The 72089-nt window shown below is 42.1% G+C and overlaps 1 protein-coding gene and 1 long non-coding RNA gene across 4 annotated transcripts; one reads left to right on the forward strand and one right to left on the reverse strand.

The window, feature by feature from the left end:
* Positions 1–3038: 3038 nt before the first annotated feature.
* Positions 3039–39691, reverse strand: BPNT2 (3'(2'), 5'-bisphosphate nucleotidase 2). Of its 3 annotated transcripts, none has more exons than XR_009603432.2 (6): positions 39013–39691; positions 22257–22419; positions 21032–21127; positions 10589–10750; positions 5957–9109; positions 3039–3175 (listed from the first exon to the last, which is right to left on the reverse strand). XR_009603432.2 is itself a non-coding variant. In XM_060610569.3 (5 exons), the coding sequence occupies exons 1-5, from the start codon at positions 39400–39402 to the stop codon at positions 8838–8840; spliced, it is 1083 nt and encodes a 360-aa protein (XP_060466552.1). In that variant the 5' UTR covers positions 39403–39691; the 3' UTR covers positions 3039–8837. The 3 variants fall into 3 exon arrangements, 1 of the variants encoding a protein (XP_060466552.1); XR_009603431.3 differs by having other exon boundaries at positions 5492–9109; XM_060610569.3 differs by having other exon boundaries at positions 3039–9109.
* Positions 39598–52547, forward strand: LOC144615083 (uncharacterized). The gene is made up of 3 exons (XR_013553474.2): positions 39598–39681; positions 43177–43348; positions 49007–52547. It is a non-coding gene; the product is annotated as an uncharacterized LOC144615083 (long non-coding RNA).
* The last annotated feature ends 19542 nt before the right edge of the window (positions 52548–72089 follow it).

Raw genomic sequence — 72089 nt, forward strand, 5'->3', positions numbered from 1 at the left:
ACAAAGGAGGCAAGAATATACAATGGGGAAAGAAGTCTCTTCTGCAAATGGTGCTGGGAAAACTGGACGGCGACATGTAAAAGAATGGAACTAAACTGCTTTCTTACACCATACACAAAAATATGCTCAAAGTGGACAAAAGATCTAAATGTGAGACCTGAAACCATAAAACTCCTAGAAAAAAATATATAGGCAGTAATCTCTTAGACATTGGGTTTAGCAACATTTTTCTACTTCTGTCGCCTCAGGCAAGGGAAACAAAAGCAAAAAAAAAAAAAAAAAAAAAAAACCTACTGGGATTACATCAAATTAAAAGCTTTTGCACAAAGAAAGAAACCAACAAAATAAAAAGGCAACCTGCTGAATGGAAGAAGGTATTTGCAAATAATATATCCAATGAGAGGTTAATATCCAAAATATATAAAGAACTTATACAACTCGAACCAAAAACAAAACAAAACAAAACCAAAACCAAATAATCTGATTAAAAACAGGCAGAAGACATGAACAGACATTTCTCCAAAGAAGACATCCAGATGGCCAACCGACACATGAAAAGATGGTCAACATCACTCATCATCAGGGAAGCGTAAGTCAAAACTACAATGAGATATCACTGGACACCTGTCAGAATGGCTAACATCAAAAACATAAGAAACAACAAGCGTTGGTGAGGATGTGGAGAAAAAGGAACCCTCTGGCACTGTGGGTAGGAATGCAAACTGGGTTAGCCACTGTGGGAAAAAGTATGGAAATTTCATCAAAAAGCTAAAAACAGAACTACCCTATGATCCAGTAATTGCACTACTGGGTATTTACCCCCCAAATACAAAAATGCTAATTCAAAGGGATACATGCCCCCCTATGTTTATAGCACCATTATCTGTAACACCCAAATTATGGAAGCACTCCAAGTGTCCATCAATAGATGAATGGATAAAGAAGATACAGTATGGACACACACACACACACACACACACACACACACACGCGCGTGCGCGCAATGGAATATTATTTAGCCATAAAAATAAAAAGAATTAAATCTTGCCATTTTCAATGACATGGATGGAGCTAGAGGGTATAAACACTACATAAGCCCGTCAGAGAAAGACAAATGCCATGTGATCTCACTCATAGGTGGAACTTAAGAAAAAAAAAAGAACAAAGAAAAGACACAAAGTGAAAAACAGACTCTCAACTATAGAGAACAAACTGCTGGTGACCAGAGGGGAGGTGGGTTGGGGGGATGGGTGAAACAGGTGATGGGGATTAAGGAGGGCACTTGTCGTGATGAGCACTGGGTGATGAATGGAAGTGGTGATTCACCATATTGTACGTCTGAAACTAACATAACACTGTATGTTATACTGGAATTTAAACTAAAAAAGGATCCTTCCAGCTCTAACATTCAGTGTTTCTTAAAAACAAACAAAAACGGGCAGAGGAACTGAAGAAAACTTATTACAAAGAAGACATACAGATGGTCAACAGACACATGAAAAGCTGCTCAACATCACTAATGACCAGGGAAATGCAAATCAAAATGAGGTATCATTTTATACCCGTGAGAATGGCTAATATCAAAAGGAGAAGTGACAGCTGTTTGTGAGGATATGCAGAAAAAGGAACCCTTGCGCGTTGTCGGTGGGAATGTAGATTGGTGCAGTAATTGTGGAAAAAGGTACGAAGATTCCTCAAAAATTTTAAAATAGAAATACCATATAAGCCAGTAATGCCACTATTGAATATTTACCCAAAGAAAAAGAACACGATAATTCCAAAAGATATATGCCCCCCTTTGTTGATTGCAGCGTTTTACAATAGCCAAGATGTGCAAGCAACCTAAGTGTCATCGATAGATAAATGGAGTAAGGAGATGTGGGATATGCGTACAATGGACTATTACTCAGCCATAAAAAAAGAATGAGATCTTGCCATCTGTGACACCATGGACGGAATTAGAATGGATCATGTTAAGGGAAGTAAGTCAGATGGCGAAAGACAGATACCATATGGTTTTGTGTGGAATCTAAAAAACAGACAAGCACAGACTCATAAACATAGAAAACGAATGTGATTGCCAGAGGGGAGGAGGGGTGGGAGAATCGGCAAAACAGTGGAGAGTGGGGGGTACAGGGTTCCAGTTATGGGCTCAGTCACCAGGGTAAAAAGTGCAGCATAGAGAACACGGTCAAGGGTATTGTAACAACACACGGTGACAGACTGTAGCTATGCGTGTGGGGAAGCACAGCGCTATGCAGAGGGTTGTAGAATCACTGTTTCCTACACCTGAACCTAATGTAATATTGTGTCAACTATCCTTAAGTGTCTGTGCTTTCAAAATGCTCAGATTTTAGAAACAATTTTAAAAATAATGGCTTATATTCCAATTTTTTTTCTTAGGATGTAGAATTCTCATTTTTTAGATGAACAAACACTATGTTTCTGATACAGAAGTCAAGGATGTGAAATCGTCGAATTCATAACATGAGGCTAATGACTTCTTTGTGCCATGTCTAAGACTCGAGGAGTACAAAAGCCTTGGAGATCTTTCTCATCGTGTGATTCCTATCACTGCCTTCCCACAATTTTGTTGTCTTTGCTTCTTTTGCTCTTTTTCTATCCTCCCTCCACCTTAAACACATCTATCGGAGAATGCAAGTTACACTTCCGTTATGGCTATGTTTGCCTTGTACGCCCCTTTTCACGCAGACGCCTTTTCTGTACCCGGTGTGAGAAGACCGAGAATCCCGGAAAATTAAGCGTTCAAAAGCAGATGCACTCGTAGAAAAAGCAGGACAGACGGTTCCAGGGGCTGAGGGGAAGGGGGCATGGGGAGTGGCTCAATGGGTAGTTTCTGCTTGGGATGATGAACGGCTTCTTCAAAAGCACGGTGGTGGAGGTTGTACAATGTTGTGAATGTATTTAATGACACTGAATTGTGCACTTACAGATGGTTAGAACGGTAAATCTGTGGATGTGTGTTACCCTAGTTTAAAAACAGAGAGAGAGGAAAAAAGCAGGTGCAGCACACCATCTCTTCCAGACATGACCAATTTATTCAGAAAATTCAAATTTCAGTTTGGCAACATATGTCCAGGGGCAGAGAGTTTGGGATAGTCATTTCGTTGGAAGCAATCACATTTTCTAGAGGTAAACGTCCATGGGGTAGCATCTGAAGGAAAGAAAGCAAAACTTTTAAAACTAATTTAGTGCGTGGGGTGATAATCATAAATATTTGCAGTTAACAAAACAAGCAGCTTACACAACTGAGGCATGAGAAATGCTTATGCCAATAGTAACCCTTTATTCAGTTCAGTTCAACATACATTAAGCACCTAATTTGTTCAAGACACTGGGCTAGCTGCTGGGGCTGAGGTGGAAATACAAAAATCACCAAGACATAATCCCTGTCCCTAAGAAGTTTACAACAGCACATAGAACCATGAGTGCTACAGGCGAGGTACAAAATAACTGCTCTAAAGCCATGGAGGGAGGAGAGTTTGCTTCTCAGTAGAGATAAAATCGGGACCCCCCTGAAATTTGGTGGTGTGGGTGAGGCAGGATACAGCATGCCAAGAAAACTCTGGGGTCTAGGCAGGTCTCGGCAACAGCAAATGAACTAGCTCCCCTTTAGGTTTAAACGTGTCAAAAGGGAAGGGGTATTCGAAGGGAAGGGGCATGTTTAGTTTAATCCTTCTCATCGGCGTTAGCCTATTACAAGGAAGAGATCCACAGAAGTCAAGTCAATTAAAAAAGCAAAGTTTGAAGAGGCAGGGACATGAACAGGAAACACCATTTCATAGTTTAGCGTAAACTCAACCCCGTGTGTATACACCTCTAGTAGCTTAAGTAACATCATCAAATGGGGGGAAAAATCCATCAGGAGCACCACAGTTCATCATGGCAGAACAGGGTCTCTCTTGTTAGACTCTACGACTAGCTTTGGTTCCTGCCAATGGAAGACGTCATGTTACATGGAAATAGAAGTCCATATTTTACACATGATATTAAAGTCCTCAAACGTTACCTCCTCAATTCAGCATAAATGATGACGAGAGAGAATTTGGGGACAGAGATGGAAGTCCCGTAGGTAAACCGACCTAATAAGGACTTTGGCATGCTGTATTTCCTATTTAAAAAAATACAGGATGAGCACGTCCCTTCTGAATAATAACTTACTACACATAGAACATACTCCAAGAGGAATTCTAACACAACATACTACTAATCAAACATCAAAGTTTCTGCTTTTGTGATTTACACAAATTACCTTAATTATAATACTTTAGGGAACATGTACAAACACAATATGTAACATTTTAATATTCTTCATCAGCTTTAACTTCTAAAAGTTTGGCTTGTATTATCTCAAAAAAAAAAAAAACACAACAAACTACTTATAAACCTCATTTTCCCACAGAATTAATTCACCATCCAACTTTAAAAATAAATTTTTTTAAAAAGAAACCAACAGTAAATTGGAATGCTAACACCTGCCAGGTTTTGATAAAATGAAAATAAACAACTCACATAAACAGCACCTCATAAAGCCAAAACCTTCTTTTGAAGTACAAAGTTCAATTCTTGTCCTCTTAGTAACTGCTAATTGGAAGCCCCCCCCTCCCCATCCTCCCCCCTTCAATCCAGGAACTGTTCTGGTTTAAGTCACGTGACACACAGTATTTTTTTTTTTTTTTGTAGCATCAATAAATTATTGATATGGTACCACGAACAAATAGCTAATCTTTAGGAACCAAAGCAACTCAGAGGACTAGCAGAACAGATACAATAGCACGCTGAAATGATTTAAAAGTCAAATAAAAACCAAAACGTACCTTACCCTGGTCTTGTATCAATTCAAATGAAAAAACCAAAGGATGAAGTATCATTTCAGACCTATATACATCAAGATGCCAGTTCTTATAAAAACGCACTTCAGTTGTAAATGCTAGATTATGCAAAAATAATTTTATATCAATTGTATTTAACTTCAATGAATTTTCCCCAACTCTAATATTAAAAATGCTAAAAGAACTTAAATTTTAATGGCAAAAAGTTCCTATTTTCCCCATCTATTAAAAAAAGATTTTGTTTTCCCTTATTAACATACAATGCCCTATTGTTAAGGCACAACTTTTTTTTAGGATAAAAATGAAACCGTAGAATAGGTTTATTTTACACAACAGTTACAAGACAGACGTTTTGTAGGCATATACTGAAAATAATGCGTCTTAAATTCAACCCGGATCAAAAACGCAAAATCGCCGTTTCTATCCAGGACCAGTCAACACCTAGCCAACGCAAACAGCTACAGCTAGAATGATCCAAGCGGTTTCTATTTTTAACCTGCCAAAGATTGTCTCCATAAGGTCATTTTCAAGGTGTTACCAAGGAGAGGCAAGCTGGATGTTTTTCTTTTCTGGGGAACAGGGCGTGGTGGCACCCCAGCTCTCTCTACTTATGCTGGGCTATCAGAGAGAGTTCTCACCTTCCAAGCCCGAGTAAGATCCAGTTTCTGAGCATCTGAGACCAGGGCAGAGCTCCCCATCTCTGGGGGCAGCGGTTTGCGGCCTCCCTCCCCTCCCCGCCCCTGGACGCTTGTTCTTCTTCCGGACTCTCTTCTTAGCCGCCGCCCCTCCCCCACTTCTTCTGACCCAATTTGCACAATATTCCAAGGGCACACCGCGCAAACGGAATTTGCACAAGTGTTGCTTCAACCACATCAACCAAAGCACTTCTCAGCTTCATCATACAGCCATAAATAATTCACTTGAATGTGGATTTAAAATCAAGAAAAACCACTAAAATTGGGGGAAAGAATTTTGCCCGGCAACTGAACACCGGACGGAAATGATCCGTCTCGTAGGCTCTCGGTAATCTCCGCTGAAATAGGGACAGAAGTGTGAAAACGAACAGGAAAAGCAAGTTTTCTTAAGCAGGCCTATATACCTACTTCTCGTATTGACTGCATTTTCGGTTCTGTGAAGAACGGATCTGAAGAAATGCTCCGTATAGACAGAAGCACCGGATTAGCCTTGACAGGGTGGATCTTTGTGGTTTTGAAGGTGATCTTCCCTTGCTTTTTGAGACGTCTCTGAAAAGTAACGGTCAACCAGAACTCTGACAAGGCTTCGTCTCCCTGGCTGGGAACTGACCTAGCGTCTCCGTTCTACCGGGAGATCTCAGCAGCCAACCTGGAGAAAAGTAGGTCTATGAGAGAATTCAGGGGTTGAGCGTTGGGGAAGAGTGCTGGTCAAGAAAGAGGGGCAGAGAGCGAAGAACATTAAGGGGCTGAGGGCATCGAGAACAAGGTAAAGACCAAGGGCAGAGGAGGGGGACGGCAGATAAGTACTGAGGTTACTGGCGTCCCTGTTTTTACTAAGTGTGATGGGTAAAACTCAAATTTTAAGGGAACACTGTGCTCTCAGTGAGGGTAAAGATAAAGGAAAGAGAAGGCCAGGAGTCAGGGAGGTTCAGGGTCACTAAAAGTTAAACTCTAATTATTGTGCTACATTTTAGAAGTGATTTTATTTCTGTAATTCTGGGAGATATTACATGCCTTACTTATTCATGGTGTTTCACTGGTATGTTCTGGCACAATGTCTCACATAAATAAATATAAACACTGTTCTTTGTACTTCTATTAGTTCTGTAATGTAGACTGACTTTTGGAAACAAAAGCAAAATTTCAAAACAAACTCTCTATGAAAGCACCTAAAAACCATTAGTAATTAGCCTCTACCCAATAAATTATATAAATAATGCATTTAACTGCCAGCCAAGATCTTAATTTTTGCACACAAGCCCTTCGCAAGTCATTATCTACATGCAGATTAATGAAATTAAAAATAAAACCAAAGCAGTCATGCTTGCTAATATGAACTGGTTTCATTTCCATGAAGTTAGAAAGTTTCCGTCTATTGCTGAAAAAAACAAAACAAAAACAACCAACAACTCCCAATCAGACACCAGTTCCTAGTATGCCGGTCCCGTTTCCCCATATTTGACACATTATAATTAACTGCTTCTACCACGGACTCTGGAAATAATACAAGCCTCTGCCATCCCTGCTGAGAAAAAGTGTTCTCATTTCATTGCCAAGTAGGAAGGTGAGCTCTCCGATTTTCTGTTCTGAATCCCAAAGTCCTGTTTAAATACCAAGTGTCCCGACTACCAAAACGTTGCATGAATTTTCATTGAACAAAATCCCACCTATTGAGGCCCACTCCACTCCCAGACTGGTGACCAGCTGCTGGATATTGAGGAGAAACACGTGCATCCTACTGGATTCAAGTCCCTAATGAGGAAGTAAAGGGCTTTGGAGACCGTGTAAAACGCAGACCTAAAGTTGTATGCACGTGCCACCAGATGAGGATGTCCATTCTTTGGTCAATTTCACCTCCAAGATAGGAAAATAAATGGAAAGCTATTTTAAAGAAAACAAAATAAGCCATCCCACCCCCTTTATCAGAATGTTATAAAATACGAAGTCACATGAAATAACGGTATTTGTTTACACAGAGTTTCCAGATCTCACACTGAGAGAAATCCGGCATCCCCAGGAAAGACAGTTTACAAAGTAAGGGGCTAATTGTAGTGACTCAGTGAAGACTCAACCGCCTTTCTTCCAACCAGATTCCACACACCGAATTTTAAAAAATTAATCAAAAAGTAACATTAACCATCATTATTTTAATCTGAATGGAAACTTCAAAGTATCTTAAAAGTTACTACCTTGAGAATTTAGTTAGGTTAGGTGCATTTATTAATGGTAAAAGCAACCAGAAATCATTCTTGATAGGGAGAGAATCTCTACATTCAAACCTGGCAAATTGTTTAAAAAGTACTAAAACAAAGTTTTTTAAAATAACGAAAGCTAGCTTAAGCCATGTAATTGTCAAATAAGTCAATTAATAGAATCATTTATATTCTTATAGTGCATCATTTATCCCTAATGAGAAAATGTACCAAAATCCTAGTGCTAACCCTGAAACCTTAATCCAGACCTTATGAGTTAAAACTAAATGTTGGTCGGGAGGGAAAGGATGGAACCATGCACTGTCCACAGAGCAAACGAAAATCAGTAGGAAGATGGCAGAAACGTTGAACCCAGGGGTACAAATACACCGTTCTGTATCAAAAGAAAACAGAACAAAACAAAACACACACATGGAAACTACAATTACAACTCAACCATCAAACAGCTATATTCTCGACTAGCTGGTGAACCTGTTATTAAAATTTCGAAGAATGAAAACAATTTCAGCTTTTTCTATTTTAATCCTTAAGAAATATTCAGCAACAGATAAATAGAGCATTTGTTGCATATTAATGAATACGTGGCTGCTTGTGCTTTCTATCTGCATTAGGGGTAAAAACCCCCAATAACTTTATTTTCAATGAGATACAATTGTAAAGTAATTATTAAATCTACACAAAATCAATCCTTTCTTCAGCCCAATTCTATATGAAAGTACGAACAAACAGTGAAGGTTCGTGATGTTGTGTGAAAATGGTGACTCAGAACAATGTACTCAGCTGTAGATTTTAATTCACAAATATATATATATACATATATATATATATGCGCCTTGTGTATGACAACTGTACGAAAATCGTCTCAAAAATAAAGACAATACTTGAGACACGAAGCAACCCATTTTCCCTGATCTTCCATCCTATTACAGGGAAAATAAGTCTCTGATGCTTCATAAATACTTTAGAAAGTTCAGGATGGCCTTAACCATGCATAGTCTGCACCGATGCTTTGAAGCCCCCGGTGTTTCAGCGGACCATTCAACTTGGGAAGAGCTGTGACCTGTAATCAGCTTTGCTTATTTATGTCCTGTCTTCTCTAGATCTGGCAGTTTTCTGACCAGGGCTTGGTGGTTCATTCTGATGCTGGCAAGGAGCCCTCCTTCAATGCCGTCGGACCCAGTGTAACTGATTTCTTCACCGCTCAGGGTAGTCATATGCCCCCCAAGGGCTTTTAAGATGGCGTTGCCAGCACATATATCCCATTTTTTGATGTATGTCACATGGATATACAGATCAGCTTTTTCTTGACTCTTATCGGGTACATCCAAGAGTGCTAAGACTTTATAACCTAAAAGGTGAACACAGAATTTAAGTTACTATTCCCAAGATTTAAAGAGAGTAGCTTCCTGTTTAAGAGTACATTGTTAAAAGTAACGGCACAGGACGTGAAGGAGTTCTCTTGACTGTGTTTGCAAGGGCTAAGTCTAAAATTATCTAAAAATAGTTTTGTTCTTTTTATTTTTTTTTTTCAAATAACAGCCAGACATTAAACCCAAATGAGTGGAAAATATACTGCAAAATAACTTACGAAGCTATTCTTAAGTGTAACCAAACACACGTCTATAATCTTTTAAATTTAAATCTACTTTGTGGTTGTTTTCTATGGAATGATACATACACTATGTCTCATTTCCTACGGAATACTACACTGAAGCTAAATCCATCTAAATACCCACGAGCACTGGATTTGAAAGACCGAGCACTACAATCTGAAGCCCTTATTGTAATGAGGCAAAGTTTTTTAAAAAAATAATATAATAAAACACACAGATGAAACCAGGTCCAGGATCTGGTTTATCCCATTCCCACCAGGTATTCTGAACCTTACCTTTCCTAACCAGCCTAACAGAGAGCTTATAAGAAAACAATGAAGTCATATTAAGTAAGGTACCTATATGTAATCACTAAATTAAAATTACTGGGCTTAAAAGTTAATCAGCATTACTTTTTCCTTTATTACTGTGGTGAAAAGGTCTTCAAACACACGTTTCTGACCACAATGTGTTACTCACTGGAGTGAAAACACTTCTGTCCTATTCAATGGCACTCAAAACAAGGGGAGGCAAACGGCCTATGAGCCACATCCAGGCCATGTGCCGGTTTTGTAGAACCCTAAGGCCACGAATGGTTTTCTGGATTTTTAAAGGGTGCCAGAAACCCACACATCCAAGAGGGTCCATATGTGGCTCGTAAAGCCTTAAACATTTATAGCTGGCCTTTCAGAGAGAGTAAGCCGACCCCGGATCAGTAACTCAGGTAATAAAACGGTAGAGAACGTGCGACGAGCTGGGTGGCCACTAGACTCGGGCTCGCCCCGGACACGAAGGCTGAAGAGTTCAGAGGTGTCGAAAGTGACCCGCGGATCAGCCACTCTAGGGACCCTCGTGATGACGCCTGGCATCGTTCTGCCACACGAAGCATCGGAATGTGCTGGATCTCCCCTCTCCTCACAGATACTCCTGCAGCGAAGCTCCCAGCGCGATGACTTACGCCACTGACGTGAAGATGCCGCCTCAGTGTTCGAGGAGCGGGAGTCACCGGGCTGAGACGTGCCGCTACTGTTGACACCGTGGCTCATACGAAGGCATGTGTGACTGAGATCCCACCCCAGACATTACCAAGTAGGAGACCAGGCCTGTCGGGAGAGCACGCGCTCTATCCTCCCTTTTCTTCCCGAGCACAGGACAAGCGAACCTTCCTCCTGACAGAAGCCCTGACCGTGCTGGGGACGCGGGGCACCGGCGCCACAAGGGGGGTAGGAACATACCGGCACCACCAGCTGGGATAATGGTGGTCTGGTTTCCAAAAGTCTGAAGAGCAACCTGCTTGACCATTCCTGAATGGGAGCGTGACACAACGATCCTCGGGGTCCTCTCGTTGTAGGAAGTGCGGGCTTTCACGTTGGACCCGCCATCTACCATGGCCCAAGCTGAAAAGCAAATAGAATACCCATTAACAGCACTGAAGCTTTTTGAAACTGAAACTCAACGTACAAAGGGTTGACTGGAAAAATATCCTTTTACACAGAATTGCTTGTATTTTTTTTCCAAAATGGAAATATTTTTTTTCTGAGAACCAGAGTAATATTTAGTATTTTTTTTACACTAATAGGCAAATATGAAGACCAAGTTAAAAAAGGCCGTGTAATCCTGCCCAACCAGAGACAGTGGCTACTTAAGACTTGACTTAACGACGCCCAGGTTCCAGAGCTCCTTGTGAGCTGCTGAGTGCTCACTGGGATTACACCCCAATCTCCCTGTAGCTCGGCCAGCGTCTTCCCCTCCCCTACACAAATAACTCTTCAGGAAACATCCTGCGTGCTCATCTCCACGTCAAAAGTCTGGCTCCTGGGGAACCCCTCCTGTGACCACCTAGGACATAAGCAGCAAAACTAGTTACCCTGGATAATTAACAACTTAAAACAGGTTTTGCTCCTATACTACCTCTATTTCTGATCCATTCGTAGTTTCAATTATTCGCATATTGGACCCATCTCCTAAGGGAGCTTTATAAACATAAGGCAGCTCAAGGGGGGAGTTAGGGTTACGTATCTGCTTTGTCGGAGAGCGTAAAAAAATGCTCTAGATTTCAAAATAGAACAGGAACTTATAAGAAGGTGAGGAGACCCTCGAGATGGCTTGAAATGTTTTTCTCGGCTTGCAAGTTTTCCTCAGTGACTACCAAGCTATACAAGAGAACGGACTTACTCAGAATCATCCCCATTAGCTTGGTGCTCTAGCAGTCACTCACCATGGGGAAAAACAGTCCGCCATGGCTGCATGCTGTCTGGACAACAGCAGCTGCATTACCGCTTACTTCCGGCTGCAGGAAAACATCAAAAAAGTAGGCGGAGTCGGGGTTTCTGAGTTCCCCAAAGATGGTGGCAGGCTCTTGGACTCCCGTCACACTTCTCTCTAAAAACCACACACAGAGACAAGGAGGGCAAATACGAACACCCTTCATCAACAGCTAAGGAATCAGTAGAAGACGGAGACTGGTCACAAACGCAAACTTCGGAGAAAGAAGAGAAGTAAACACTGAAGGTCAGCAGAATGAGTGCCGCGGCTGATCCCAGGGTGGGGACTGTGACAGGAGCTCCGGACATGCCAAGAGGTTGGAGGACTCTCGGTGGTGGGAGAAGTCAGAGAACAGCGGCCGGGATTTCTCCCCAGAGGGAAAAGGTCCCATCTGAGATGAGAACTCCTGAAAGCGGGCCTGAAATGTGGCAAGAGAGCAGCGACAAGAGGAGGCCAGGAGAAGACACAGAGCCCAAGTGAAGTCCTGAGGGCACACAACACCTATCGGGACGTATCTCCATGAGTGTCTCCACGAGAGACAAAGATGGGAGACTGCAAACAGAACTAAAGAAAAGGAGGAGTTGGAGATAAGGGCCCTCCTGAAATAAGAAAGCAGAAGGGTAGAAACAAAACAAGATGCCTGCTAACCAAGATAATGTCTTCCTCACCTAACGGAGAAGAAAGCTCCTGGGCTGAGAACCACCCAAACACCTTCCCACAACTCCGCAACGGCAGTGCCGCGGCCCAGATGGGAATGAGAAATGCCGACTACTGCAAAGTCCGCTGAAACCAGAAGAAGAAAACACAACGAATGAAGGTCGAAACGTTCCAGGCTACTTGAAAATGCTCATAGATCACGCAGAATAAAACGGTAACACAATATTCTAGAGAACAAGAAAGAAAGAAAGAAAGAAAGAAAGAAAGAAAGAAAGAAAGAAAGAAAGAGGCAACAAAAAAACCCAAAAGAACACCATGGAACAAGGAAACAACTGAGGACAGGTAGAGAAGTAGGAACGTAGTGAAACGAAATGGGCCCTCGCGTAACGTGGGGAAGAAATTGAAAACGACAACAACAACAACAGAAACACAAGATGGCTGAAGACAGCCCTAGATGGTGGGATATACGGAAGGGCAACAGCGTGGCCCAAAATCAGAGCAGGCAAGGAGGACGGCAAAGGATAAGCGAAAACGAGAAAACTGATTAAAGGGACCAGAGGGAAGGCGACACACAGACGTCAGCGGAAGAAGAGTCAGTATATACATATTAGCAGGTCTCTGAAAAAGGGAACCAGGAGCCATGAGATAGAACCCATTGTAAAATTATGGTCCAAAAGATCGTGCCTGAAAGAAAAGAGGACCAAAATGTCCACACAGAGAGACACACTGTGTAGACATCTGCCCAGAAAGCCAACTCTGTATCTGACATCTAGAGTTCTATTATTAGACTTCCAAGATAAAGTTCCTTGGCACTCCAGGCAAAAATACCAAGCTCCTTACAAAGGAAAGAAAATCGGATTATCAGCTTCGCTGCCAATGGGATTCAACATGCACCCACACGGATATTAATCAGTTCAATATTTTCTACCAGTAACCAAGAGAAAAGAGTGCAGCGGGGGTAAGACAGTGTCCTACTAAAATTCATGCCTGCTACGAACCTTCGAATGTGACCTCATTTGGATACAGGGTCTTTGCAGATGTAATTCAAGTCAAGGTCACACTGGATTAGAGTAGGCCCTAAATTCAATGACTGGTGTCCTTACAAAAACAGGACACACAAAACACAGACTGAGAGAATGGGAAGGAGGAGGCATGGAGTGATGGGTCTACAAACCAGGGCACCAAGGGATGTCTCGTGCCACCAGAAGCTAGAAGAGGCAAGGGAAGTCTTCAAGAGGGAGCACGGCACTGGTAACGACTTGGTATCAGACTTCTGGCCCCAAAACTGCGAGAAAATAAATTTCTGTTGTTGTAAGCCCTCAAGTTTATGGAAATTTGTTAGAGCACCCAAGGATAGGGGGCTAAACCAAAGAGTTTGGAAGTAGCTGAGTCTTTCATGTATCAAGGCTACAGGAAGAGCTTTTAACACGTTAAGAACTCAGATAATAGGAAGGACAGCTATGTGCTAGCTCTTCTGAAGTAATCCATTACAGGATGAGCTTTAGCCAACTGAAGGAGGACTGAAGAACACTCAGCAAAAGCACTGTTGGTCAGCACTGAATAAATTTAACTGGGGATTTAAGAGGAAACCAAAGACAGGAATAAAGGATTCAGAAGAATCAAAGTGTGTAAATGATTTGTGTGTAAGAATCAAAGTGTGTAAACCAATCACAGTTGAATGGTTAGAGTCAAAGGATACCATGTAAATCTAAAGAGCTGAAGAGCAGAAAGACACAGGTCGAAAAAGCTACGACTGACTAAAATACAATGGTAGTCAAGGAGGCTAAAGGAAACTAATTTCTTTGTTGCTCATAGGGGAGACCCAACGGACGATACCTAAGGACTACATAATGAATGGCATTTAAACAAAAAAGTTGTATACAAAGGTATTTTAATAAAGAGTAGGCAACAAAAAGAACAAATTTAACTTAAAAATAATAACTGTAGGTTGAATCACACTGAATACATAAAAATCCATGAGATGTCAAGGATATTAAAAAAAATAAAGGAAAAATCCTGCTCTTCCTGGAAAAAATAACATCTGTTTCCGCTGGAGGTCATTTTTACCCGAAGTCCTTACTCAGAAATTGGTAAAGAAAAAGAAGTTAACTATGTATTTTGTCTTTCTAGTAGGAACTACATTTCAGGATCAACAATTCCAGTTGATGAAATTGCTCTACACACGAATTTTAGTTTTGAAAACAGTTTTTTTGAAAAAACACACAGAATTAGAAAATTCCATTTTACATCTTTAACAGATCTTTTTTTAAAAATGTTTATTTATATTCGAGAGAGACAGACAGAGATGTGAGCGGGGGAGGGGCAGAGAGAGAGAGAGAGAGAGAGAGAATATCTGAAGCAGGCTCTGAGCTGTCAGCACAGAGCCTGACATGGGGCTCGAACTCATGAGCTGTGACATCATGACCTGAGCTGAAGCTGGACATTTAACCAACTGAGCCACCCAGGTGGCCCACAGCTTTAATAGATCTTAAAACTATTTTGTGAAAGGCTTAACGGAATCCTGATCTCAAACGGTGCCAAAGTATTTCTCCAGACTACCTGCTGGTAGCCAGAGAATAAAAATAATTTATAGCAGATCTAGTCATGACCACTTTAAACATCTTAGCATCACTAGTAATGAGACGAGATAGGATACGTCATGTAAAATGATGCAGCGGGAAGTACATGATGAGTATCTACAACGTATTCACAAAAATGCTAACCTTAGGCCAGTCAAGGCTTCGGATCTAATTTGCACTTTAGAAGAAAAAGAATATGAAAAATAAACAAGTTAAAGGACACCCCGAGCAAATAATCAGAGAAATCCAAAGAGCAGGACATTATGTAACAAGTAATTTGATCTCAACAAGTAATGTCACAGGGAAGAACAGGACTAGAGGTTGTTCTAGATTAAGAGAACTTAACAGAGCAACAAAAAAATGCATGTCATGAGACTGGATCTTGGTTTGAAGTAGCCAGTTGTGAAATCCACTTTAGTGACAATTGAGGGAAGGGGTGCCTTGGTGGCTCAGTTGGTTAAGCATCCGACTCTTGTTTTCAGCCCAGGTCATGATCTCCCAGTCTGGTGAGTTCGAGCCCCGAAGAGGGCTCCGTGCTGACCGTGTGGACCTTGCTTGGGATTCTCTCTCTCTCTCTCTCTCTCTCTCTCTCTCTCTGCACCTCCCTTACTCATGCACACACTCTTACTCTCTCTCTCTCTCAAAATAAATAAAATGAAATAAAATAAAATAAAATAAAATAAAATAAAATAAAATAAAATAAAATAAAAAGAAACAACCAGGGAAAACAGGAGTATTGGATCAATTAGGGAATAAATGCTAATTTCAATGTTATATTAACAGAACTGTTATGTAGAAACATGTCCTTTTTAGAGATGCACAGTGAAGTATATAGGGATAAAATGTCATGATCCTTGTAATTTTCTTTAAAGCACATGAAAAAAAAAAAAAAAAGGAAGCAAACATAAAAATGTTCAACTGTTAAATCCAGAGGAAAGAGCATGTGGAAATTCAGTACAATTTATGCTTGTTTGAAATTATTCATAAAAGTTAAAAAACGAGAAAGAAGAAAAAACAAAAAAATTCTCTAAATTCTTTTTAGAAATGATCAAAAACCATGGTTCTACTAAGAAGTGAATTTACAGTGCTACATCTCTAGAGGTCAGTATTGTCTAAGAGAATAAAGACAGTATCTCTTGTTGATAGTATCAGAACAATTTAGGTAAGAATTACTAATTTAATATTTTAAAAATATACTTCATGTTACATAATCTCAATACATTCTCTTATAACACTTACACAGACAAATTATTTCAAGCACTTTAAAAATTCCGTAGGTGCTTAAATAAATGATTGTTGGTGAAGAGGTAATCATGAAAAGGTAAAATAGCAGCTAAAAGAATGGACTCATTCTATCTGTAAGATATGCTAAAAAGAAAAAGAAAGAAAGAAAGAAAGAAAGAAAGAAAGAAAGAAAGAAAGAAAGAAGCCCAGTGGGAGGTAAAAAGTGGTTGGTACTTTGCTAACACAGACCTCAGACATTGTAACTTCTTTCTAACAGCTACAAATTTCCCCTGCGTGGATACACTACACTTACACATTTATACATTACTCTGTTAAAATACTATTCAAGTATCTGTTGCTTCTAAGAATTTCAAAGGCAATGAATTACTTCTAGCTAAGTATGATAAGGATTTGGATCAGTTTGGCTCTGACTACTGCAAGTAACAATACTATCTAGCTCCCATTAGAGTCAAGTGTAGCTAAATTCTGGTAAACATTTCATACTTGACAGTTGGTACTCTGCCAACATCAATACACAGGCTGGATCTGAAAATAACAGTCCAAAAAGAGGACACAAGCCAAACAAAGCTTCAATCCAGGAATAGCAGGTCAACCCGCACCTAATTAAGGACATATCGATTCTTCTGGAATGTCCGCTCACTAGCAGGCACCGTGTGTTCCAGCATACAGGGCAAGTCAGCTGCCTCACAGAAGAACAGGGCAGTTTATCATAACTTACAGGAACATTTTTGGAACACAACTTGTTCCTAAGTTAGAAACTTCTGGCCTTTTTATTTTAAAGGAGGTAAGACCATAGCGGGAGAGGATACATGTTCTTACAGAATAAAGATTTTTTTTTTCAGGGGCATTTTATTATTCTTATTCTCCCCTACCCCTAAAATGAACAGATGTGGAAATCAGGGCTCCAAGAATGTGAATCTATTTGCCTATCCTGTATCAACTTTCTCTGCGTTTCCTGTATGATGATTTTTACTCTCTTTGGAGCAGCGGGCTGTCTGCAGCTAAGGGTGCCATGTGACCTCTGGCCAATGAGATGAAGAAGCAGGGGGCTTCAGGCTACTCTTTCCTAACACAAAGAATATCTGGGAAGAGATCTTTCGTCCCTCTTCTTTCCTCTTTCTCCCAGCCTGGAACAGAGCCATTGTAACTGGAAGCACCCATCTCCGTGAGGCTACAAAGAGCCACCTTCTAAGAAAAGAAGCAAGAAGTCAGGTGCCTAAGAGGATCATAAAGCCACTGAAGCACCCTGCCCTTTGGCCATCTCACTACGTGAGGAAAATAAAACCTTTACTTGTTTACCTACTGTAATCAGATTTATTTTGTATGCAGCTAAATGCAACCCTAACTGATACAGTCAGGCAATGAGGAACACTGTCAAAGGAGGAGTCCACTATACTTCAATTTAAAAAAAAAAAAAAAAGTAAAAGAAAAAAACTGAGACAGGACTTCAAAGACTTAAGCCCTGTACATCGCCTTTATATGTTTGTTTTCTCTTTTTTAAATTGGAAGTCACCGTAATTCATCTTTTATACGCTTTCCAGGGGTATTTTGAGTTTGGAATGAATGTCAATACATTTCATAAACTGTGAAAATACTAAACAAATATCAGATATTAATAAGGAGTAGTTAGCTCTTGCTGTAACACTTTGAACTATGTGGCTTTCATAAGAGCTGCTCAGCGTCTTTTCTCATCTATAAAAAATGGCAATAACAACACTTTGCTTTGTCACAGAGTTATCACAAGCTTCAAATGAGAGAACTTGGGCGTATTTCAAATGGTTAAACGCTCTCCAAATGTTAGGAATCGTGGAGTTGTGAAAATGGCGTGATGTACTGATTTGCATAATATTTGTCAGGTTAACCGCTCCGCCTTGAGGAACATATCAAACTCTGAGTCCCATCTTCTCATCCGTAAGTGGGAGTATCAGTAGTAAGTGTATCCTTCCCTCATGAGTTATACTAAGTGTAGCAATACTGCTGAGTTGAGTTATGCTCCAATATCCACTCGCCCTACTTTCCCCGAAGTGACAGAATCCCTGAACTGGATGCTTGGATGCCCACCAAAAATAAAGACTACATTTCTTAGCCTCCCCTGCAGCTGGTTTCAGCTACATTTTGGTCAATGGGACGTGAGCTGAAGCGATGTGTGCAACTTATAGGTCAAACCCTGAGTGGACAATGTCCTCCACGTCTCCCTTCTGGATCCTCTGCACTGGTGGAATGTGAAAGAAGCAGGGGGCCATCCTCAGTCATGCAGAAGCGGGCAGCAAAACTGAGCACAGCAAAAACAGCAAACGAGAGCAGCCTGCATGCCCGGTCTGCCCGCATGCACGCTGTTAGAGAAGGCAGAAATCAACTATTTTGTTGAACCTCTGGCATTTTGGTGCATTTTGTTACAGAAGCCTAAATTAGCGGCCCAACCCGTATCCTAACTTACTCGGTAAGTATTAAAGGAAATATGTGAAAGCAATCCACAAACCATAAGGCAATTATATAATTTATTTTAAGGCACCCTGTCGGCAGTAATGGCCTCAATCTTTTGTAGCTCATCAAACTGTCAACTGTAAAAACTATCTGAATTATGAAAAGAAGATAAAAAGTCAAACACCACAAAGCAGATGTGGTCTTGAAATGCAGAGCCAACACTCAAGTATATGTTCAGCCTATCTCAGAGCAGCTGGAATTTGGGACACAAGGTTATTCTGCAAAGCAAATGTTAAAAGTCATCAAAAATTAACCTTGTCTCCATTTCTGTCCACTTGAGAGCCAGCTTTTTTTTTAATGTTTTTTTTTTTAACGTTTATTTATTTTTGAAACAAGAATAGACAGAGCATGAACGGGGGAGGGGCAGAGAGAGAGGCAGACACAGAATCGGAAGCAGGCTCCAGGCTCTGAGCTGTCGGCACAGAGCCCAACGCGGGGCTCGAACCCACGGACCGCGAGATCGTGACCTGAGCTGAAGTCGGCCGCTCAACCGACGGAGCCACCCAGGCGCCCCAAGAGAGAGCCAGCTTCTGTAGGCAGTGGCAGCCACACCACCGACATGCAGCGGAGAAGGCCAGAGTAAGCGACAGCACTGTATGGGCTGTCGCCACGAATCACCACAAACATGGCGGCTTACGAGGAAAGAAACGTATTTTCTCACAGGCCAAAGGGCTCAATGGTCAAAATCAAGATACTGGTAGGGTTGAGTCCTTCTGGAAACTCTACGGGAGGATCCATTTCATGCCTCTCTCCTAGCTTCCACCATCTCTGTGCCTTCGCCATCCCATCCTCTTATCACGTGTGTCTCTGTAACCTCAGTTTCTTATAAGGACACTCTCACTGATTTAAGGGCCTACCCTAATCCAGGATGACCTCATCCCGATACCTTAATTACACCTGTGAAGACCTGACTTCCACATAAGGTAGATTCTACGATTCTGATGTAATGGGTTTATGTTCCCCAAAAGGTATGTTCAAGCCCTAATCCCCAGCATAGCAGAATCTGACCTTATTGGAAATGGGGTTACTGTGGATGTAATCAGCTAAGATGAGGTCATGACCGGGGAGGTGGACTCTTAATCCAATATGGTGTCTTTGTAAGAAGAGAAGCCACACAGATACACAGGCCACGGATACATAGGCAGAATACTGTGAAAAGATGAAGGCAGAGACTGCAGTGATGTGTTCAGAAGCCAAGGAACACCATGGACCGCTGTCAAACTAGTAGAAACTAAGAAAAAAACATGGAAGAATTCTCCCTTACAGGTTTCAGAAAGAGTATTTCTCTGCCAAAACACTGATTTTAAACTTCCAAGCCTCCAAAAACTGTGTTGGACTATATATCTGTTGTTCAAAGACAGTCTGTGGGGTTTTTGTGTTTCTGTTTTTATGGCAACCACAGAAAACTAACACAGGAGTGAAAATGAATTGGAAAGGGGCATTATTCGACCCACTACACTTGGTCAATGCTGGCGCTGGCAAAATGGATACTGTCACCATCAGGAACCTCATCAGAGTGGAGCCAAAAGGACTCTTGATGGGAACTACCGATTCAAAGTATGAGGAGTCCCTTCAGACTGTCAAGGATACCGCTGACACCACTAACTGTCACCCTCAACTTGTACATCATGACAACTCATGGTGTCTTTCTGGACTTGTAACTACAGTCCACGCTATCACTGCTATTCCTAAGACCGTGGCTAGTCTCTCTAGCAAACCATAGCATAATGGCTGTGTCCATTATGTGCCGCAGCCCACTGGCACTTGCAAGGCTCTGGGCGAGGTCATCCCGAGCTGCACGGAAAGCTCTTTGGCACGGTCCTCCACGCTCCCAACTCCCAATGTGACCATCACAGATCTGATCTGCCTTCTGCACAAAGCTGACAGACACGACCACATCAAGACGGTGGGAGGGCCAAGGGTCCAATGGAGCTCTGAATGGTGTCCAGGGCTACACGAGGATTAGCCTGATTAGTAAGACTGTCACCACGACACCATCCATTTTTGATGCTGAGGTTGCCAGGTCGCCATTGCCCTTAACCACCACGGTTTCCTGACATGACAACAGATTTGGCTAAGGCCACTGGGTGGTGGGTCTCAGAACCCACATGGAATCCAATGTATATGAGCCCTGGGCCTTAGCCCAAGCCACAGCACAAGAGAAACAGAGAGGAACACAGCGTGTGCCCAACTGGATTCCTCAACGCTCTCCATCTCTCATGGTCATTCACGGTTTCTGTCCTCTAAAGAGAGTTTAGAAAGCTCTGCCTCATTATGTGTTATCGTTACCAACACCAAATCCCCACTGTATCCAATGAAAGGGTGAGGTATGGTGGGGACTGACCTCAATAATTACTGAGCTACAGTTGCGATTCTGATAAGACAGTAAGTACTATAGACACATGATTTAGTAACGTTAACTCTTGAGAGCTCTAGTGTATCTCTTACCTGTGTATTCAGAAAATGGCTTATGTATTACTCCTAGCACAGGTTTACCATTCACAGCCACACACACCATAGTAGTGACATACTTTCGAAGATCCTCTAGGAGAAAAAAAAAACACAGAAAACAAAAAACCCCGATAACATACGTTATTATTAAAGTAAGTAATTTTAAACTTTAGTTTTAAATTTGAAAATCAAGTTAAATACTTAGAATAGTCCCTGCACAAGAGAGGCGCTCACATTTATTATCACTATTATATAATCAAGCCAATCTCAGTTTAGGAAAAGTGTTTATTAAAAAATCCCTCAATATTCTGTATTTCTACGACCTACTTCCGCAAAACATTTTCTAATTTCGGTTGCTATTAGACACCTTCCTCTGTCTTCCTCCTGTTCTCCAAATAGTTACCTACTGAGTGTCTATTATGGGTCAATCAAGGTAAGTGCTTAAGGACTAGAATACAAAGATGAAAAAGTAGAAGGCCCCACATTCAAAGAACTTATCATCTAGAAGGAGGGCACATAGGTAAGCAATTACCTTTACTATATCCACCAACAGAGCAGAGAAAAAGCAAGCATTGGATATCTCAGTGTAAGAAACAAGGCAAGAGAGAGGATCCACAGAAATGAAATCTGAGCTAGGCCTAGGTAACAATACAAACAAACAAAAAAGAAAATGCGGTGGGGGCAGTAATTCTCCATGTTGCTACTTACTTATCCCTGGATGCCTACGACTTACTATGCTGAATTCTAAAGATAAATGTATACGCAATAAACCCTCAATTCCTCAAATCACGAGTAAGTATTATATTCTGGCTACATAAATAAATACCTGAATAATGTACACCTCAATATATAATAACTCAGTATGTAAGCAAACACCTCAAGAAACAGGTGTCCAACAGGAACCATTTTGTTGTTGCGACTGATAAAAACGTCCTTTCACTGAAGGATCAGTGAGTGATAGAGTGAATCACGACCCCTAATAGGGAGTATGCCATAATACAGTGGTTTTGGGGGGAGAAAAAGGTTGAGAATACCTGGGTCCATCCAAAGGTTTCACACCACACTGCATGAATCCAGCTCTCTGTCTTAAAACCTAATTGGAAAGGCTCGCGCCAAACTGGTAAAGTATTGACCCACCAGGTATATACCACCCGTCTTTGTTCTGATTCTCCAGTATATAATGGCAATCTGAAGTCTGAAATGAATTTTCATGTGAAGTCACCTGTATATTCCTGCGTAGCATCCAGTGGATCGATCCAGACAGTAACGCTTTCTGCTGGTACCTCCTTAGGGGTGGCGATTTCCTTCAGGATGTCCTCAGGAATCTTACGGTCCCATAGGATAACCTCCTGATCAGCTGCATCTACGTGTTCCTCAGTATTTATCTGCACCAAAAATAGATGACAGCTAAAACATTTAAAAAGAAGAAATACCCCCTCAGAAAACATGAGAGAGAGAAACTTTTCAGACCGAATCGCATCCACTGGAAGTCGGTAAAGCCGTATGTTTATTTTGAAGCATTTCGTTACAAAACGGAAAAATATAAAAAATTCCAGCAACATCTTGCCTTCAAGTACTATTAATTTAACTTAATATTCAAGTTTAGTTTATTGCCTCAGAGAATCCAAATATAGAGAAATATAGAGAAATTAATCATCAAAGAAACAAGCTATTTAAAGCTTAATGATATTTATAAAAAACAACAGATCTAAAGCGTGAAAACAGATTGGCAATATTATGGAACACTGAACTGAACGCGGTAACTGTAAGGAGGAGAAAAGTGACAATGGACTTGAAAGAAATATGCTTTAGAGCAGATAATTCATGAATGCTAAGAGTCACAATGTCCTAGAAAAGTAATCATCTAAAATATAGCTTTGATCAATAGAAAAAAGAAACCTGGAAATAATGAAAACAGATAATAAGCTAGCATATTATAAAATATAAACAAGGCTGAAATGAGTAATCCAGACAGACAAAAAAGAGCCTTCTCTTCACTATACCAAAGGTAAGTCACAGGATAAAATGCTAAAGTCAAATTTTCTGTTTTTATTTACTAGGACACAAAATTAAAATATAAAATAAATCTGACTTCTATAAAAACGTAAAGGTATAGGGGAGTAGAGAACCACTGCTTTCAACAGTAAGCTTCTTAATGAATACTTAAAACATACTCTGCTTTGTAAAACAATGATTTAAATTAATGTATTACAGGGCCGCCTGGATGGCTCCGTTGGTTAAACGTCCGACTTTGGCTCAGGCCGTTATCTCGAGGTTGGTGAGTTCAAGCTCTGCATCTGGCTCTGTGCTGACAGCTCAGAGCCTGCAGCCTGCTTTGGATTCTGTGTCTCCCTCTCTCTCTGCCCTTCCCCTGCTCACGCTCTGTCTCTCTTTCTCTCTCAAAAATAAACAAATGCTTAAAAAATTAAAATCAATTAATATATTACATTTATATTTACTTTTGTAAATAATGACACACCTAAACGAGGCAAACTGAAGAAGTGACTGCATTTTAAGAATTGGGTTAATAACGGACTGTCAACTTTATTCATGTACTACCTTATCAGAAGACTTCCTCTATCAAATCATAACATCCACATGCAAGAAAAATGTCTCCAAAATGTGAATTTCCAGTAGGGATTAAGACTGAAGCGAGGCAGGCTTTTGGGTACTGTCCTTTCTGACAAGCTCCCTTTCCACAGCAGATCACTGTGTTTGTGCAGCACGTAATGGCACGCCCAGACCCCATACCACAGTGTCAGAGTGACGATAACACTGACAACTACGTAAGTAAACAGTCACACACGATAAAAACCCTACAAATACCAGCAATCTCTGGAAAGTGCCTGAACTATCCCAAATTGTCGCAGAGAAAGTTAAAAACTGTAATATTACAGAAAGATAGAGCCACTTAAATAAAAAAAATATTTTTAATATAGTGTAAACATCCAATTCATCCATTCACTTATCCCTTTAGTGATTCAGCAAATTTTACCGATTGCCTATTACATGCCAGGCAGTTCCCAGAACCGATGTACAACAGTGATCAACTTGAGACAAAAATCTCTGCCCCTGTGCCCCTTAGATTCTAGGGAGTTAAACAATGCACAAATGAGTGAAACAGGTCATATGCTGAATAGTGATAACAAGGAGATCTAAAATATAGCAGAGAAGCACCGGAAGCATGTTGCAGGAGAGCAGAAGGGTAACTGTTTAAGATAGGGTGGCCGGGATTTTTCATACTAGCCTAAAATTACAAACTACCAAGTGCCCATCAACTGATGAATGGATAAACAAAATGTGGTACATCCATACAGTGGGATGCTATTCAGCCATAAAAAGAAATGAGATACAATTCATACTATAGCAAGGGTGAACCCCCAAAACATTATGTTAAGTGAAATAAGAAATAAGAGACCACATACTGGATGATTCCATTTAATGTGAAATGTCTGTAACATGCAAATCTATGGAGACAGTAGATCCGTGGTTGCCTGGGGTAGGGGTGGGAACACAGATGAGTGGTAATTGGGCACAGGGATATTAGTAGGGTGATGAAAACGTAACACTGATTAATGACAATGGTTGTACAGCTCGGCAAATCTAGTAAGAACTAGTGAACTGGATATCTGCAATGGGCAAATGATACTGATATGTAAAATCACGCTGCAATAAAGTTGTTTGTTTTCGAAGACAGGGTAGCTAAGGCAAAGGCGGTGTTAGAGTGAAGATTTAAAGGAAGTGAGCCTCGCCAGGCATCTGAAGTTACATCCTTCCAGCCCACGGAGTAACAAATGCAAAGGCGGGAGGTGGGAGCGTGCTGGTATTTTCAGAGCAAGGAGGCAAGTGCGGCCAGAGCAGAGTGAGCCCGGAGGAAGGAGCCGGAGATAAGGGTGGCAACGGAAACCTGATGGTGAAGGACTCAGCCGGCACCTCACCGAATCAAGCTGCCCTCCATCATAACCTCTGCGAACAGCGTGCACGGCGTCCTAGCCGTTGCAGAACGCTAAGGGAGGGTGGCAAGCGTAGAGAGGCAAAGGGATAGAAAGGAAGAAGTGAAGTCATAACATGCAATTCATGACTTACTACTGAGAAAATCCAAAAGGACCTGTAGATAAATTATAGGATAACAGAACTTTCACAGCCAAGTCTCTAGGTACAAGATCGGTATTTAACAATCACTTGCATTTTTTACCAGCAACAGATACTAGCGACAGATATTAAAAAAAACAGATTTAACATAAAAACGGAAGCCATTTCAACTAACAAAAGAAGTAAATTATTTGGAAATAAATCTACCCAAGATGTGCAAAAACAGTACAGAGAAAATTAAGCTGTATGAAAAGAACATTAATTACTGAAAAACGACAAAGATGTCAATTCTCCCACCAGTAAACTATAGATGTAATGAAACTCCAATCAAAATCCCTATAATTTTTTTTTCTTTCTTCTTTTTTTTTTAAACCACTTCTTGGAAAAAGAACAAGGCGTTTTGGTGACAGGGGCGGGGGAGGAAAATTATCATGGTGGGCTGACTTTCCTTACCAGTTATCAAGACTTACCTTAACGCCAGAATAATTACGACTGTGGCACTGGTGACATATTCGGCTTTTCCCTGCAGCTTCACTGAGAAAGCTACACACACGTATCAAGTGTGATGGCTTGATAGGTGGTAAAACGATTAACCACAATCAAGTTAACTACTGCATCTATCAGTTGTTCTGTGGTGAGAATGCCTAAGATCTAGTTAAGATCTACTAAAATACAGTATTATTAACCACAGTCATCTTCCTATATATTTGAACCTCAGAACCTACTCATCGTGGTCATAACCACCAGTTTACACCCTCAGACCGACACCTCCTCTCTTCCCTCATTCCCTAGACTCTGGCAATCACCATTCTACTCACTGTTTCTAGGAGCTCAACATTTGTTTGGATTTTTTTTTAATGGCAGAATAACATTCCAGTGTGTGTGTGTGTGTGTGTGTGTGTGTGTGTGTGTGTGTGTGTATCTATACTGATCCATCCATCAGTACTTATCCATCATTTCTGTATTTTGGCTATTGTAACTATTGCCACAATGAACACAGGAGTACAAACATCTCAAGATACTAATTTCATTTAGATATATATCCAGAAGTGGGATTGCTAGATCATATGGTAGTTCTATTTTTAATTTCTTGAGGAACCTCCATAGTATTTCCATAATGGCTATACCAATTTACATTCCCACCAATGGTATAAAAGGGCTCTCAGAATTTTCTCCACATGCTTGCTAACATTTACCTCTTGTCTATTTGATAATAGGCACCCTAACAGGTGAGGTAACATTTCAATTGTGGTTTTGATGTGTACTTCCCTGATGATTACTGATGTTGAACAACTTGTCATATAACTGACAGTAACTTGTAGGTCTTCTTGGGGAAATATGTATTCAGGTCCTTTGTCCATTTTTAAACTGGATTACTTATTCTTTTGCTATTGAGTTGAACGCGTTCCTTATAGATTTTGGACTTTAGACCCTTATCAAAATACATGGTTTACAAATATTTTCTGCCATTCCATAGGTTGCCTTTTCCTTTAGTCGTTTCCTTTGCTGTGCACAGCTTTTAAACTTGATGTCATTTTCCTTGTTCATTTTTGCTTTTGATTTCTGTACTTTTAGTGTCTTTTCTAAAAAATCATTGCTCAGACGAGTATCAAAGAGCTTTATATCTCAGGTGTTGCACTGAAATCTTGTATGCATTTTGAGTTAGTTTCTGATGAGTGAGTGGTGTAAGACAGGGATCCACTTTTATTCTTTTGCATATAGATAGCCAGCTTTCCCAGCACCTTCATTGAGGAAGCTATCTTTTCCCAGCGGTATGCTCTTGACGCTTTGCCAAAGATGAGTTAAATGTACACGTGGGGATTTATTTCTCTATTCTATTCCTTTGGTTTACATGTACGTTTTACGCCACTACCACACTGTTTTGATTACGATCGCTTTGTAATTTGAAATCAGGAAATGGGATGCTTCCGGGTTTGTCCTTCTTGCTTAAAATTGCTTTAGCTACTTGGGTCGTTTGTGGTTCTACGTGAATTTTGGATTATTTTATCCCATTTCTTTGAAAAGTGCCATTGGGATTTTGACAGGGGCTACATTAAATGTATACATTGCGTTGAGCGGTATGGGCAGTTTAACACTACTAATTCTTCCAATCCAAGACACGCAATACCTTTCTGTTTATTTGTGTCTTCAATTGGTTTCATCGGTTTTTGGTATACAGGTCTTTCACCTCCTTGGTTAAACTCACTCCTAGGTACTTTATTGTTTTTGATGCTATTGTAAATGGAATGGTCTTCTTAATTCCTCTTTCAAATAGTTCATTGTTGCTAATATATAGAAATAATACAGGGGCGCCTGGGTGGCTTAGTCCACTGAGCGTCAGACTTCGGCTCCGGCCATGATCTCATGGTTCATGAGTTCGAGCCCCACGTTGGGCTCGCTGCTATCGGCTCAGAGCCAGCTTCGGATCCTCCGTGGCCCCCCCTCCTGCCCTCCCCTGCTCATGGGGTCTCTCAAAAATAAATAACACATTTAAAAGAAAAAGAAATAATGATTTTTGTTGACTTTGTATCCTGCAACTTTATTGAAGTATTAATATTAGTTGAACAATATTTTGCTAACAATATATTAGAGTTTTCTTTCATAATATCATGCCATCTGCAAACAATTTTACTTTGGATGCGTTTTATGTCTTTTACTTACCTAATTGCTCTGGCTAGGGCTTCAAGTACAATGTTGAATGGGAGTGCTAAGCATGGGCATCCTTGCCTTTCTGATGTCAAAAGAAAGTTGTTAGATTTTCATGATTGAGTATCATGTTAGCTGCGGGCTGGTCACATATGGCCTTTATTATGTTGAGGTATATTCCTTCTATACCTACTTGGTTGAGAGTTTTTATAATGAAAAAGTGTTGAATTCTGTCAAATGCTTTTTATATTTTTATTTTGAGATAATCACACAATTTTTGTCTTTCATTCTGTTGTGGTCTATCACATTGATTGATTTGCATATACTGAAACTATCCTTCATTCCTGGGATAAATCCCACTTGATCATGGTGTCTGACCCTTTTAATATGCTGTTGAGTTCAGTTTTTTAGTATTTTGTTGAGGATTTTTGGATGTATGTTCATGAGGAATAATGGCCTGTAATTTTTTCTTCTTATAGTGTCCCTGCATAGCTTTGGTATCAGGGTAATGCTGGCTTCATAAAGTGAGTTTGGAAGTGTTCCATTTTCAATTTTGGGAAAGACTTTGAGAAGGATTGGTATTAATTTTTGTTTGGTAGAATTCACCAGTGAAGACATCGAGTCCTGGGATTTTCTTTATTGGGAAATTTGATTAAGGATTCAATCTCCTTACAGGTCTGTCCAGCTATTCTGTTTTCTTCATGATTCAGTCTTGGTAGGTTGTCTGTTTCTAGGAATTTATCCATTTCTTCTAAGTTACCCAATCTGTTTACCTATAACTGTAGTGATCTCTTTTGATCATTTGTATATTGTAGCAATCAGTATGTAACGTAGCGGCTGTATGCTTTCATTTCTGAATTTATAGAAGATTCGAATCGTTTTATCTTTGACTAGCCAAAGGTTTGTTAATCTTCTCTTTTCAGAAGACCAGTTCTTAGTTGAAGTGCAGTGTAAGTCCGTCATTTCCTCATTGATGATCTGTCTAGGTATCTGTCCATTGGTAAAAGTGCGGTACTGGGAGTCTCCACTACTGCTGCGGCTTTGCCGTCTGTTTCCGTCCTCAGGTTTATCATATTTGCTCAACGTACTTAGTGCTGTGATGTTGGGTGCCTATGTATTTACAGCTGTCATATCCTCTTGATGAACTGACCCTTTTATCTCATCATATAATACCTTCTTTGCCCCTTGTTAGTTTTTTTACTTAAAGTCTATATTGTCTGATGCCATTATGGCTACCCTGTCCTCTTTGGGTTTCCATTTGCACGCGGTATCTTTTTCCATTCCTTCACTCTGATCCTATGCGTGTCTTTAAAGCTGAAGTGTGTCTCTTGTAGGCAGCATACAGGTGGGTCTTTTTATTTTTATGTTTTTAAAATCCATTGACTGTTTTTTGATTGGAGAATTTAGTTTACCTACATTTCAAATAATTATTAGCAAATGTGGACTTGCTAATGCCACCTTGTTAATTGCTTTCTGGCTTTTTGTAGCTTCTTTGTTCTTTTCTTACTCTGTTGCTATCTTCCTTTGTGATCTGATGATACTCCACGGTGGTATGCTTTGATTCCCTTCTCTGTATCTTTTGTCTATCAGAGGTTTTTACTTTGTGGTTATCATGAAACTTACGTATCTTATAGTTATAACAGTCTATTTTAAGTCAATAATAACTTAACTTTGATCCCATATAAACTCTTCCCTCTTTGCCTCCACCACATTTTATTTTTGATGCTGTAAGTTACATCTTTCTATACTGCGCATCCATTAACAAATTTTTGTAGCTCTATAGTTTTAAAAAAACACTCCTCTTTTAACTTTTATATTAGAGTTAAGTGTCTTGTACACCACTATTACATTAGAATATTCTGAATTTAATTCTATACTTACCAGTGAATTTTATACTTTGTTTTCATGTTACTACTTAGATCCTTTCATTTCAGCTTGAAGAACTCCCTTTAACACTTCTTATAAGGCAGTTCTGGTGGTCAGCTCCCTCTGGTTTTATTCGTCTGGGAAAATCCTGATCTAGTCTTCATTTCTGAAGGAGAGTGCTGCTAGGTAAAGTATTCTTGGTTGGCAGTTTTGTTTTGTTTTAACAGTTTCTTTCAGCACTCTGAACAAACATATCATCCCACTCTCTCCTGGCCTACAGGGTTTCTGATGAAATATTTGCTGATAGTCTGATGAGGGGTTCCCTTGTATCAGGTGAGTTTCTTTTCTCTTGCTGCTTTCAAATTCGGTCTTTGATTTTTGACAGTTTTATTATAATGTGTCTCAATAAAGTCCTCTTTTGAGTTGAATTTTTGGACTTATGAACTTCATGTACCTGGATGTCACATTCTCTTCTCTAATTTGGGAAATTTTCAGCCACTATCATTTAAATAAACTTTCTGCCCTTTTCTCTTTCTCTCTTGGAGATTCCCAAAGTATGAAAAGTTACACTTGATGGTCCCCCATAATGCACACAAGTTTCTCCACTCTTTTTAACTTCTGTCTCTGTTGTGTCTCCCCTTTTGTTCAAATATTGCTTTCCTGATTTCTTTGAGTTGTCTGTGTCTCTTAAACTCACTGAGCTTCCTTAAAACAATTTTTTGAATTTGTTGACAGGCAATTTGTAGATCTCTGTTTCTGGAGGGTCAGTTACTAGAAAATTATATTCCTGTGGTAATGTTGTGCTTCATTCATTCATTCATTCATTCATTTTGTATTCCTTGAAGCCCTGCATTGCTGCCTTCACATTTAAAGAAGCAGTCACCTCCTCCAGTCTTTACTGATTGACTTTGTGAGAGTTATCTTCACCTTGAGTCTGATGTGGGATTCTAAGGCTTTCTCTAACATTTTCTACAGATATGCATTCTCCACACTTCTTGTTCTCTCTTGGAGGGTAAATTCTTAAGATTATAAGCTTTATCTCAACCCCACAAAGCCAACCCAGGGACTAGGAGCCTCCCATTTGTCTTCTCTAGGGTGGTACTCTGAGATACTCAAGTTTGTGAGCCTTTTCCCAATTCCGCAATTCTGCTGGCTTTCCGCACTTGTTTGCTGGCCATTTACAAAGGCTCAGTCTCTCTGTCTACGGGAGCACATGCTAAAATCACGCCAAGGTGGGCGAGCGGACTGGGTTTGGGCAAGACATGGAGAGTGTTGGGGGTGCCTGTGAGCCAGTTGAGGGGCCCTAATGGTGAGGACTCCCCAGCGACTCGTGGGCAGCCTTCCTAATGGGTGTCTACAAAGAGCATCCCTTCAGATGAGCCCCGGTTTATGTGTTCCCACAGCCTCTCCCAACCCCTAAGTCTTGCAGATCACTTCAGGGACATAGGTGACAAGAGACAGAAGTGGTTTCGTGGGCAGTGTCCTGCATGGCTGGCAAAGCCAGACACTCACTCACACATTCCTGTGGGTGAAATTGCAGGCTTCAGGGGGTCTCTCTTGGCACCGAGCTGTGCTGTCTTGAGAGACGGTGTGGTGAAAGTGAAGTGAAAACATTTCTCTCACTCTCATCAATGTATCTATTCTTTTTTTTTTTTTTTTTTTTGCCCCAATGGTGTGCTGGAACATCTCTGCTGGACTCCCAGATGCCCACAAAGGAACCCTTATCTGTGGATGACTACCCAAATCAATGTTCTGTGAGGGAATGACCGTAGAGAACTCCTATTCTACCATCTTGCAGGTATCACTTTAAAGTATTATAGCTTTAGGGCCCACATACTTAATGAGAACACAATTTAGTCTGTGTCGGATAAGGGAATGTAAGAGTAACACTAAGCAAACGCCATGGAATAAACGTAAAACAAGCAACAAATGTGCCTCCCAGAAAACACAAAGTAGTTTCTGGGTCTTGACCACCACGGCTTACAAAAATGGCAGTGCCGAGTGTGGGTAGCAACTACCGTGCCTTAGGATGAAGATTTCTGCCTAGAGTTCAAGCCAGCTTCTCCACATCGTTTCAAATGAGTATGGCCTAACAAAGTATGGGACTGCATCTAAAAACATCTTCCCTGAGAGTCAGGTTAGGAAGAAACAAACGGAGCAAGAGACCAAGAACGTCAGTCCGGTGTCCCCACCTGCTTCTGCACAACCGCTATTTGTAACCTGCTGCCACCATTACACACCCACAAACAGAATAAACCCACCGTACGACATTGTCAACGGCCTTAGAAATGGTTAAGTTTCTCTCAATTCTTTCCCACATTTCACCAGCCATTAAGTCCTGGAAATTCTACCCCCAGTTCTAAATACATGAAACTATGTATACCAAGCAAATCTTAGTTTAGGCCGCCATCTATCTCTCACTTGGATTTCCTTTTTTTTTTTTTTTTTTTAACATTTATTGATTATTGAGAGACAGAGTGAGAGCATGAGCATGGGAGGGGCACAGAGCGGAGGAGACACAGAATCCGAAGCAGGCTCCAGGTTCTGAGCTGTCAGCACAGAACCCGACACGGGGCTTGAACTCACAAACCATGAGACCATGACCTGAGTCAAAGTCGGACGCCCAACCGACTGAGCCACCCAGGCCCCCCTCACTTGGATTTCTAAAATAGCCTTCAATTGCTCTTGACTCCTACAGTGCATTCACAGATTCATTCATTCATTCAACAGCTACTAATGGCCACGTATTGCAAACCGCTATGGGTACTGGAACAGAAGAATGAACAAGATGGACAAAATCACTGCCGTTATGGAGCTTCCCCTTGCAACCCAGCAACCCGCCATCTTCCCAAATCAGATTCTGGTCACTCCCTGCTGAACACCTGTGGTTTCTCATTGCACAGAGATCAAATCCAGACTCCTTACCATCATCTACAAAGGTGCGGATGATCTGGCCCCAGTAACCTTTCTCTATTTGCATCCTTATTTACACAACACTCCAGACTTGTCTTTTTCTGGTCCGTTGGCCTCAGGACCTTTGTACTTTCTACTAGAAAATTATGTTCCTTTGGCAACGCTGTGTTTCCTTAATTTTTCCTCTCCTGCTCATGCACACTTTTCTCAAATCTCTGCAGCATTGTCTGTTTCTTATCCTTCAGATCTCAGTTCAAATGACAGTGCCTCTCAGTGGTCTGCCCTGACCATCATGGCCAAAGCAGAAGCCCCACTCACTCTTCTGACATGGTCTTATTTTTTCTTCTTCAAAACCCTTATCAGTATCTGAAATCAATTTATTTGATCACAGGTGTACTATAGATCTCGACCTACCGGAACATAAGTTGTATGAGTTCAAGGACACAATTTCCTTCATTACTGGAGCCTAAACCAGTCCCTGGTACAGTAGGTGTTAAACTCAGAAGTAGACAACATTATTCTTTGCCAATATACTTACATTTCTTCCCCATAACCCTTTCCATTCAATCTACTCTCCCTCCGTCATTGCTACTGCCTCTCTGTCTCAGTCCTCAACAGGAATTGTAGAATAGGAAATCAAGACTCCAAAACACAATTAAAGCTATTCATATGAAAGCTCAGTTACTTTGGGGCTGCAGAGGATTTTGGTTAATGTCCTAAGAAGACAGCATTCACTACATTTTTCCATGAATCATTATATCCTAAAATGTTGTTTGTTTTTTTTTTAATTTTTTTAACGTGTATTTATTTTTGAGACAGAGAGAGACAGAGCATGAATGGGGGAGGGTCGGAGAGAGGGAGACACAGAATCCGAAGCAGGCTCCAGCTCTGAGCTGTCAGCACAGAGCCCAATGCGGGGCTCGAACTCACGGACTGCGAAATCATGACCTGAGCCGAAGTCGGCCGCTTAACCGACTGAGCCACCCAGGCGCTCCTATCCTAAAATGTTTTTACATATAGTGCCTCACACTGTGCTTGTCACATAGTAGGCATTCAACAACTATTTTCTAGATGGAGAAACATGGCTCTACCTGTCTTCTTCAACCTTTTCAGAAGTTTTTTACTATCAATACCATCTTTCAGATATAGATCCATAAATAATTAAACATGCTCTATCGTCTGTCTCACACCTTAAAAACAATAACAGAAAAAAATCCATAGAAACTTCTCTTAGTCCCATAGAAGACCCCAGCCAAGCTCCTTAGGAATCCAATTTCTTGAAAGCCTTGTCCTTACTATCTCCATTTTTTTTTTTTACCTCCCATCTTTTTCAGTTTTGCTTCCTTTCCATCAAGCCACCGAGCAAGTTCTCACAAAGTTCACCAGTGACCATTCACCACACAGAACCACTATTACGAGTATGTGTTCTATCATTGCCAGCTCCTCAATTTCTTGGGCATGTGGCTTTATCCAGGTTGGTCCCCTAAGCTTTCTGAGCTGCTAAAAGTGAATGATAAACACATCTCCCTACAGGGTTCTTTGGGTGAATCAATGAAACAGAATAGGTAAAACAAACAAACTTAGTATAGTGCTTAACACTGAGTAAGCATTGCATAAAAGCTGGATGCTATTATTCTTGTTAAATGATTATTTTCAATCTGCGTTATCCTTGGCTGTAGGCCCTTGATCTTCCCCTTTCACAATATAGTCTTTCCATAAACAATCCTGTCCACAACAGCTTTCAATTAATATCACAACACTGATGACTCACAAATTCCTATTTCTAATTCCGATGGGTCTTCAGAGCTTCAGACCGATATATTCGACTACCTCCTTAACATGTCCCCTCGGCCATATCAAAGGCAACTCTAACTTCACACGTCAAAGATGGCACTCATAATCTGCCCCCTTTGACTTGTCATCGCCCACTCTTCAAAACCAATTGTGAAAATCAGATATAGAGGGGTCGTTTTCGGAACATCCTTAGAAATTCTCTCGTATCTTTCCAATTCGCTCTTTTCTGTGACCACAGCAATTTAAGATGTATCATCTCTCACTAGAGAAAACCTCCTAGCTGGTTTACCCCCTCCAAACGATTCTCCAAGTGTCTCCCCTGAGCTCTACTAATCATTCAAAGCACTATAGGTTAGTTAAGAATACACTGTGGTTATACCTCCTATATTGCCTTATCTACAGAATTAAAGGGACCTGAGATGATTCTCCGATCACTAAGTCAATCTCTGAGAGGCTAAAATTATCTTCTAACTGTGTAACGCTTGGTAAATTAGTTATCCTCTCCAAGCCTCAATTTCTTTATCTGCAGAATGGGGGCAATAGTACTTAACTTCCTATGTCGTTGTCAAGAGTAAATTAACGGTGGTAATACAAAGCTTAATTCAGCGCTTGTCACTTACTGAGGACTAACTAAACGTTAGCCAGGAAACCAAGCTGAGTATAACTTTCCTTTTAGCTGAGCTCTGGTCTTCATCTCTTGCACAGCCTGTTTTAACATACTTTTAACTGGTCTCACCCACCTCCAAATGGCCACAGCCCAAAGTATGGCATGTTGCAGGCTTCAAGAAAAGTCAGGTAAATCTGGCCCTCTTTAGTACTTTAGGATTCAACTAAAGATTAGCTCCAACCCTCTTTGAGTGAACTCGCCATGTGACTACCTTCCTAATTTCTTCCACAGTGATTTCCCCATGTGCATCAGATTCAGACTCATCAGGGTACTGGAATTTACTATCCTACTACCTCTATTGGGCCAGCTCCTTTCAACTTGTATTTTTTTCTGTCTGCAGTGCTTATGTCTGCACTAATTATCAAATTTACTAGTTATCTAGATTTTACAGAAGGGGAACTGCAGCTCAGAGATGTGAAATGACTGGCCAGGGTTACACAGGCAGGTGACTGGACAAGATGTCAAGTCAAGTGTTCTTAGCACTGTATTAAGCTTCTCAAACTTTTCCAGTGAGTACTGCTGTTAGAGAAGAGTTTAACCCCCATCTTAAAGGTCAACGAAGCACAGGCCCAAGACTCCTATCAGACTGGAGTAGCATGCCCGATCTTCAAATAAAATGAATCATCGTCAAAAACTGAACAAGTTGGGGTGCCTGGCTGGCTTAAGTCAGTCGAGCGTCCGACTCTGGCTCAGGTCATGATGTCATGGTTCACGAGTTCAAGCCCCGCGATGGGCTCACTGCGATCAGTGCAGAGCCTGCTTTGAGTCCTCTGTCCCCCTCTCTCTCCGCCCCTCCCCAGCTCATGCTCTCTCTCTCTCTCAAAAATAAATAAAACGTTAAAAATACAAAAAACAAAAAACACTTTGAACAAGGAAAGTTGAGGACAGGAGCCTTTCAAATACAGAGTTCCCTGTATAGTAAATTGAAACTATAAATCTAAGTGTGTCTGTTCTGTAGCTGCAAATCCACTCCAGAAAACTATCTCCAGCCTTCCTTTTCATCACCATCCAGAAGAATATAATGAAAGTGCCGCGCAAATGGCTGCAGTTACTAGTATTTTCACATAATAAAATCAAGCACGGCCTATGCGTTGAAGAAGAGAAGAAAGGTTGCCTGGGGACTCTCCCAAGATCCCTGACATAAGAAAGGCTGCACACCAAAGGAAATCCGGGGCTCCCAGCCCAAACTGGAGTTTTCTTAGGATAACACTCACTTCTCTAGAGCAGGGTTTCTCAACCCTGGCCCCAACTGAAAAATTAGGCTACGTCATTCTCTGTTACGGAGAGCTGTCCTATGCATTGTGGGATGTTTACGGTCTACCTACTAGAGGCCAAGTAGCATTCCACCTCCAGCTGTGATAACCAAAAATCTCCAGACTGTGCCAAATGTCCCCTGAGGGCAAAACTACCCCCACATGCGTATTCTAGAGTGACACGTGGTATATCCTCGTATGAGGAATAAACGTGAGATAGGAAAGCTCAAGCCTCGGACTCCAGACAGGAAAAGTGTGGTAAAAAGTAAGAGACCTCTCTCTATTTGCACAGGGCATCAGGATAAAAGAAGAAAGCCTCTGTGGCTGATCAATGCTAATTTTCCACAAGGAAGTAAACGGAGTGGGACTGGACTTAAAATCATTACCCCCCAAAATCCAGGTGAGGCTTCAAAACCAACAAGACGTCTAGGACTACCTTCTGGGTGCTGGGGGGCAATGAGAGGGGAAAAAGGAATCCAGGGCTGAGTGTCTACATAGATGGCTGTAACATCTGGCCTCTAGTCTTAACGCAGCGATCAAAGGCCATTCAAGAGGACACCACTTGGCAAGAGGACAAGTAGGACATGTCCAACGTTCTACTTGGACATTGTAGAAATAAATGTGACCTCCTCGACACCAGCAAAAGCCCAACACTAGAAGTGAACGTGTGAATATTCAGTCACAAGAAAACAAAAAGCTATTTTACGTGGAGGCAGAGCCCTCAACATCTGCACTTCTGAAAGCCTGGCTTTTGTGTTCAATAAAATGCAGTGTTACCACTTGGCAGCCATTCCCTTCACGTCTGCTAAGAAGCGCAAAAACAAATGCAGAATCCTGTGGAAGTTCCCCAAAGCAGAAGGTTTGGTTCACACGTGAACACACATGGGCACGCAGGTACGTGTTTTTGGTATTTAAGAATGTCGTCGTCTTCATCTTCAAAAACACGAATTTCAACTCTGATATATTTTGTTATCATGGCTTCTAATCTTCTACAAGTTTAGGTTTTCCCTAGGGAATTGCGCTGTAAGTTTTAAACAGCCTCCAAAAGATCTAGCTAAAAATGAAGCATTCGATAGTTCATATAAACCATGGAGTGTTGCGAGCCCCGCATTCCTGTCTGCAAATTGGGCGTCGATAAAATTTACTTCCTAAAGTTGCTGTCAGGATCCAAAGAAGTCCTGCGTGCCATTATCTGGGTGCCTAAAATACATTCAAGACATGGTCACCATTTCTACTGATGTAACTATTCTGCATCAACTTCTATGAAACTCCTCTGTTTATTCGACAAACTCTTAAGAGAATACCGTGTGTCTTGGAGAAAAGATATCCTACCGGCGGATCTTACATACGCAAGATACACATATCTGTACAAACCCAAGATAAGTATTGTTTGTGATGATAAAGCAGGGTAGGACAAAAGAAGAATAAACATTCTGTGTCTTGTTTGAGAATTCTTGTGTCAATAACATCTGGTAGCCAGCGGCTCATGACATGAAGCCAATGTTCCTTCCCCCTGAAAAAAAAAATTTTTTTAAAGGAAAGAAAAAAAAAAGGCAGTAAGAAAAAAATGACAGATGGAAAGAGGAAAAAAGAGAACCCAAGCAGTAATACGACAGACTGGAGGGAGGATTACACAAAACAGGTAATTCTACAATGACAATACTCGCTTAACTCTTCCAAGAACAACAGTAAAAGGTCAGATACTTTCCAAAGAAGCTGGGGTTTCGATTTCACTGTTTATCTAATTAATAAAATTCCACTGGAAACAATTTTTCTTCCCCGTAGCCAAAACGAGTTAGCACATAGCGCTTCCAAAGCACTGCTACACTAAGTTAAGCTCTTCCTCTGGAATTATCATACATTTTTAAAAGGGTTATTCATTCGACAGCAGCTCCACTAAAATGATGAATTCCTAAAGTATGAATAGCAAATCCCCAATTCTGGATTTACCTACGAAGATGTCAATTCCTTCCCCAGAAACGCACCCAAATAAAAGGCCAAGGTTTTCCAATTCTTACTCTCTGTAGAAAATACGGGGGCGGGGAGGGGGGCGCAGCTGAAACGAAGTGGCTGGGAAATAGACTTCCGAAGCCTTCTTTGAAGAGCTCCCCAAATACACGCCTTGAAGAGGGTCCTGATCACTCTGCGGCTCAAGTAAGCCAGAAGCATACCTCCCACATTGCCCTGCGAACTAACAGTTCCGCAACAAGACTTCTACCGTCCTCGGCCCCCAATTAGCTCCTAGTGGGTCCGGCGGAAAACGTGTGTTCCATAGAAACGATCCTTCCGACAAGTACATCAAGAAAGGCTGGAGGGCCACGGGGGTTCTGGTCCAGCCCCTTCATTTGACAGAACGGCCCGCAGCAGGGGACGAAGTTAACTTTCCCAGCCTTTCAAGGCCGGCCCGGCACCCCGAGCTTCTGATCGCAGGCACGAAGCGCGTCCCCGTTTCTGGGGAGGGGCCAGAAGGGCCAGGGCCCTGACTCAGATTACCTGCAACCTCACCCAGCTCTGGTGTCAACTGTTTGTACGACCTTGAGCACCTAGACTTCCGCGTCTCGAGCTCCACGTCTGCAAAAATGGGAGCCAGGGCCCCACGACCTGGAGCTGTCAGAGGGGTCAAGGCGCTGGGGCTCGCTCCGAGCAGGTCTCCCCGCAAGGCGACCCCGAGCGGGCGCTGTCGCCGGCCCGCACCCCCCCCCCCCGCCCCCGGCCCAGGGCGCCCGGCGCTCGTGGCACCCACCCACCTGCACGTTAGGGAAGGCGGTCTTGAGCAAGTAGAACATCTTGCGGTTGGACAGCACGTCCCCGCTGGTCATCTTGTCCTCGGCCCCCTCGCGCGTCTTCCCCTTGGACTTCTCGTGGAGGACGTTGCTCTCGCGGACTCGCCTGACTTCATCGCCGCCGCGAACCGCCGCCAGCACCGACACGGCCAGCATCTCGCGCAGGTCCACGGTGCCCCCGTCGGCCGCGGCCGCGGGCCCTGCGGCCGCGCCGCCGCCCGGCTCGCCGCCCAGGCCGAAGAGGCTGAAACGGCCGGCCAGAAAGCCCGAGTAGAGGTGGTAGAGCACGCCGAGCCCCAGCAGGCAGAACACGGCCACCCCCAACGGGGACAGGCGGATGCCCATGGGGGCCATGGCGCGGGAGGCCGGGGCTCGGGGCGGCGGCCCTCACAGGCCTCCCCGCGCCCGACGCCGCCGCCGCCGCCGCCTCGCTCCGGGGCCGGGCGCCGCGCGTCTTACACCGGCGTCCGCTCGCCGGCGCCCGCGCGCCCCATCGCTCCCTCCCGGGAAAGGCCGAGCCGCGCCGAGAAGCCCTCCGTCGCCGGGCCGCGCGCCCAACTGCCCAGGGCAACGCGGTCCGGGCTCCTCAGCCGGCCAGTGGGACGCGCTTCCACGTTAGCCAACGGCTGGGAGGTGAAAGGGGAGCGTGGGTGTGTATCCGGGTTACGCGAGGGGGCGGGGCGGGGGCGGGGCCACGTCCTCCCCGCCCTCGGGGCGGGCTGATCCTGGGGGCGGGGCGGCGGGCTGCGGGGCTCCGGGAGCCCTGGGAGGCCCCACCGCGTGGCGCGGGGCTGGAGCGGTGGCTGGCTTTTCAAGTCGGTCTCGGGTGTGACGGAGCTCTTTTCCACGCAGGGAAGGTGCTGAGTGCCTTGTGCAGATTGAAACTAAATCTCTCTTTGAACGACGACGCATGGTTGACATAAAGTCTACCGCTTGTTTTACAGGCTAGACTTCCCGTCACTCTCAGATTATTGACGAACGGAGGCTGTGACAAGCCATTTTCAGACAGAGCTGTATGTTTTCTTGGTGGGTGGGTGGGGGTGTGTGTGTGTGTGTGTGTGTGTGTGTGTGTGTGTGTGTGTGTGTTTCCTCCAGCGCTTGTGTAGACGGAGCCTGTATCTTTAAATCGCGTCTCCGCGTTGGGAGAGGTCGGTCGGCCGGGACCTCTCCCACACTGGGGAATTTTACTTGGCTCTTTATTCTGTTGGTCTCTCTGTGGTGATCCAAACGCTTGCTTATGCGTTTGCATCCGTAGGTTTATATAGGTTTTTCCCTGTTCCTCCATCTGCCAGAATAAACCACCCTCTACGCAGCTGAAAAATATGCCTTGGTTCTGGGCTTTCATAATGAAAGAAAACGCTCTTTCACTTGACACACACCTTCCTCCCAGAGGCTGAGATGGACGAGGAACTGAGAAAGCCTACTTGATATAAAGGTGGTCACAGGATGGGCAGTCAATCCGGAATATGTAATCTTCGAGCCAATATAGGCCCTCCAAAGGCTTCCAGAAGCCTTTACCTGAAATAATTTGCCTTGGATACGTTAGCAGGAATACTGAATACTGTACTTAACTAAATTGTAATATTATTCTAAGCATGAGTAAGTTTATTTTCCATGTCACTAGTGAACATTAAGATGTGCAGTATCGTTCTCAAGTGTTAGGATATTTCTATAAAATCAACTTAAAACGCAGCCTGTTTCACAGTTCATAGCCAAAAAGTCATTGGTTGTAAATGGGCTTGAATCCAGGCTAATGACCTTAAATACTGCAAGGATACAGAGTGGATTCTGAACATCCTTTGTTAGGCAAGTCAGCAGAGACAGGCTGACCTTCACCGCTTCCTCAGAGTTCGGGACATCTGTAGAATTTGCATATGGTTATACAGATGCAATAAACAAAGACTATTGATTGCGCGGTTTCCCTGCCAGCAATCTGTAACTAGCTCAAAAATAATCACAGCACGAAATCAGGTACAAATACAAATCCAGGAAGGACCAGTCGCTGAAGTGTTTACAGCACCAGATCTTAAGAATCTGGCACTGTTCTCCTCAGCTTTTGGGAACAAATTCACAATTAAGCAAAGCTGCTTTGAAAAGAAAGCTGAAAGTGAAGGGCACAGGGCAGTTATGGCTACCAAATCCAGAGGTAAATATAAAGATCGGGGTTGAAGTAGAAAGGCTTAAGTTCAACAGAACCACCTCAAACTACACTCTGAAATCAACGAAAGATAGGAGTTGGGGAGTAGCTATGAAAATATTAAAAGCATCGGGGGAAAGTATAGACGAGGTTTGTAAAAATAAATTGAATAGTATTTTCCAAGGGTATTGGAAAGGACTAGCGGGCCCCATTCACTGTGGCACGATACAAAGCACTAATGAGACACCCAGAGGGATCCTTAAAGCTCTGCAGCATCTATACTTCGGGAAAGAGATTAAAGAATTGAAGGAGAAGTTGCCCTGAAAACAATGAGCGAGTTCAAACGTCATGGTTCCAAGAAGGGTTCTAGTACCCAGGTGACACGATAGGTAATACGTAATAGATATTCATAAAATATAACATGTAATCATTAAGAGAACCTTTGTGATGAAGATGAAACTTAATTACATGTGGGACAGTGATGTTGTCTTAGAACCTTCATAGGAATTTGATTGCAAGAAACTTGCTTTTTCAGTAACATGTTAGAGGCTCTAAAGAATAAATACATACCAATGAAAATTACATAAAAGTAAATGGAAAATAATAGGTGTGTGGGGGTGCCTGGGTGACTCATTGGCTGAGCATCCAACTCTTGATTTCTGCTCAGGTCATGGTCCCATCCCAGGGTGGGTTGGTGGTGGGATGGAGCGCTGCCCCCCGCCCACTGGGCTCTTTGCCGAGGGTGGAGCCTACTTGGAATTCTCTATCTCCCTCCGCCCCTCTCCCCGCCTGTATGCTCTGACTCTCTAAAATAAAATTAATCAATCAATTAAAAAAATAATAGGTTTGTGAACTGAGGCAAACTGGACTTTCAAAAATAACCTTTTTTTCTAGGTGTTGAAGATGAGGAGTGCCTTATTCTGTAAAAATACTAGTAGCAACAAGAATTGACACACAGGAGAAACTTCTTTAACCACTTTCCACTTAACTGGCTTGGCAGACCCTGCTTTCCACCATCAGCATGTTTACACCTAATAAATGCCACCTTTTGGGGGACTGCGCACTTTCACTCCCACTACTAGAACTTTCTATACTCTTTAGTGTTAGTTTTATTTCAACCCCATTTTGCCATCATGGTTATTATTACAAATACAAGTGAAATATCATGTAAAACAATCAAATATGAGTATATATATAAAGCTGAAAGCTGAATGACTGGATCCAGGTGAGTCACTAAAAACAAAAATTACCACCAATTTCGGTTGTTGGGGCAAAAACTGTCCCCGACTGTGACGAAAAAGAATCATCAAAGCTCAAACAGGTACTGAAATCAGATTGCTTGGCTTTAAAGAAAGCAAGCTGGTCGTCTTAGATTATGCATTACTCATGTGGTTGAAAGTGCAGCTAATGAATATGCTCAAAGAAAACTCACCGTACATTAAAAGAGAGACAAGTTATTATATATTTATAGATTTGCGTCTACAACCCACTCCTGCCTTGATTACATCAGACAAAGGACCTCTCCTAGAAGTCTGAATGTTACTGCCTTCCTGCAAATACCACCTTTCCTTATGCTTTCCATTATGTATGAAATAAATAACACCCATTTATAGAACATTATTAACATCTTAAATGATGGCATGTTTTGATTTGCCTGAATGGCTCCTAACCCCAAAATTTATCTTGGAGAAATTGTGTGTGTGCGTGTGGGTGTGTGTGTGTGTGGGTGTGTGTGGTGAAAGCTCTGCCAGTTAGTTTTCTTGTATTGTTTTTCTCCCGAAAGAGCATTTCAGGCGGACAGTTAAACTAATCAAACATTCCAGCTAGTTGAACCCCATGGAAAAGTGGCGTTACTACTTTTCTGAGAAAGCAAGAAAAAACAATGAACTCATAGCACCTCTTCATGTTTACAATATTCCAAGAAAAATATTATTTTTATATTCCTCCTTTAAGTGAGCCTATAAAAACAATAATTCTATTTTTTTTAATAGATCCGGTGAAATGGTACTTGGTTCTGCTGCTAAAGTTCTCTCTTTAGCAGATCATACAGTTCTTGGGACAACGGCTTTCACATGTTAAGACTTCATGTATTTCTAAAACATGATCTACATCCATTCTTAAAATCGATTTTCCCAAAGATTTTGAAATACTCAATTTAAATGGGTAAGTTTTTCAATTAATATAAAGTAATATGTTAGCAATTAATATAAAATAGTATGTTAGCACTAAAACCTTCTACTATGACTCTGACCTTAGCAATAATAACAGTGAATACTTATTTTAAACAGAAGCAATGTGGTAGGTATAGAAAACTGAGTATAATTTCTACTCTTTGATATTGTAATTACTCTAATCCATATAGCCAACATGAAGGCAGGTAGGTGTTTTGCAGATCTTTCTATCCTCTGACCTTTTGCATATGTGAACTCAGATCTCTGTATATCCAAGCAGAGATATCATAAATATCTACTCAGATGGAAACTGGACTTTTAAGAACTACTTTTAATGCAATTTTGTCCTTTGTGTAAAGTGTTTTTAAAAATCTTGAATTTAACAAATACATGAAGGACCCAACATTCATTTTCTCTGTCCAGAACATTTGTTTCATAGGCATACAAGTCAGATGAAATAAATATTTGCTTTGGAGCTGTTAAGATGTCACATATTTGTTAACTTATGAGTGTGCTCTTTATTAAATCCAATGCTTGGCAAAGCATCAATTCGGTTAGTAATGTAAATTTCCCCACACTGTGTTTTGTTCTGTAAGTGGTCCAAACTCATAAAACACATTTTGCCCACTATCTACCCGAAACCTGAGGTAAAATTTACCTTCTTAATCAGTCCAAAAAACCCTCATGATATAGTATCTAAAATTTTCTAGTCTCCAAAATAGCATTTGAATGTGTGTATCAATCATGATTATAATATGGAGTCTATGGCATTGTATCTATGATTTATATTAGAAAAACCCCAACATAATACATGTTGCTATTGCACTGTTTTGGGTATAATGCAAGCCAAGTGATGTCACCCGGAATGTAAGAACTCAATGTATTTAATAATATCATAGCCAATGTGTCTCAAAGTTATTGCCAAAGAAAAAAGGGGAAAAAATGTTTTTACACGTAGATACAACAAAGGAAAAGTTTCCCTAAACAATGCTTACCCTACTACATGAAACATTCTTTTATGTGTGTAAACCCTCTACATTGATTTCATGGTTCTACTAAAGGGTGACTGTTTGGAGCCAGTTATCTCTAAGTCTCTGTTTCTGCTTGCCTTTCCAGCAGAGGCACGGACTCCATTTTCAAGAACGCTATCCTTTCAAGGATGTTTGTACAGCAAACAGCCTTGAAAGAGAATTATCTTCCTCCAGAGAAAAGGACAACTTTGTTTCCTACACATTAAAATAAAGATAAGGGCAGGCAGCCTTGCGGCCAATTATAAAAGCCTCAAGGTCCCTGAGCTCAAAGTTACCCTCCTCTGGACCCTCTGAGTGCCACTCTGTTGGAAGTGAGGCTTGAGAAACAAGTGCAAATGCTGAGTCTGAATGCCACAATTGCTTTGTCTCTGAGCCAGGAGTCTCGTGTCTTCTGCCAGCATCCATGAAACTGGCAGGCTAACTGGTTAGCTGCAAGTCAGGTGAAATCTCAGCCAATATTCCCACATTATCAATTTAACCATAAAGCCAATTTTGCCAATTTATTTCTTCATCTTAGTTAGTCTCAAAGCAAATAGAGAATGCCTTTTTTTCTGCAGCATCTGCTTACTAATACTATATGATGCTACAAAGTGCCTTCCAGAAGCACCTAGTCTTTTAGCAGAACGAAATCTCTTACTCATCTGTCTTCACCCAGGAGCCTCCCTTAGACAGAGAGAGCTTCCTGCTTGTCCTTGGGACTTCCATAGGTAGCAAATCCGATTGCTCTAGATGGGTTTATGTAAAGAGATCTGTAGTAATGGGAAACACCAGCAACATACTCAGAAATTTAGATTCATTCTGTGTCTCAGTGCTTCTAAAACTATAATAGCAGATCATGAGGTGCTTCAAGATGGACTCATAGTCATGTAGAATACAACAGCAGTTCCAGTGACCCACGTTTTTTCTGTGCATCCTGTTTACACCAGCAAGGAAAGCTCTGATTGGGTCACCCCTACTGGTAGTTACTTGGCATGCCGTACTTCTCACTATATCCTCCTGGGTGTCTTCGGCTCTGGTCTAGGTAACTGACTAGTTACGGTAGTCAGCCAGGGTAAGCAGGGTTATTCTCATTGAACATCCATACACATGGCAAAAGCCATAGCCACTTGAAGAATAGCCTGATGTTGCATTCCTTGGCAGAGAGCCATGGGCAGATAAAGCCATCATCGCCTGTGTATTACTGCCTCAAGTAACATCTTGCCATCCTTATACCTCACTACAAAGTTACAAATACCTGCCAGGTAAACATCAAATTAGAGAACTCTAGAGGTTAAAACAATAGATAATTTTGCTCCATCCCTTGATCTGGTAGGTAAGTTGAGTTACCCCAGAGCTAAGCCAGATCAGAACCCCGGTTTTCCATTTCCCATTCTGCTTGATTTCCACACAATGCCCATATGTGGGCAACACAATCCTTCTTGGGAAGGCAGCAAGACCCTCAGCCCCCCAAATGCAGAGCCCACATTTTCAGGCTCTGCCACAGTGCGTGCTCCGTGGTGTAGCATGTTCTCTCTCTCTTCTCTCTCTGTTTCTCTCTCTCCCTTTTCCTCGCTCCCTCCCTTTCTCTCTATGAATTCATTGAATCACCTATATTTGCATATAACCTGATTCGGATTGCATTTTTAATGTTTCTCACTTCTTCCATGCTTCTGCGTGATACCACTTCATTTTAAGAAGTCTCCGATTTCTATTTTATGAATCACTTAGTACCATGAACAATCCCAAGAAACAAATTCTCAGGTTTTATAGCTCTCCATGCTTTCCAAGCCTGCATATCACAGTCTCCAGGAGGCTTTCCTGATGTAAGAATGGACGCCAGGCTCTTTGTACGCGTTCCAGTAACCAACAGCACAGCCTCTGTCATCGCATGATCCAGTAATCTCATCACTGCCTGATGACATGGCTGCCTCCCCTACCGAACTGCGAGCTACTGGTGGGCAAGACCCCACAGCTTATTCAGGGTTGGTATCCCAGAACCCAAAACACTTGATGCATGCCCCCAAAATGACTTCTGATGCATTTTGTTCACTCCACTGCATTTGCACCACCATTGCCCCTTCCCCACATTCCTTGCTTCGCTTTGTTCATTACTTCCCATCTCTTCTTATTCCCGTAGGGTAATGGAATAAGGGTGACAACGTCCCAGACACAAAATCTTACTAAAATCCAACCAAAAGATAATAGGAGGAGAGGTAGGAGATAGAGTTGTCTGCACTGAATTTCAACGGTGCATCTCTTTGTCTTTAAGCTCAGACTGCTCTCTTTTCAGCCCCAGACAGATGTCAATTACAGTGCCTTCTCTTTGGAAACACGGAGCAAACTTTCTCTATGCTGTCCACGGAGCAAGTCAACAAAGACGATGAGTTCAGCTCCAAATAAGTGGCAAAAGATGGATTTTAACGATTCTTGATTCTTCAGCATGACAGGAAATGACCGGCAAATTGCATTTACTGGAGATTAAGAACAAAAGGCCTCAGGTGATATTTATGTGACCATGAACTTTTTAGGCCACTCACACCCCTCTTCATATTTAAGAAAGGGACCAAGTATGGCCAGGGACAGGGCTCGGAGGAGGGGGTTGGCTGCAAGAAACCCCTGCGGGAACATCTAAGGTGATAGAAGTGTTCCATACTATTACTGTGGGAGTGGTTCCCCGACTCTCTATACATTTGTCAAAATTCAGCAGATTGAATACTTGAACTTGGCAAATTTTATCAAATATACATAATACCTCAAAAAACTGATTTTTTTAGGGGCGCCTGGGCGCTCAGTCGGTTAAGCATCTGACTTCAGCTCAGGTCATGATCTCAGGGTTCCTGGGTTCCAGCCCAGTGTTGGGGGTCTGTGCTGACAGCTCAGAGCCTGGAGCCTGCTTCAGATTCTGTGTCTCCCTCGCTCTTTCCCCTTCCCCCGCTTGCACTCTGTCTTTCCCAAAAATAAGCATTACAAAAAATTTTTTTAACTGAGGTTTTAGAAGGGAGGAAGGACAAACAAATCAAGTCAAAAACCCGGATCCTGTATGTGATATTAATGTAACTGCTTGGAGACCAAATAGGGCGGGGGGTGGAGCTTACACCTGCGTTTCTGCCACAGTCATACTGTAACTGCCCGTTCCAACAAAATTGTCTTGATGTAATGTCTTAAGAGGATAAGAAACATCTTCAGTTCCTGTCTAGCATGATCGCCAAGCTTGTTGTCCCCACTGACTTGTGCAGGTAGAAACAACTATGAAATTACGAGGGAGAAAAATCAGCCCTTCTGCTACACAAACCAGAATGCAGATGGCCAGGGAGGGGACGCACGGATATTTCTTTCCAAGGCGCACGCAGCCAACGCATGTGAATCCTGAGGGTGAATAAAGTTCCCTGTCTGGCTGGATTTGTGACCTAAGGTCCTTCAAAGGCTGACCTGGATAAGAAAAACTAGGGCAACGCTTACAAGTGAAGTCACGTGTCTCCATCAATCACAGCAAGGCTCCAGCCAAGTAGAAGGAGGAGACAAATGCACACTCAAGAATCTGGAAGGGCGCTCTGCTTGCATCCTAACTGTAGGGCAGATTTTGGCGAAAGCTTGTGAGGTCCAGGACGGGGCTCTTGAGGCAGGGAGGGCAGAGGGAACAAAGATGCAGAGGGAAAGCAAATCCTTTGCTTCCCCTTAACGGCGGTGTGTGCTTTATAACTACGGGTGTTTCTGTCTGTTTTGGAAGCTGTTTTCCCCTCTGCTGTGCATCCTCCTGCCCTTCTTGGCCTTGCCAGATCTCAGCCCTGCTCTGAGTGAGCCCTGTGCAGTCGGCCGTCTTCCCGCCCCAGCACCCTGTCAACAGCTCAGGCTCTGAATTTCTTTTGCGCTCCTAACCTTTCCTGTTCAGCTTAGCTCTGCCCTGTCTTCCCCGCTATTTCTGCACGATATTCCCAGTACTCTACTAACGTGATCTCGTCTCTTGTGCTTGAAGAAACACAGTCCAGCAACCAAATGATCGTTTCCCTCAAATTCCCGTTCTTGACTTGCGCTTCCCACACACTGCGAAGGCTATGCTTTTCTCTTCCATCCGCTTTCCTCAGATGCTGGGTGCACATTGGCTTTCCCAGGCTGTCTCTGGCTGAGGAAGGCCCTTCCCGGAGGATGAGGAACTCTGTGACCCTTTGGCCCCCCTGGAGTGGCTGAGGTCGGGAGGCATCCTGTATTTGCACATTCCAGGTTATCCTGCAGGGAAGGACAGGCTAAGGCTAGCCCCTGCTCCCCCTGCTTGTGCCTCCTCCCTTACTAAGGCTCTGTGGCTTCTGAGGCATGTTCCCCACCCCAGTTTTTCACGTGCCTGGTCTGGCTAGCCTAATGGAGCTGTGCCAGCTGGCACAGGACTGCTATTGACTCGATGTGTTGTGTTTTGAATGAATGCCATTAGTTCTATTTATTGGGATGATTAGTTCTCAAAGGCTTATAATCCAGTTTTTCTTTATAACTTCCTCGCTGCCTGGCACAGACCTGGACAGATACGGTTGCTGATTGATTCCATGGTGCCCTGTGCCTGGGGGGACATGGGGGGGAAGGGAGGGAGGTGCCCAATTGCCTCAAGCCTATGCAACAGGATGCTAGATGTAAGTTTTTTCACTGTCTTGCAGTTTTCACCGAAATTCAAACGCTGAGAGCAACGAAGAGACTATATACGTCCTCAAGAGAGGCGCTCGCCAGCTCGTCTTTCCCGAACTACTGTCGGGATCCGGGTCAATGCCTCCCTTTCACCGTCACGTAGACCAGGAGCATGATAGGAGGAGAAAGATGCGTGAGGATCCATTTAAAGCTAGTTGCTGAATGCGGTGCTCATCTTGACCACCTCCCATCTCTGGCTCAGAATGACAGGGGTTTGGAGGGAAGTGTTTAGAGGAAAAAAAAAATCCACGTGCCCCAGGTTTTAAGGTTAAGAGATTTTCCTGCATGGAGCTGCCTGGGCTCAGAGAGTCTGTAAGACAAAGACTTGGGTTTTCTGTCCTAGACAAAGTAGCTGCCCAGAAAGTAGCCGGGCCAGGGCTCTCTTGAGGTGATCCTGGCTGTGAGGACCACCCCGCTGGCCACACCAAGGTGACCGTGACGGGGAGGCCTCGGGCAGACGCAGCTTCCAAGGCGGGCTGGAGAGCACGTCACCCACAGCAGGGGATACCCAGGGAAATGAACTTGGTGTCCAGCAGGAGAGTGGGGAGAGAAGGCTTCGGAGAACTCACAAAAGCGCCCCAGGAGAGAAAAAGCCAGAATTTGGGCTTCCGTGCCATCCAGAGGGCGGGAGTGCCAGATGAGGACATCACCATATGAAGTCTTCTGTGGGTCACAGCTTGTTTTTCGCTGTTCATCGGGAGAGTGGTCAGAGAACGAAGGCCACGTGAGCCTCTCCCTCCTCCCTGTAGCTGTCTGGGTCCGAGGCCAGCCTGAAAGGTCTGGGGGTAAGAAAGCTTGACCCCAATGCAAGACGTTGCTTCCTTCGACCTGCATTTTCTTGGTTGCCCACATACCAAGGAGACGGTTGCCGGGGGTGTATTTCAAACATGTCGGCTTACACGCACACCATGTTTTCCTTACATTTATACAGATCGCAGGGACAATGGAAAGAAAAGCAAAACTGGGGGAGAGAGAGAATGGGAAATCAACATGACATGGGTAAGAAGGAGAGAGTTTGCCTCACCCCTGTGGGTCCAGCTAACGGGTTGAGTCTCATGGTGGGTGTGCCCCCACTTTTCCAAAGATTTATGACATCATTATCTGTTTTCTCTAACCAAGGAAATCCAAAGAGGGCTTTTGTTTTTATGGAAAAGAAAAAAAGAAAAAAAAAAGGTGAAAAGCGAGATTAGTCTTTGGCATCGTTTGGCACCTGTCGGGCCTTTGTGGAGGCAGCGTGCACCCGAGCAGGGAGACTGGCTCCGCCAAGCTCCTTCCCCAGGAACCACACGCGGCATCTCAGAGTCCAGCCGCCAGAGCTCTGGACTGTGTCTATGAGCATCGGTGCTTTATCTCGATTTCTTTTGTTCATCTGTTAGCAAGATGTGTCCTAAGGTATCAGAAAAGCCTAAGAGGGCTTATTGTTTTGCGTCTGGGAGCACTCAAAGAATTTTCCATGGAACTTCATGACAACTGCTTCTTCCCTTTATGGCTATTTTGGCTTACGAAAGGTTTTGTGGGAATGCTTTAGGTTCGGACAGTGGGAGTGGGGTGACCTGTACTTCCCAGCAAGCTGCTTTAACGGGGTTGTAACTGAAGACGGGCAGGATCTAACTGTAACCTTTACCAAAGTCAGTTACGACTTTGTGCACCTGATTTTGCAATTTTTCGACGTACAACCGCTTTCGTTAGGCAGGAAGCTGGGCGTGAGCGACAGGAGGATGGACAGTCCCAACCCAGGACCGCGAGGGGACCACCCGTTGCACCCATCTGGCAGCGGGTCTGTGGGCACAACGTCCCGGCCCAGGGAGAGTTAAGTTTGATATGCTCGTTGTGCTTGTGCAGACCTGACCTTTGTCCCTAGAATAGACAAAATGTTGCGATTTCCTACCCCATGCAGGTATTTTAAATACATCTTGGGAAAGGACACGGATTGTTGGCTAATTATTATATAATCCAGGGCTGTCACTCACATGTTGCAACCCTAGAAGCCAGGGGAAAAGCGAAACTGATAGAAGCCCACACCCTAGAGTTTCTAGGGCCTTTGTCTCTCCTCACTTGGCCTGCTCCTCCCTTGGAGTGTCCTTTTAATAACACGTTGCTCAGCTGTACTTTCCTTTCCCTGTCCTGGAATTCTTTACTGTGGCAGCGGAAAGGACCAGGGCTTCGTTCCTTTTCCATCTAACTCTCGGTAACACTTTGAGGAATCTAAATATTTCATTCACCTCAATATTGGAAGATATTGTGAGAGGCTTACTAAGTGTCGATCTCCAAAACCAGAACTCCATGAAAGAGACATGACATCCCAGGGCTGTGAGACGAAGTGGTAAAGCAAGAAAAAGGCCAGGTGAGGGTGACAGGTCTGGGTGGGTGGCTTAGTGGCTTAGACATCCGACCGACTCTTGGTGTCAGCTGAAGTTGTGATCTCACAGTTTGTGGGTTTGAGCCCCACATCAGGCTTTGTGCTGACTGTGCAGAGCCTGCTTGGGATTTTCTCTCACCCTCTCCCTCTACCCCTCCTCTGCTGACTTTCTCTGTCTCTCTCTCAAAATAAATAAATAAACTTAAAAATAAATAAATAAAATTAAGAAAACCTTTGAATTCTTAAATAATGCAAAAAGTTCAGGGCCTTTTTCTTTTTGTTCTGGAGCCTGCAATACTAACCATAAGATTAATAAACACAAAATTAAAATGATGGGAGGATAATCATGCCTAACATAAGACACCTGATGAGCACATAATCTATGTGGAGAATGGTTTTGTCTTCCTCATGGCTGAGAGACGTGCACTTTTTACTTGTTAACTTCAAAAGTAAAACAGCCAAGGGTGCCTGGGTGGCTCAGTAGGTTAAGAATCTGACTTCGGCTCAGGTCACAATCTTACGGTTCACAAGTTCGAGCCCCAAATCAGGCTCTGTGCTGACAGCTCAGAGCCTGGAGCCTGCTTCGGATTCTGTGTCTCCCTCTCTCTCTGCCCCTCCCCTGCTCACGCTCGCTCTCCCTCTCTCTTTCTCTCTCAAAATTAAATAAACATTAGAAAAATTAAAAAAAAAATAAAACAGCCAATTATTCAGAAAAACGGGTTTATTCAGGATTAGCAGAGAATTACAATTCAAGACATGGAAGCCACAGCAAAACCACAGGCAAGTCCAACCAACAAAGAAGAATGTTCGTTTATGGAGAAGAAGGAGGAAGTTGGGAGGGGTTGTTTTGAATAAAAGTCCATTGGAAAAAAGCAAGAGTTCAGGGTGGTGACTTGCTCATTGACTGAATTGCAGGGGTAGTTGATTTCTTATAAAAGATGCAATGTGTATCTTTTTCTGTTGGGACCTGTAATTGAAGATTCTTTCTTGTTGACCATTCTTCTGTTGGAGTCTGCAATTGACAGTTCTTCCTGTAACTGACATTGAGTGGTAGGGTTCTACCTTCCAGCCTCCTGACTGGACTTTAGTGAGGCTTCCCTTCATACTTATTGGGATATTTATGCATTTCCCATAAATAAACTTTTAAAAACTTTCAGGTGGCTTTACCTATTTACAAAATGTGTTTATTCTTAATATACGGACATTATCTTGATGACATATTTGCTCTGGAACATTCGCTTCTGGTAACATTAGTTAGTAGCTGTCGGTAGCTTTGTGTGGACAGGACAGTCCTCAGAAGATGATGCTAATGAAACGGAGCCCCGAGATCAGGATCTCCTGAAGCCAGAGAATTACAATTGACCTTTGAACAACGAGCACGTCAGGGGCACCAACATCTTGTAGAGTCAAAAACCTAAGTATACCTTTTGACCCCCCCCAAACTTAACTAATAGCCTACTGCTGACCAGTTGCTTTGCCAAGAACAGAAACAACTGATCAACACATATTTTATGTATCATATGTAGTATATACTGTAGTCTTACAATAAATTAAGCTAAAGGAAAGAAAATGTTATTAAGAGAATCAGAAGGAAGAGAAAATACATTTCTTAAACTGTACTACACTGTACAAAAATCTGAGTATAACCCGTGCAAGTTTCAACATGTATTATTTAAGGATCAGCTGTATTTCTTTAGACTCACTACTGCCAAAAGTGAAGCTGGTTTAAGTCCAGACAGTGCTTTAAAAAAAGAAAACACATTGTGGGATAGCATGTGACTGTCAAGCTAGGCGACCAAAGTTGCTTTTTGCAGAAAAGTCTTCTTGTTTCCAGTAGTGGAAGCTACTCCCATGTATCTTCTTGGCTACTATAACAGCTGACCTTGGAAAGTTCTATGGTCTCCCACTTCAGACTCTCAGATCCTAACATGCCCTGTAGACTTCTTGGCCTCCGTCTTGGCCCCTGTCCTGCAGCTAGTATACCTTTAAGCTTGTGCCAACAATAGGTTGTTTTCCTTGAAATACAACTTCTTGACTTCTTGCTTAAGTGCATCGTGATCTAGACTACCAATTCTGGGATTCAGAATTCTTAACCCTCAATATTCATTCATATTTCTTTAAGAAGGTTTCCTTTCACCTGCATGTTACCTACTAAAAGGAATTTATATTTTAAAATATTTTATTAAAATCTTTGTGCGCTTAATGAGGCAAAAAAAAAACCAACAACAAACAAACAACCCTACAATCACCCAATGTGATTTAATTTAATATCTGAAAAGGATGTCTCAGAAATAAGGCTTTTTTTTAAAAAAAAAAAACTTCTTTCCAAGAAGAGACAATTTCCCAAGGCAGGTAAGAGGAGACAGGGGTGCAGAGAGAATTTAGGCATACATTCCATCCAGCTCTGTTGCTTAGTAAAGCTAAGAAGTTGGACAAATTATTCAGGCTATCGGAATCTCAATGTTCCCGTCTGGAATCACGAGGTAATAGTTGAGTTTTCTCTAGGATTAAGAGAGATCATCTATATAAAGCACTTAGCACAGCGCTTGGCTGTTAGATGTTAGCTGCTGTTACAAAATGAATCCCAGGTATTATGGCCCTTATCTTGGATCCAGTAAAACCAGTCTCTAGAGGAGTAATTAAGAGCCTGTCTCCATCGCTGTGTGAGTGCGATTCCAGATTCTTCCACTTACTAGCTGTATGCTCTTAGTCAAGATACTTAACCTCTCTTGTCAGTTGGACACACACATATGCATGCACGCACACATATACACACGCAGAGGACACTCAAGAAGCTTCAGAGAATGCTTAAGAGAAAAATAATCCAACTCATAAGAGTGGTAGCGATTTGGGGCGCCTGGGTGGCTTAGTCAGTTAAGCATCGGAATCTTGATTTCTGCTCAGGTCATGATCTCACAGTTCCTGGGATCGAGCCCCGTGTGGGGTTCTGTACTGATAGCTCAGAGCCTGCTTGGGATTCTCTCTCTCTCTCTGCCCCTCCTCCCTCTTTCTCAAAATTAAATAAACATTTTTTTTTTTAAAGAGATTAGCAAATCTGTCATTTGGTCAACTGGCCCATGAATGCTCTACAAGTTTGTTTCCCCCTTGTGGTGCCCCCCAAGATGGCCTCCTCCATGCCCTCAGAAAGCATTCATCTGAGGTCTTCCCCTTACTCTTACCCTCTGTGCCCAGTGCTTTAAATTACTTCTCTCCAGTGCATTCTCTCCTTCTTCCTTGCTAAGAGACCCTCATTTTTTTGTGTGTGGGAAAGAACAGATGAATGCCTAGCCTCATGTAATGGTTCGTTGCGATAATTGTGAGAACATTGCTCTTTATTGTCTTCAGCGTCCTTAAAGCCAGAGTGTGGCCCTATATCCCAGGTCCAGCCAAGGACACTGAAGAAGAGAGGCTCCAGGCCAAAATAAAAGCCAACACCTTAAGCCTGGTGGAAAGAAAGGAGCCTGGATGCTTTCTTACTACTAACAGTGGGAATAATGAACACAGTTTAGGATTTCTTTGCAGTTTTATTTTCGTTGTTGTTCTTAGAATATGTCCCGCTACAACTGTATTAGTCAAATACTGTGTTTTAAAGTCACATTATGTAATTTTTCCCTGTGTCCTTAAGCCACTAATTTGATATACAATTAAGATCATTTATTTTTGTTTTCAATTTTTAGGGATTTTCCCCCCCTCATTTCGATTTAAGTTTTTAATTTACATTTACATTGTTCCAAAGTCAAAAACACCAAACGAGGGACGGCGTAGGAAGCCTAAGTTGCACCTTTGATTCAATAACTCCTTTCTATCCTTCCAAACGAGGAACAATTTTTATTAGCTTTTAAAAATTGATTTTTCAAAAACACAAGCCAGACGGGCTCCTGGGTGGCTCAGTCGGGTAAGCATCCAACTCTTGATTTTAGCGCAGGTCATGATCTCACAGTCCTGAGATCCAGCCCGAGACTCTCCGCTGACATGGCGGGATTCTTGGGATTCTCTCTCTCCGTCTCTCGTCTCTCTCTGCCTCTTCTCTGCTCTCTATCCCTCTCTCAAAATAAGTAAATAAACTCGGGGCACCTGGGTGGCTCAGTCGGTTAAGCTTCCAACTTTGGCTCAGGTCATGATCTTGTGGTTCGTGAGTTCGAGGCCCGCGTCCGGCTCCGTGCTGACAGCTCGGAGCCTGGAGCCTGCTTCCGATTCTGTGTCTCCCTCTCTCTCTGCCCCCTCCCCTGCTCACGCTCTGTCTCTCTCTCTCAAACATAAATAATAAACATTAAAAAAATTTTTAAAAATAAATGAATAAACTTAAAAAATATAAAAGAAAGCCCAGTTCAGAAGGTATTCCATTTCTTAGATATAAAGAAACACACCCTCCACACTGCAGTGCAACTTGCCTTTCCATTCAGCGGTGCATGTTGGAGACTAGTCCATAGCAGTCTTCCTCGTACCCTTGACGAATACTTCATCCTGTGACTATTTGATGGCGCTCTATTGGGTTAACATACCATGTCTTTGCGCAGTTCTCTCAGGATGGATATTGGGATTGTTCCCGGTATTTTACAAATAGTCTTCTAACCATAACAACAAAAAATGTAGTACCTGTATCTTCTCATATTTTGGTACAAGTATCTTTCGTTCGTGGCAAGAGTTTATTAAATGCCATTTAGTTAACATATACTGCAGTATTCGTTTCAGGAATAGAATTTAGCGATTCATCACTTGCCTACAACACTCAGTGCTCATCACAACAGGTGCCCTCCTTCATGCCCATCACCCATCTAGCCCATCCCCCCACCCATCTCCCCTCCAGCACCCCTCAGTTTGTTCTCTATTGTTAAGACACATCATTGCAAATGGCAAGATTTCATCTTTTTAATGGCTGAGTAATATTCTGTTGTATACCATTCATCACTTCTTGATCCATTCATCAGCGAACGGACATTTGGGCTCTTTCCATAATTTGGCTGTCGTTGATAATGCTGGGGTGCATGTGTCCCTTTGAATCTATTTTTGTACCTTTTGGATAAATACTAACAGTGCAATTGCTGGATCCTAGGACAGGTCTATTTTTAACTTTTTGAGGAACCTCCATACTGTTCTCCTGAGTGGCTGCACCAGTTTGCATTCCCACCAACAGTGTAAGAGGGTTCCCCTTTCTCCACATCCTTGCCAACATTTATTGTTTCCTGTGTTGTTAATTTTAGCCATTCTGTCAGGTGTGAGGTGGTATCTCATCAGGGTTTTGATTTGTATTTCCCCGATGATGAGTGGTGTTGAGTATCTCTTCATTTGTCTGTTAGCCATCTGGATGTCTTCTCTGGAAAAAATGTGTATTCATGTCTTCTGTCCCATTTCTTAACTGGATTATTTGTTTTTTGGGTGTTGAGTTTGACAAGTTCTTTATAGATTTTGGATACTAATCCTTTATCAGATATGTCATTTGCAAACATCTTCTGCCATTCTGAAGGTAGACTTTTGGTTATGTTGATCGGTTCCTTTGCCATGCAGAAGTTTTCCATCTTGATGAAGTCCCAATGGTTCATGTTTGCTTTTGTTTCCCTTGCCTCCAGAGACATGTCTAGTAAGAAGTTGCTGCCACCAAGATCAAAGAGATTGCCACCTATATTCTCCTCTAGGATTTTGATGGTTTCCTGCCTCACATTTAGGTCTTTTACCCATCTTGAATTTACTTTTACACGTGGTGTAGGAAAGTGGTCTAGTTTAATTTTCTGCATGTTGCTGTCTGGTTTTCCCACACAGTGTGTTGAAGAGACTGTCTTTTTTACCGCTGGATATTCTTTCCTGCTTTGCCAAAGATTAGTTGACCATATAGTTGTTGGTCCCTTTCTGGGTTTTCTATTCTGTTCCATTGATCTATGTGCCTGTTTTTGTGATACTATCTTGATAACCACAGCTTTGTAATATAACTTGGAGTCCAGAATCGTGATGCCACCAGCTTTTCTTTTTCCAGATTGCTTTGGTTATTTGAGGTCTTTTGCAATTCCAGACAAATTTTAGGATTGTTTGTTCTAGCTCTATGAAAAATGCGGGTGGTATTTTGATAGGGATTGCATTAAATGTGCAGATTGCTTTGGGTAGTATCGACATTTTAACAAGATTTGTTCTTCTGATTCATGAGCATGGAATGTTTTTCCATTTCTTTGTGTCACCTTCAATTTCTTTCATTAGTGTTCTATAGTTTTCAGAGTACAGATCTTTTACCTTTCTGGTTAGGCTTATTCAAGGGTATCTTATGGTTTTTGGTGCAGTTGTAAATGGGATCGATTCCTTAATTTCTCTTTCTGCTGCTTCATTATGGATATGTAGAAATACAACAGATTTCTGTATAGTGATTTTATATCCTGTATATCTTACTTAATTCATGTATCAGTTCTAGCAATTTTTTGGTGAAGTCTTTCAGGTTTTCTACAGAGTATCACGTCATCTGCAAATAGTGAAAGTTTGACTTTTTCCTTGCTGATTTGGATGCCATTTATTTCTTTTTATTGTCTGATGGCTGAGACTAGGATTTCCTGTATTATGTTAAATAACAATGGTGAGACTGGACATCCCTGTCTTGCTCCTGACCGTAGAGGAAAGCTCTCAGTTTTTCCCCATTGAGGATGATATTAGCTCTGAGTCCTTTGTATATGGCCTTTATGATGCTGAGGTATGTTCCCTCTCTCCCTACTTTCTTGGGGGTTCTTATCAAGAAAGGATGCTGTACTTTGTCAAATGCGTTTTCTGCATCTATTGAGAGGATCGTATGGTTCCTATCCTTTCTTTTAGTAACGTGGGGTATCACATTGGTTGATTTGTGAATACTGAACCAGCCCTGCAACCCAGGTATAAATCCCACTTGACCATGCTGAAATATTCTTTTAATGTACTGTTGGATTCAATTTGCTAGAATTTTGTTGAGAAATTTTGCATCCATGTTCATCAGGGATATTGGCCTGTGATTCTCTGTTTTAGTGAGGTTTTTGTGTGTTTTTTGGAATGAAGGTAATGCTGGTGTTGTGGAATGAGTTTGGAAGTTTTCTTTCCATTTCTATTTTTTGGTACAGCTTGAGAAGTATAGGTATTATCTCTCCTTTAAGTGTTTGGTAAATTCCCCTGGGGAGCCATCTGGCCCTGAACTTTTGTTTGTTGGGAGATTTTTGATTCCATTTTTTTTTTGCTGGTTATTGATTTGTTCAAGTTTTCTATTTCTTCCTGTTTCAGTTTTGGTGGTTTATATGTTCTTAGGAATTTATCCATTTCTTCCAGATTGCCCAATTTGCTGGTAACTAATTTTTCATAATATTCTCTTGTAATTATTTGTATTCCTGTGGTGTTAGCTGTCTTCTCTCCTCTTTCATTCATAATTTTATTTATTTGGGTCCTTTCTCTTTTCTTTTTGATAAGTCTGGCTAGGGGGTTATCAATTTTATTAATTCATTCAGAGAACCAGCTCCTGGTTTCATTGATCTGTTCTAGTGTTATTTCCATGTCATTTTTAATTTCTTCTTTAATTTCCTGGATGACCCATTCATTCTTTAGTAGGATGTTCTTTAACCTCCATGTCTTTCCACATTTTTTCTTATGGTTGACTTCAAGTTTCATAGCGTTGTGGTGGGAAAATATGCATGATATGATCTCAGTCTTTCTGTACTTGTCAAAGTCTGATTTGTGACCTCACATGTGATCTTTTCACATGGAGAATGGAGAATGTCCCATGTGCACTTGAAAAGAATGTATATTCTACAGCTTTAGGATGAAATATTCTGAATATACCTGTTAAGTCCATCTGGTCCAGTGTGTCATTCAAAGACATTGTTTCCTTGTCGATTTTCTGCTTAGATGATCTGTCCATTGATCTAAGTGGGGTGTTAGAGTCCCCTACTATTAACGTATTCATGAGTTCCTTTCTGTTTGTTATTAATTGTTTTATGTATTTGGGTGCTTTCATGTTGGGGACATACATATTTATAATTATTAGATCTTCTTGTTGGATAGACCCCTTTGTGATGATATAGTGCCCTTCATCATCTCTTGTTACAGTCTGGTTTAAAATCTAGTTTGTCTTTAGAAGTATGGCTGCTCCAGCTTTCTTTTGATGTCCATTATCATGATAGATGGTTCTCTATGCCCTTACTTTCAATCCGCAGGTGTTTTTAGGTCTAAAATGAGTCTCTTGTAGGCAGTATATAGGTGGGTCTTGTTTTTTTGTTGTTTATTTTTTTATCCATTCTAATACCCTATGTTTTTCGATTGGATCATTTAGTCCATTTACAGTCAGAGTAATTATTAATAATTATGAATTTAGTGTCATTTCGTTACTTGTTTTGTCATTGTTTCTAGAGATTTTCTCTGTTCCTTTCTAGTTTTTGTTGCTTTTGGTCCTTTTTTTACACTCAAAAAGTCCCTTTTCATAGTTCTTGCAGGGCTGTTTAGTGGTCATGAACTCCTTTAGTTTTTGTTTGTCTGGGAAACTCTTTATTTCTCCTTCTATTCTGAATGACCAGCCTTGCTGGATAATGTTCTTGGCTGCACATTTTCCCCATTCAGCACACTGAATATAGCATGCCACTCCTTCTGGCCTGCCAAGTTTCTGTGGAGAGATCTGCTAATTTTATGTGTTTTCCTTTGCAGGTGAGGGATTCCTTTTCCCTTACTGTCTCCTTATCTCTGTAGTTTGCAAATTTTACTATGATATGTCTTGGTGTTTGCTTTTGTCGATTTTGATGGTAGCTCTCTTTGCCTCCCGGATTTTGATGGATGTTTTCTTCCCCAGAGTAGAGAAGTTTTCAGCTATAATTTCTTCATATAAACCTTCTGCTCCCTTTTTCCTCTCCTTTTCTTCCTCTGGGACTCCTATGATATGAATGTTATTACGTTTTATGGAGTCACTGAGTTCGTAAGCCTACACTTATGATCTAGTATTTTCTTTCTCTCTTCATTTCCGCTTCATTATTTTCCATGATTTTATCTTTTATAGCACTTTTTCAGATTTCTGCTTCTTCCGTCCTTGTGGTCATTACATCCAGTCAGTCTTGTATCTCGGTTATAGCATTTTTCATTTAGGCCTAATTTTTAGGTCTTTTACCTCTGCAGTGAGGGCCACCCTTGCGTTACTCAAGCCCAGCTAGTATCCTTATGACTGTTGCTTTAAGTTGCAGATCAGGGGCGCCTGGGTGGCTCAGTCAGTTGAGCGTCTGACTCTTTTTGACCGAGGTCATGATCCCAGGGTGGCGGGATTGAGCCCCAGGTTGGGCTCCATACTGAGCGTGGAGTGTGCTTAAGATTCTCTCTCTCTCTCTCTCTCTCTCTCTCTCTCTCTCTCTCCCTCTACCCCTCTCCCTGACTCATGATCTCTCTCCGTCTCTTAGAAAAGTAAAAAATAAAAAACAACATAAGTTCTGGACCCCCCCCCCCCCACGTTATTTATATCTGTTTTGATTAGATCCCTGGCTGCGACCTTTTCTTATTCTTTCTTTTGGGATGAACTCCTTCATCGTGGCGCTTTGTCTCCATCTCCGTCTTCTTCTCTGTGTTAGGAGAGCCCGTTACGTTCCCTGCTCCTGAGAGTAATGGCTTTATAAAGAAGAGGTCATATACCGTCCAGGGCCTGGTGCTTCAGGAAGTGTCCCCGATGTGTCCTGCGTTCACTCTGCCGCTGTGTTTTGGCCGCTCTTTCCCTCGGGTCAGTCCTCTGAAGAGTTTCTTCTTATCTACAGCAGCGGGTGTTTGGAGCTTGGCCACAGTGTGATAAGTTTTAACTGTAGGCGCTCTGGTCCGCTTGTTAAAAGAGACCTGCTGCTATTTCCACTAAAGCTGAAGCTTTGCAGCACTCTATGGTCGGTGGGCATGGTGTGTGGGGTTGGGGGCGGGTGGGGGGGCTGTTGTGCCGATCTGGGGGATGGGCCCGCTATGCTGCTTCTCAGGCACACTTGCCCCCCAAAAGCAGCACCTGCAGAACGCAGGAGGGAAGGGCTTGGCGTGAGCCATTTAGGTCCCCACTGTTGGTGTTGTGCTGCTTACAGTTTATGCTAAGGGGCAGGGGAAACATAGTGCCAGCCCCCTCCCTTAGCCCCAGAGGGGGGTGTTCGCACCTGCTGCTGTCTGGAAAGTCCTCCCAGAAGAGCAAACGATCTCCCTCAGCGTGTCCCAGGCGTCTGTCAGATCCCTTCCCTCACCTTGTCCGGGTGGGGGCCATCTGCCCAGTTCCCCTCCTGCCCCCCCATCCCTCCCCCCTCCAGCAGTGCCGTGCACCTGTGTTCTGGCCTAGGCAGGCTGGCTGAGTTTTAAAACTTCAAACTTTAAGGGCCTGGCGTGGCGCAGACCCACACTGGTTCTCTGGGGGAAGGTCTTGCGGCAGCGGGAGCGGGGCAAGTTTGTCCCAGAAGTGCAGCCACACCGAAGCGCAGGGGTGTGGAGTTTGGAGTAAAGCACAGCAAAGAGCCAGCGATGAGGACGAGGCTGGCCGTCCTCAGCAGGTGTCTCTCTGCCTACGCCGCCGAGGGGCAGGGGACTGTAGTGGCGCCTGCTCGCTCTTTTGTCCCCGGAGAGGCAATGCCACCTCTCCCAGATGCACTCCAAGAAAGGGGAACCAGCTGTCCCGGTGCGTCCCAGGGGATCCTCAGATCACGCTGTCTGCTTCTAGCTCCTTCTCCACAGGAGCGCTGCTCCGAAACTTCAGTCTCTGTGCTGGCTGTAAAACTCACGATCATCTGCCCCTCTCGTTTTCCCAGTCAATGGCTTTGGAAAGTGTTTTCCTTGTGTGATCCCCTGTGTGCTCCAACCTCTCTCTCTCTCTCTCTCTCTCTCTCTCTCTCTCTCTCTCTCTCTCCCTCCCTCTGTGACCTGATCTCCCTCCTCCTCTCTGCAGCACCTGTGATCTATTTCTCCCCCAAATCACATCCCCGCACTTCTTACCTGCCGTGATGTGGCCCCTTCTCTCCCTCTAGTTGTGCAGCTTGCTCCGTCGGCCTTAGATCGACTTCTTGGGTGTTTGGAATGATTTGGTGTTTACCTAGCTGTGTTCCAGGGACAAGGCAAGCCTAGGGTCCTCCCACTACTCTGCCTTCTCGGCGCTTCTCCTTCGTCCAAGTACCTTGAAGGCAGATTTCTAAAATTGGAATTGTTGGGTCAGAGGGTCAGTGTATGCATATTTTGGCAGGAGACTGCTGAATTCTTCTCGATTGCATCGAACCATCTTGCATTCTAACCACCAAAGGCCATAAGAGTCCGTTTCCCCCAAATTTTGACAACAGAGCCTGTGGGCAAACTTTTGCCTGGCCACTTGGATAAGTGAAAAATTGTATCCACGTGACGTTTGATTTTGCAAATAAAATTTTCATTTTCATTTTATGTTTGGAGGGATATTGAAAAGCTTTGTATGTGCTTAAAGTTGTTTGCGTTTTTTTCTCCATAAACTCTCTGTTTGTGACATTTACTCATTTTCTTCCCTACCAGGTTGTTGATCATTTTCTTGTCAACTTTTAGGAGCTCTTTACTTATTTGGGATATTTAGGCTTTGCCCATAGTTTAAGTTGCGGATATTTCCCCCAGTTTTTCATTTGTTTTCATTTTTACTTTGCCTATGATGGATTTTTGCAATACAGAAATTTTTATTTTCATGTGATCATATTTATCGATCTTTTCACTTGTTAGTATAGAGTTTGGGGTCATGGTTACAAAAGTTTTATACTCGACCAGTTTATAAAGCAATTAGTCATGTTTTCTCTTGGTATCTGTACAGTCTGTATGTATTTTAACATTTAAATATCTGGTATATTTTAATTTATCTTGATCTGCGGTGCAGTGGCCTCAATTTTATTTTTTAAACATGTCTATTCAGTTGCTCAACATTTATTAAAAAGCCCATCTTTTCTCCATTTGTCATATGCTAAATTCCCATGTGCCACTGAATCCATTTCTAGATTTATTATTAATTTATCTATCTATCTATTCACCTTCTAATACTACAGAGCTGTAACCATATTCTTGTCACATGCTTTAATGTAATATTTTTTTAATATTGGATAGTATCTTTAACGCTCTGGAATAATTTCTAGACATGGCTAACTTCCTGACCACCTCTCATTTCTCTGCTTTTCAAGATTTCTTTTTTGGCTTTTTTTGCTTGTTATAATCAACTTACCCTGCCTTATAAGGGTATAAAATATAAAGGATATTTTATACAAATATAAGGATATTTTTGTAGTGAGTGCATTAACTTTATAAATTAATGTAGAAAGAATTGACGTACTTATAACATCGAGCTTTTCTATCTCAAACAAGGTAGGGTATGCATCATTTCATTTGCCCGAGTCTATTTTTGTGTCTTTCAGTATTCTTTTAGAATTCCCTCATATAGGTATTAGACACGTCCTGTTAAGTTATGCCTAGGTATTCTGTTATTATTACTACAATTATTTTTACTACTGTAAATGAGGTCTCTGCTTCCATTTTGTTAGAAAATTATCTTATGTATTAATAAAGACTAATATTTTTCTATGTTCATTGAATTCTCTTATTTTTGTAGTTTTTTTTCCATGATTTTTTAGGCTTTACATATACTTAATAATTACATTTTCTGCAAATACAGAGAGTTATATCTCTTCTTTTCCAATACTTATGCCTGCAGCTACTTTATATTGACTAATTATGTTGATAAGTACCTTCAACATGATTAGAAAAGAGTGGAGATAGTGGGAATCCTTGGCCTGTTTTTTATTTTAAAGGGAAATCTGTTTGTAGTTCCCCATTAAGAAAGGTGGAACACAGCTATTTTTATTTTTACCGCACTAGAAGAGCACCCACCCTTCCCAGCCCGGAATTATTAACAGGCTCCTTTTCTAGTTTTAGCCCTGAGGGTGGCTAGTCTCCAGCCGGTAGGAAGATGGGTGTGGGGAAAAGTGTTCACCTCACCATCTACACTACTAGAGGTTATGGCTGAGACTGCAAACCTACCTCCCCGCCACCCCCCCCCCCAACTGGGGAGCAATAGCCCCGCACCCCCTCCCCCTTCTTAGCAGAGCCGTGCCCTTAACTGTCCCTTGATTCCTGACCCTTCCCTAACTGCCCTTCCAAAACCAAACGTTTCAAATGAACACGTTAGACTGATCTATTTTCATACTCCTCTGCTTTGCTTTCCTTAAAATAAATTGAGCTCAGTCACACAAGAGACCAATGTCTTAGATTCTTAACACTTTTCTCTCAGTTCCTTCTGTCTGTCCTTTCAATCTGACCAGAAAGCAAGGGACACGGGAATCTCCCAAATGAAAACAATGAAAATAAACCTCTGACCTGTTTTCCCGGGAACCGAAGTACCTGAGTGGGAAGCAATGCCAAGTGTCAATGATGAGTAATACCTAATTGGATTTCCACAGCAGCGTGAAATCTAGAAGCAAGTCAATATGCTTTAGATGACTTGTTATTGGAGCTTATCGTGAAGTTTTTAATTGTGCGGCAGAAAGTTATTTTCGTCTTTGTCAAAAAGAGACTGGATTAGAAAGACGCTTCAGTAACCTAAATCAAAATGAATACCTGGCACTTCTCTCAGTGACACGTGATTGACACTCTACAGATAGTTGTTGATTGACCAAATGCGTATACCAAGTGTATTTCTAAGTGAGGGGCTTAAATTCAATGATAGTATTTCAAGTAGCACTTTTCACCTGTCTGCCAGTTTTCAAATGATCCCCACGGCGTCTCTCAGCTATTAATTCCCTGATTGCCAATAGAGGGCTTTTTTTCTACTATGCCAAAGTATGTTTTATGTTCGACTCTTTTGCTCTACTCTGGGGCTGCTTTGGTGGTTTTATTCTGTTGTTGCTTGTTGTACGCTGATGGTTATTTTTAATGAAGGCAGAGTACAGTTTAAGTCAGTGCTATTATAAAATGTATCTGGATAAGACTCTTTTAATTGCATTAAATAAAGCATTAATAAAGGGAGAGAGATAAGTTTGCTGGAAATGGGAAAGAAATGTTTTGGATCTATGTTCAGAAATTTGGGCCAGTAGGTGAAATTAACCCATCTGGCTGAAGGAATCTCTTCATGAAGTAGCAGCTTCCGTCAAAGAAACGCTTTTAGATGGAAGTTCAAGGACAAGGACTCAGGATGTTCCTGGTCTGCTTCACGACCAGCCTGGTTTCTTAGTTGCCAGTGGGGGGGAGGGGCGGTCATTAAACTGGTCCATATTCCGTATGTGACTTTAATTTCCTAAAATTAGGACTTTTTTTTTTTTTTTGACTTTTCAGGATTCTTGGTCATAAGCTGCTTGAGTATGAGGGGGAGATTTTAAACGTACCTGGGAGGAGCACACTGCGATTTAACTACAGGAGCGCTTCCCCTGTCATTAGCATTAGGGCTGGACCTGCTTTTCATTATGGAAGCTTGGGCACTAAATGTCCGTGGCCATCACATGTCACCTGCAGCAGCAACAAACTAATTGGTGCAAAAGTACAGGAGCTAGTGGCCAAGTGGGTTAGAGGCTGGGCTCAGGGGGGTGTGAGACGCGGGTGATGGCGTTTGAGGGCACGTCAGAGGCAGGTGGGAAGGAGGTGAAGGAACTCGCGTGCTCCCGCAGCCGAAGCCTTCTCCGCATCCATGGACTTTAACTTCCACTCTGGACTTTACTGGCCTTGAATGCACAGCTTCAGTCTGCTTTAATGAGTGGCCTTAACCCCAAGAAAAGTTGTGAGGATGATGACTGCAGCCTTGAACTCACAGAGTGAGACACAGAGGGTCTGCAGTTCTGTGGGAATATAGGTAATAAAATCCCAGTGATTCGAAACGGTCCTCTATGGGGCTAGGGATTTAAGCCAAAATCATTTTAAAGCCCTTGTGCTAAATAATTGTATTGCCTATTATCCTGTTGGACAACAGCACCTTGTGTTTATCTACACAATTACACAGTAACGCACCGTTTGAGAGGCATGGAAACATGGCAAAGGACTTAACCTCGCTAAGTTGAAATTTTTGCTTTGTAAAGTAAGACTACTGCCCACATAAGAATTCTTGTGGGAATTAAATGATGAAATACATTTTAAAAGAGCCAGCGCTACACTGGACTGGAGGTGTGTGTGTGTGTGTGTGTGTGTGTGTGTGTGTGTGTATGTGTGTGTGTGTGTGTGTGTGTGTGTGTGTGTGTAAGCCTTCCAGAAATACACGGCGTGTATTTGAGAGGTGGGAGAGGCAGTAAGTAGTAGAATGAGAAGGTAGAGATCAAAAGTCAGTAACACGTGTATGTTTACAATTAATGAGAAACTGGAAATATTTGCAGGTTTGTAAAGCCTGAGGAAACACTGACGAGAGCTGTATTACTACAGGTAGGAACAGAATCATATGAGACATGATAGCTTAATTGTATTTTGTAGTGATCAAACCATGTCTGGAGCTCTGGATTCAAATCTGGATATCTTATCAGATGAGTCTATTCACCAGTTTCAGCATACATTTTAAGTAAATCTTTTGCCACAAAAAATCCATCAGCTGTGGAGACATACTTAGCGGTCATTCCCAGGCTGGACAAAGGACATTTTTCCCTCAGGAAGCATCGTAGAATCTCAAGGGGAGGGGACCCTTGGGGGGAAAAATCCTTTTCTCCTCTCGGGCCAAACCCCAGGTCCCCAGATGAGAATCATTATTTCAGAACATAACCGATTTCATAGGGCGTCTCCAGAGCACCTCACTGTGAACGGTTGGGTTATTTAATTGTGTCTGGGCATCAGACTGGATGAAGATTTAAAGGCAGACGTCATAGCTGTCAGGGGAGAAGCAAATTACACAACTAAAGAACATTATATATATGTATTACTATTATGTGTAGTGTATATTGTTAGATTATAGTGTAATTAAGATCAGTGGGGAGGAAGTTATATAAAGATAAGTTTTTGTTCCAGAAGAAGTGAGCTTCCAGCAACTAACTTGAATAGTGCAATAGCTTGGAGACATTGGAGACCCTTATTCAAGGCATCCCAGCAGAAGCCAGATGGTTACCTGGTGGTAATATTATAGAAGGGATTACACAATGAGTCAACTAAATGATCCTTAATGACCCTGTGATTTGTAACTGGACTAAATATATTAAGCCTTACTTTTCTCATAGATACCAAAATATAGTATAGGAGAACTGTCTTCAAACATGTAGTTTGAACTAAATGTTCTTATCCTTGAAGAATTTAAATCCTGTCTTACATTTGAGTGAACAAAAAACTCTTCTAGCACACATGAGAAAAGTTTCTTTCAGAAGGCAAGTGATAGTTCAGGTGCCTGGGCGGCTCAGTCGGTTCAGCGTCTGACTCTTGGTTTCGGCGCAGATCATGATCTCTCAGTTGAGACATCGAGCCCCCCATCGGGCTCTGAGCTAGGCATGAGCCTATAAATTACTCTCTCTTTTACGCTGCCCCTTCCCCGCTCATGTTGGCTCTCTCTCTCTCTCAAAAAAAGGGGTGGGGTGGGGTAGGGATGGGGGCAAGTAAGAGTTAATTTTATCATTTTCTTGACATAAAATAATTTCTCATTACGCCATCTTGGTATCTTGGTCTTGGTCAAGGGCCATCGCCTTATAATCACCGCGTGGCCTGACAGTGGCCCAAATAACCTTTCCTGAGAGCTCATCATCCCACTTTACGAACCACGCACACTCTTCCGAAACTGTAAAGATACGATTAAATACGAATGATGAATGGGCTCCATGAATCTTCCCCCCCTGAATTGTTTCTCTAAAAATGTTTATTTACTTATTTTGAGAGAAAGAGCACAAGCAGGAGGGGGGCAGAGAGAGAGGGAGAGAGAGAATCTATCAGTGCAGAGCCCAACGCGAGGTTCAATCTCGGGAACTGTGAGACCGTGTCCTGAGCCAAAATCAAGAGCTGGATGCTTAACCAACTGAGCCGCCCGGGCACCCTTTTCCCTGAATTTTTAAGTACTAAGTAATAAAAGAACATCATGTTATGATGGGACAATGATGCCATCTAGAGTGACGTACGACGCATTTATCATGTAGTATAGAGCTTTTGAAATATATTAATGAAGCTATGGTTGCGGTTCAAATGGACTTTTAATTAAAAGCTAACAGGGAAAATAAGAATGTTGGGTCGAAGAAACAATCAATTAATAATGAGATTTGTTGTAGAAATATAATAAACCCTCACTCCGTGCTTGAATTGGATTGAAAACATTAACAAGCGCATTTATAATCAGTCTTGATGCCTGTTAAACCTCTCTACGTAGAATAAAAGAGGTTAGGAAAACCAGTAACATTGATCATTCATAATAGGAGACACAAATGGATGTAACTGAGTTTAGAAAGCCGTTGTAAAAGGGCCAGAATTCTAGCTACTGATATGTGAACAGCTTCAGGGACGTGGGCACAGCTGGAGGCACCACGGGCCATAAGAACCACAATAGGACCTGGGAAACTCTAAGTACAGTTCTTTAATGAAATGTCAGAATTCCTTATTTCACACCCTCCAAATTAGGCATCCCACTTTAGCTGAATACCTCCATGGAGAGAGTACTATTTAATCAGGGCTATCTAAATTGGAAGAGTATTAACAGGTAAAAAAAAAAAAGGCATTATAAACAATCATACCTGGACAATAGGCTACATTAAGACTGCTGTGGGCTGATGCATATCGTCATTGCTCCTTTAACCTCAAGGAAAGGTCCATTTCATTTCAGGTGGTTTTACCTGTGGTTCATGTTCATCCTGTCCCACCTAAATGGTGTTGCCAGTATTTTACGCTTGGCATCCACTTGGATGTTTGGAGAACAAGCCACATCGGTTGTCAGATAAATGGTACATCACCATTTAGAATGTACAATCTTTTACAAAACCAAAATCTATAGCTTTAACCCATCGGTCTAGTTCTGTCTCTTGGAGCCATGCAAAGCCAATTTAATTCTCCAATCCACATTCTGCACACAAAGCATCCATTTAAATATTTGAGGATAGCTATTTGAGAATCAGTGTCAAGCCTGAAATGAAGCTTTGGACAATCTGGGACTTCCAAGGTACTGTTACAGTTTCATTAGGGAATTAAATATAAAAAGGAAAAGCAATGCTAAAGAGGTAGAAGAAAATACCAATGTATATGTATTTATTCACCCTCTAAATTGGAAAGAAATTTCTTAAGTCACCCTGGAGAAAAATAGAAGAGTCTAAAAATTTTGAATACATTAAGGTTTAAAAACCTTTGGTAGATAAAATGATGAAGAATAACAGAGTCAAAGAAACTAAAAAAGTCAACTTGACAGATATGCTGAAAGATCAACATAATGATATACAAGTCAATAAGGAAAACACGAAGAATAATTAGTTGGCCAAATTAGGTAAAAAAAAAGAATTCATACATGTGGAAATATAAGTGATTAATAAACTTGGAAAACTGTTTAATCTCACTAAAAATCAAAGAAATGCAGATTTAAAAAATAAGACATAAGTTTTCTCCAATAGAAAATATTTTTACGTAATACCAAACACTAGAGACAGGTTGATAAAACATGAATTCTTCGCCATTTACCAGTGGGAGAAAAATATGGAAAAACCATTTAGCATACGTACGAAGAGATTTTATGCAAGTAGACATTACTTTGATGAAATGTATTGGTAAAAGGCTTGTGCACACAAACATGCATCCCAATGATATTTATAACAGTCAAGATTTAGAAGCAATCTAAATCTTGATCAGCAAGTGAATGGCCGTGAAATGTCTTCACAGTGAGACGGTATGTGTTTTTAGGAAATGGTGTTTATGAAGACTTTAAAAACAGAGAGCAAATGCTTGCTCTCATAAATGGCAAAACCATGCAAAAATGAGAGAATTAGATAAAACGTAAGACTATCTTAAAAGATTGTGCATGGAAAATAGCCTGGAAGGATCTATATAAAAGTTACGTTACCAGGGCTTGTCTCTGGATGGTGGGACTATGGATAACATCCCCCTCCCCGCTCTGGTGATGTTGTTGTTTAAAAAGCTTATCTTAAAAAAGAATATGCGTGCACAATGAAAGCCCCTCCACGGACCCTTCTTGGGGTGTGAATAACTAACTAATTTTAGGTTCTCTTCCTATGGTTTGGTTCTGGGACCCAACTGATCCTTTTCCAAGTGTGACGGAAACTGAATGAAATACTTCACGTTTGAGATAATGAAGACCAAGTCTTGCATTTCGGTCGTGCTGGACACTATTGCTGTCAGTGAACTTTACTGCTCGCTGTCAGTCATTTCCGGTATCGGTTTGTACTGAATAAAGCTCTCTACGTGAATGAATCTGAACAGTTTTGTTTTGTTTCCGTCTGCAATTCATGAGTGATATAACCTTGTGCACATTAATGGTAGTGGGTCACCCAAGGTTAGAGGTGGGGTCAGGGAAGGGAGTGGGTCCATCAGAAGATTAGGATGAGAAGGAAGGGAGGGCAGGTGTGCATGCTTATGAGCCTCTGGGGTGACAAAGGTTGAGCCCCTGCCCAATTCCCTTGTTCCTTTCTCCCTAACGCATACAGTTCCCAGCCTTCCTTAAAGTTGGATGATCTTGTAACGGTTCTAACCCGTGCAGTAAGAGAGAGGGAGTGATGTTTCCCATTTGGAAGCTACACAAATATCTCCCAAACAGCATCCTTCATGGTCCTTCTCCTCCTGGGCAGCTGAAATGGATTGAGTTGGATTTGGGGAGCCAAGGATATTGGAAGCCACCCACTGAAAATGGCAGAGCTCTGTGGAAGAGGGCCACTCTGCTCACCTTCCCGGCACTGCTTTGTAAGCAATGAATAGTCTGTTTACGTGTTAATAATTCCATAATTTGGGATCTACTTACCAGAGCACTCGGCCAACATTAGCTAATATAATATCCAGTGATGTCCTCCGGTGACCTTCGTATTTCCTTGGGTTTTTCCCTCATCTCCTCTGCACCGAAGGACAGAATTTGCCCTACGCATCCTCAAATGCTTTCGACAAGGCGTAAGAAGCCATGCTATGTGTATACTCTCCACATTATAGACTATGATAGAATACTTCACATTTAGTATATTAATAAATTTCAACTTGTTGAATGTGTCATCAGTTGGGCTTTTCATACATCTATCTCATCTTAATTATATCATTAATTTCTGCCCTCTGGACACGTAATAAACATCCCTTCTGTATTCACAAGAAAGTTCATTCCTAAAAATTATAAACTGGTGGCATTAGTGAGAAGCTAAGCAGTTGACTCATGACATAATTTAGAAATGTCGGCATATTTACTTTCAAGCATTTCACCGGCAGAAAATGCTATTGCTTTTATCAATTAGCTTTTGCTGTGTAATAAGCCATGCCAAAACTTAGCAGCATGAAACAAAACACTTACCGTTTGCCATTGTTCTACATCTTGGCTGGACCGGCTTTCTGTCTGGTCCATGTGGGCTGCTGCTGGAGAATCCAGGCTGGCCTTACTTACGGATCTGGGACCTCACCTGAAATGGTGCAAAATCTGGAAGGCTGGAACCTTTCCCTCCACCAGGAGGCTTGTTCCTCAGGCTTGTTCTCATGGGAGAAAGATGGTTCTCGGGACTGAAAGAAATGGAAAGCTCCCTAGAATCAGTGTGGGAGGCCCTACCCACGGACCTATCCACAGAGAAAAATCATGGTGGCCACTTTGCCAACAATAACCACAGTGCTCTTATCTGTTCATTTAAATGCATTTGCTGTTATATCTACACCCCAAAGTA

This window comes from Panthera onca, chromosome F2, assembly GCF_046562875.1.
Source record: "Panthera onca isolate mPanOnc1 chromosome F2, mPanOnc1 haplotype 2, whole genome shotgun sequence".
NCBI classification, from domain to species: Eukaryota; Metazoa; Chordata; class Mammalia; order Carnivora; family Felidae; genus Panthera; species Panthera onca.

What these genes read in the sequence shown, in the direction of transcription:
- BPNT2 (XM_060610569.3), bottom strand. Translation starts at nt 39,402, where the DNA reads ATGGCCCCCATGGGCATCCGCCTGTCCCCGTTGGGGGTGGCCGTGTTC. An exon ending in CCGCCTTCCCTAACGTGCAG is followed by an intron (nt 22,420 to 39,012) that starts GTGGGTGGGTGC and finishes TTTTTGGTGCAG; the next exon opens with ATAAATACTGAGGAACACGT. An exon ending in TGCTACGCAGGAATATACAG is followed by an intron (nt 21,128 to 22,256) that starts GTGACTTCACAT and finishes TTTTTCTCCTAG; the next exon opens with AGGATCTTCGAAAGTATGTC.